This window comes from Salmo salar, unplaced genomic scaffold, assembly GCF_965601325.2.
Source record: "Salmo salar unplaced genomic scaffold, fSalSal1 ptg000519l, whole genome shotgun sequence".
Taxonomy (NCBI): Eukaryota; Metazoa; Chordata; class Actinopteri; order Salmoniformes; family Salmonidae; genus Salmo; species Salmo salar.
The window spans coordinates 2,933-75,021 of NW_027675407.1; the positions used below are offsets into that span (position 1 = coordinate 2,933).

General features: G+C 40.8%; 2 protein-coding genes across 2 annotated transcripts; both read left to right on the forward strand.

Moving 5' to 3' along the window:
• Positions 1–31,973: 31,973 nt before the first annotated feature.
• Positions 31,974–34,390, forward strand: LOC145876206 (uncharacterized; the record flags this gene model as incomplete). Its single annotated transcript, XM_082971993.1, has 1 exon — positions 31,974–34,390. A coding segment is annotated over one exon (1,137 nt), but the record flags the coding sequence as incomplete, so codon positions are not given.
• A 30,378-nt stretch (positions 34,391–64,768) lies between these two features.
• On the forward strand, positions 64,769–65,825 carry LOC145876224 (uncharacterized). Its single transcript, XM_082972014.1, has 2 exons — positions 64,769–64,772; positions 64,870–65,825. Exons 1-2 carry the CDS (start codon positions 64,769–64,771, stop codon positions 65,751–65,753), a joined length of 888 nt encoding a protein of 295 aa, XP_082828140.1. The 3' UTR covers positions 65,754–65,825.
• Positions 65,826–72,089: the final 6,264 nt, after the last annotated feature.

Sequence of the window (72,089 nt, forward strand, 5' to 3'; positions counted from 1 at the left end):
GGTTTCAGAACCTTTTGGACTGCTTCTAGGACCTCTAAGTCCTGCCAGGTAGGGACAAGGTGCCTGGTCTTTTTGTCATTAGACAGGACTTTGGCCAGTGCTCCTTCCTGCTCCAGGACTCTCTCTATCATCTGCTGCCTTGATCCCCAGCGTGTGGCAGACTCGGTTATGAGTTGGTGACTTGGCAGACCCAGCTGAATCTGGACTTCAGCAAGATGTCTCCTTTTCTTCCAGCTGTACCAAAAACAGCTTACAATTCTCTTGCACAGAGAAATGGCCCGGGTGACGCGCTTGTCATTCATGCCATGTCCTGTCAGAATCATAAAAAAAACTATTAAACAAATGTGCTTATGCGAGAAATTTGACTCTGTTTTCACTTTAACACACTCATACAACTAAGTGCTTTCCAAAATCAAGCTTTAGAAATATTCTACATTAATATTTTCTTGTTTCATAGTTTATTTTTTTAATCAACGCCAGTCCTAATCATAAATATCAAATATTATATTCATTTATTTTGTGAATTTGAATCCTGTAAGTGATTTGTATGTATTATTATTTGTGTATAATTTATAAATGATGACTATACTGTATGTACATTTACTGATGTTTCGTTCTTGTTGTTGTTCTTAGTATTTATGCTTAGTATTTAATGCTACTTCATATTTCTACTCCACTAAAAACTCCACAATGTTTAGGCCTACCTACGTGTCAACATTAGTTTCTAGTTACTTTGCAGTTGGCTCTTCAATCCAGAGAAAAAACTATAGTCTATCATAATAACTAAATATGTTACCTTGATGATATCAACAGGCTAACCAGCATTTTAAAGTCATAATTACCTCACATTTACCAGCTGTAACATTAAAGTGGTAAACACATCAATGCATCACTAATTCTTATCCAATAACCTAATAAATATGCTTCTGAAATCTACCATCCTGTATTGTAAGTGATTTTACTTTTAGCACTTTATGTTTTGTGTTTTATTAATCAATCTTTGGCCAAGACAGCAGCATAAACCCACTAACCCACAGACGGAAATGCACGAGGTGGCTAAAAACAGACCTCCCTCCCATCTTCCACCAGCTTGCTACCTATGGCCCGGCTAGCTGTCTGAATCTCACTGGACCCTTTGATCACTCGGCTAAGCATGCCTCTCCTTAATGTCAATATGCCTTCTCCATTGCTGTTCTGGTTAGTGTTTATTGGCTTATTTCACTGTAGAGCCTCTAGCCCTGCTCATTATACCTTATCCAACCTCTCAGTTCCTCCACCCACACATGCTATGACATCTTCTGGTTTCAATGATGTTTCTAGAGACAATATCTCTCTCATCATCACTAAATGCCTAGGTTTACCTCCTCTGTATTCACATCCCACCATACCTTTGTCTGTACATTATACCTTGAAGCTATTTTATCACCCCCAGAAACCTGCTCCTTTTTCTCTCTATTCTGGACGTCACAGACGACCAATTCTTATAGCTTTTAGCCGTACCCTCATACTTATTCTTCTCTGCTCCTCTGGGGATGTAGAGGTGAATCCAGGCCCTGCAGTGCCTGGCTCCACTCCTACTCCCCAGGCGCTCTCTTTTGATGACTTCTGTAACCGTAAAAGCCTTGGTTTCATGCATGTTAACATTAGAAGCCTCCTCCCTAAGTTTGTTTTATTCACTGCTTTAGCACACTCCGCCAACCCGGATGTCCTAGCTGTGTCTGAATCTTGGCTTAGGAAGTCCACCAAAAACTCTGAAATCTTCATCCCTAACTACAACGTTTTCAGACAAGATAGAACGACCAAAGGGGGCGGTGTTGCAATCTACTTCAGAGATAGCCTGCAGAGTTCTGTCCTGCTATCCAGGTCTGTACCCAAACAATTTGAACTTCTACTTTTAAAAATCCACCTCTCCAAAAACAAGTCTCTCACCGTTGCCGCCTGCTATAGACCCCCCTCGGCCCCTAGTTGTGCTCTGGACACCATATGTGAACTGATTGCCCCCCATCTATCTTCAGAGCTCGTGCTACTAGGTGACCTAAACTGGGACATGCTTAACACCCCAGCCATCCTACAATCCAAGCTTGATGCCCTCAATCTCACACAAATTATTAATGAACCCACCAGGTACAACCCCAAAGCCGCAAACACTGGCACCCTCATAGATATCATCCTAACCAACGTGCCCTCTAAATACACCTCTGCTGTTTTCAACCAAGATCTCAGCGATCACTGCCTCATTGCCTGCACCCGTAATGGTTCAGAGGTCAAACGACCTCCACTCATCACTGTCAAACGCTCCCTGAAACATTTCAACGAGCAAGCCTTTCTAATCGACCTGGCCCTGGTATCCTGGAAGGATATTGACCTCATCCTGTCAGTAGAGGATGCCTGGTTATTTTTTTTAAATGCCTTCCTCTCCATCTTAAATAAGCATGCCCCTTTCAAGAAATTTAGAACCAGGAACAGATATAGCCCTTGGTTCTCCCCAGACCTGACTGCCCTTAACCAACACAAAAATATCCTGTGGCGTTCTGCATTAGCATCGAACTGCCCCCGCGATATGCAACTTTTTAGGGAAGTTAGAAACCAATACACACAGGCAGTTAGAAACGCCAAGGCTAGCTTTTTCAAACAGAAATTCGCTTCGTGCAACTCCAACTCTAAAAAGTTCTGGGACATTGTAAAGTCCATGGAGAATAAGAACACCTCCTCCCAGCTGCCCACTGCACTGAGGATAGGAAACTCTGTCACCACCGATAAGCCCACTATAATTGAGAATTTCAACAAGCATTTTTCTACGGCTGGCCATGCTTTCCACCTAACTACCCCTACTGCATTCAACAGCACTGCACCCCCCACAGCTACTCGCCCAAGCCTCCCCCATTTCTCCTTCTCCCAAATCCATTCAGCTGATGTTCTGAAAGAGCTGCAAAATCTGGACCCCTACAAATCAGCTGGGCTTGACAATCTGGACCCTTTCTTTCTAAAATTATCTGCCGAAATTATTGCAACCCCTATTACTAGCCTGTTCAACCTCTCTTTCGTGTCGTCTGAGATTCCCATAGATTGGAAAGCAGCTGCTGTCATCCCCCTCTTCAAAGGAGGTGACACTCTTGACCCAAATTGCTACAGACCTATATCCATCCTACCCTGCCTTTCTAAGGTCTTCGAAAGCCAAGTTAACAAACAGATTACCGACCATTTCGAATCCCACCGCACCCTCTCCGCTATGCAATCTGGTTTCAGAGCTGGTCATGGGTGCACCTCAGCCACACTCAAGGTCCTAAACGACATCGTAACCGCCATCGATAAGAAACAATACTGTGCTGCCGTATTCATTGACCTGGCCAAAGCTTTTGACTCTGTTAATCACCACATCCTCATCGGCAGACTCAGTAGCCTTGGTTTCTCAAACGATTGCGTCGCCTGGTTCACCAACTACTTCTCTGACAGAGTTCAGTGTGTCAAATCGGAGGGCCTACTGTCTGGACCTCTGGCAGTCTCTATGGGGGTACCACAGGGTTCAATTCTTGGGCCAACTCTTTTCTCTGTATACATAAATGATGTCGCTCTTGCTGCTGGTGAATCTCTGATCCACCTCTACGCAGACGACACCATTCTGTACACTTCTGGCCCTTCTTTGGACACTGTGTTAACAACCCTCCAGACGAGCTTCAATGCCATTCAACTCTCCTTCCGTGGTCTCCAACTGCTCCTAAACACAAGTAAAACTAAATGCATGCTCTTCAACCGATCGCTGCCTGCACCTGCCCGCCTGTCCAGCATCACTTCTCTGGACGGTTCTAACTTAGAATTTGTGGACAACTACAAATACCTAGGTGTCTGGTTAGACTGTAAACTCTCCTTCCAGACTCACATCAATCATCTCCAATCCAAAGTGAAATCTCGAATTGGCTTCCTATTTCGCAACAAAGCATCCTTCACTCATGCTGCCAAACATACCCTCGTAAAACTGACCATCCTACCAATCCTCGACTTCGGTGATGTCATTTACTACCCACCACTGCGACCTGTACGCTCTCGTTGGCTGGCCTTCGCTTCATAATCGTCGCCAAACACATTGGCTCCAGGTCATCTACAAGACCCTGCTAGGTAAAGTCCCCCCTTATCTCCGCTCACTGGTCACCATAGCAGCACCCACCTGTAGCACGCGCTCCAGCAGGTATATCTCTCTGGTCACCCCTAAAGCCAACTCCTCCTTTGGTCGTCTCTCCTTCCAGTTATCTGCTGCCAATGACTGGAATGAACTACAAAAATCTCTGAAACTGGAAACACTTATCTCCCTCACTAGCTTTAAGCACCAGCTGTCAGAGCAGCTCACAGATCACTGCAACTGTACATAGCCCATCTATAATTTAGCCTAAACTACTACCTCTTCCCCTACTGTATTTATTTATTTTATTTATTTTGCTCCTTTGCACCATATTATTTATTTTTTATCTCTGAACTTTCTTCAAACTACAAATCTACCATTCCAGTGTTTTTCTTGCTATACTTTATTTACTTTGCCACCATGGCATTTTTTTGCCTTTACCTCCCTTATCTCACATCATTTGCTCACATTGTATATAATCTTATATATTTTTTTTCTACTGCATCATTGATTGTATGTTGTTTTACTCCATGTGTAACTCTGTGTTTTTGTATGTTGTCGAACTGCTTTGCTTTATCTTGGCCAGGTCGCAATTGTAAATGAGAACTTGTTCTCAACTTGCCTACCTGGTTAAATAAAGGTGAAAAAAAAAAAAAAAAAAAATTGCTGTGATCAGTGTGGGAAGCGTTTTGGTCGATCTGGAGATCTGACAGTGCACCAGAGAACACACACAGGAGAGAAACCTTATAGCTGTGATCAATGTGGGAAGAGTTTTAGTAAGTCTGGCTCTCTGACTTTACACCAGAGAACCCACACAGGAGAGAAATCTTATAGCTGTGGTCAATGTGGGAAGAGGTTTACTCAGTCAACCAGCCTGATATCACACCAGAGAACACACACAGGAGAGAAACCTTATAGCTGTGATCAATGTGGGAAGGGTTTTAGTATGTCTGGCTCTCTGACTTTACACCAGAGAACACACACAGGAGAGAAACCTTATAGCTGTGGTCAAGGTGGGAAGAGTTTTGCTGCATCTAGCACGCTGACTCTACACCAGAGAATACACACAGGAGAGAAACCTTGTAGCTGTGATCAGTGTGGGAAGAGTTATGGTCGATCTGGAGAGCTGACAGTGCACCAGAGAATACACACAGGAGAGAAACCTTATAGCTGTGATCAATGTGGGAAGAGTTTTAGTAAGTCTGGCTCTCTGACTTTACACCAGAGAACACACACAGGAGAGAAACCTTTTAGCTGTGATCAGTGTGGGAAGAGTTATGGTCGATCTGGAGAGCTGACAGTGCACCAGAGAATACACACAGGAGAGAAACCTTATAGCTGTGATCAATGTGGGAAGAGTTTTAGTAAGTCTGGCTCTCTGACTTTACACCAGAGAATACACACAGGAGAGAAACCTTTTAGCTGTAATCATTGTGGGAAGAGTTTTGGTCGATCTGGAGAGCTGACAGTACACAAGAGAACACAGACAGGAGAGAAATCTCTTATCTTATAGCTGTGACCAGAGATAATCTGATAAAAGACCTCTGATCAAATATCAGAAAATACATGAAGGAGTTGTTAAATGATATCAATATATTTTAATGATGTCACAATGTAGAACCCTAAACGTTTGTCCCCTGTTCTATTGATTTCAACATGATATGGATATTAGCCTCAGGGGGAAAATCCAGGCTCTGAAATGGAAGAGTTACTATTTATGTGATTTAACAAAAAGTGACTAACAAAAAAAGAGCTGTGTTACATTTACAGCATTGGTGACCCACTTGAATCAAAATGTAGCCAGCTGTTTTCTACCAGTTGTCCTCTAACCAGGGATGTACACATTATTCCCAGATTCCGTGTGGTTTTTGAGCTGTTAGTTTTAACAGGACGTGCAACCTCATCTCCCTCCTCTCGCACAATTGATTTCAACATGATATCGATGAGTGATGACAAATAAGTGTTATGTTCCTTTGTTTAGTGACCCCTACATTTAAATGCATCACTCCAAAATGTAGCTGACTGTCTTCTGCAGGTTGTCCTCTAACCAGTGAGGTAAAATATATCTCCATTTCCATGTGTTTTGTTGTGTTAGTTTCAGGAGCAGGTTCAACCTGATTTCCCCCCAAATGGATATAAGATTTGTGTTTTGTGTTTAGGCAGTGCGTTGCCATGGATCAGAATTTATTTTGACTGCACGTTTTTCCGTATTGGAGATGAGTTTTGTTTGGGCTCGTTCCAAGGGGACGAGAGTTCTAGAAGCTAGTGGGTTTTAGGAAGACGAGAGTTCTAGAAGCTAGTGAGTTTTAGGAAGACGAGAGTTCTAGAATCTAGTGGGTTTTAGGAAGATGAGAGTTCTAGAATCTAGTGAGTTTTAGGAAGAGGAGAGTTCTAGAATCTAGTGAGTTTTAGGAAGATGAGTGTTCTAGAAGCTAGTGAGTTGTAGGAAGACGAGAGTTCTAGAAGCTAGTGGGATTTAGGAAGAGGAGAGTTCTAGAAGCTAGTGAGTTTTAGGAAGACGAGAGTTCTAGAAGCTAGTGAGTTTTAGGATTCTATAGAAAGAAAAAGGAGAAACAAATAATACTATTGTATATTATTATTTAGAAATACGTGTTTTTTTCTTGTTTTTAATTGTTGACATCCAGTAGACACCATGTTTATATTGGTGAAGGTGAAGCATTGTAGTTGATTATCATGTGAAATGGAAGTTGTTTTCTGTTGGTGGTGAGCAAACTTTTCCAACAAAAATATAGGATATATTTGTTGTCTTAAGGTGTTACAGGCTTTGGTTTTTCCATTTTGTTTTGAGGTTTGGAATGTAGCACGTTAGCACGTCTAGCTCGTTAGCCCGTCTCGCTCGTTAGCCCGTCTAGCTCATTAGCCCGTCTAGCTCGTTAGCCCGTCTAGCTCGTTAGCACGTCTAGCTCCGTCAGCACGTCTAGCTCGTTAGCACGTCTAGCTCGTTAGCCCGTCTAGCTCGTTAGCACGTCTAGCTCCGTCAGCACGTCTAGCTCATTAGCCCGTCTAGCTCGTTAGCCCGTTTAGCTCGTTAGCACGTCTAGCTCGTTAGCACGTCTAGCTCGTTAGCCCGTCTAGCCCGTTAGCACGTCTAGCTCGTTAGCACGTCTAGCTCCGTTAGCACGTCTAGCTCGTCAGCCCGTCTAGCTCGTTAGCCCGTCTAGCTCGTTACCACGTCTAGCTCGTTAGCCCGTCTAGCTCGTTAGCACGTAGGACGCACTGATTGGTGTCACCTCGTTAGTCAGTATGTGTTACACCTGTGCTGGCTTGTCCATCTCGTTAGTGGGAAGGTGTTTCACCTGAGCTGGTCCAGGTTCTATTTAAGAGTGTCTGGCCCAGTGCTCCAGTTGTCTTGATACATGTGGAGAGTCAACACCTTTAGTTGCTCCACCTTTTTGGTTTACTTCCTGTCTTTAAGTTTGGTGTGGGATTTTCTTTTGTTTTCCTCTTCTTGGGCAGATTTAGTGGATCTCATGGTGGGTGTCTTTTAGGTCCCAGTTGTTGTTACTAGTCAACTTCCAGTGGACACCCCCATAGTGTCTTTCAGAGCCCCTCCTAAAAAACAAGTTATATTTTGGGTTGGATATTGCATCATATTGTTGATATTTTAATCAATGGCATTTCCTTACAATGCTCATTAGTCTTTCAGTTATTGTTTTTTATCATCATATTTGTGTACTAAATATTTCTGATTATTTTCATTGTTTTTTCCTGTGAAGCCATTGTGTTGCATCCATGTCTGAAATGTGCTGTATAAATAAAGCTTGATTTGAACATATTGTAAAACAAATTAACCCAATGACTGACCAATCAACAAACTATTGGTCCACCTTAGTATGAAAAACTGTATCAATCCCACTTTTCCAGCCTGCTGAAGGCGTGGTGGAGTGGTAAACACCACCCCCGGCTCTACCAGGGGCTTGAGGTGGTCTCCCACAGCTCTGATTATGTCATGTTCTGTGGCCTTGCTGTTCCATTTATTGACTGCCCCTGCAACACAGAAACACATTTAGTCATATTATATACAACACTTAAAGTAATGGATATGGAGCATCTATGGCCTCAGTTACACCTGGCACCTAAATGTGACTTCTGTCATCTGATCACTCCAAGCTGCATTAGGTTCAGATCTACCAGGATGGGCCTTTGACATCGTCTGGATGCAGTCAGGCCACTGATTATGCATAAGCAATGTAAAGAGATGGGGTGAATGAGGGGAAAAGTACATTTTACACAAATGACCTTCATAATAAATCAAATGTTGTTGGTCACATACAGGTGTTCAGCAGATGTTATTGCAGGTGTAGTGAAATGCTTGTCCTTCTAGTTCCCACAGTGCAGTAATATCTAACAAGTGATGTTTCTATATGATAACAATAGAGTAATATATTTAACGCCCCTCCCTCTGTCTGCCGTATTCTCTCTGCTCTTGTTTCCTTATTAGGATGCCGGTGGGCGGAGCTGGGAGGGTCGTCAGCTAAATGGGAAGCACCTGGGCCCGGGTGTGTCCCAGGATAAATAGACCTCTTCCACAGTCATGAAGGGAGACTCTCTCCACGCAGACACCTTGTTGATTTTGGTTGTGTTATCTAATAAATATATATTTTTGATACTCCTTGTCTCCACATTGTCTCCCTTTTGTTGCGAACTCAGAGCTGGTTCGTAATGGAATTAGGAATATATGGATAAACAATGTCAGAGCAGCATAGACTGAGATACAGTTAATACATATGAGATGAGAAATGATATGTAAACATTATTAAAGTGACTAGTGTTCCATTTATTAAAGTGGCCAATGATGTCAAGTCTATATGTAGGCTGCAGCCTCTCTGTGCTATTTAACAGTCTGATGGCCTTGAGATAGAAGCTGTTTTTTCAGTCTTTCGGTCTCAGCTTTGATGCACCTGTACTGATATCGCCTTCTGAATGATAGCGGGTGAACAGGCAGTGGCTCAGGTGGCTCGGGTAATAACAAAAAACATGTATGTATGCCTAAGGGGAAATTCACTTTCATACAGCTTAAAGGGGTGAGAAATTACACCGATATCAGTGGACAATTTGCACTAATGTAAATAAACATAGATGATGGAACATATTCCCTTTTGCTGACGTGATGAATCGCTAAGGGGACATAAATATTTACCATCTAAACCATGTGTGACCTCTCACCTCTCTGGATGTAGAAGTGTTCTTCCTAACCAGTCCCTCAACAGCTCTCTGACTGAGCTCCACCCTCACTGGGTCTTCAGAGGAGAGGAAGGCTGAGGAGGGATGGAAGGATGAATGGATCAGTCAGTCAATAAAGTGTAGAGCTGCTGTCTATGCTGTCTGCCAAAATCACTATTTTAGTAGTTCATTAAAGTAAATAAGGCTTTATGACTGCTGAATACCAACTATCAATCACTTAGATCATGTATTTTCAGGTAGAGATACATCCTTGGGACGTCCATAGCCCATTGAAGTTGACATTTAAAATGGTTAAGGTAGGGGTTAAGGTTAGGGTTTAGGGTAGGGATGTCCCAAGGATCCCAGAAAGCATTGACCATCGTGCATTCTTCTGTCTCTTTTACATAGCAGGTGTAAAATAAACACAGACAAGACAAGTAGGCACGCAGTGCATTATGGTCATTGTAGTTTAAAAATAGCATCTAATTATGTAGGGTGACCATACGTCCTCTTTTTCCCGGACATGTCCTCTTTTTGGACCTAAAAAAATGCGTCCGGCCGGGATTTCTAAATCGCCCAAAATGTCCGGGATTCGGCTTTTGCTTCCTACAGTCGCCATTCATTGTGTGCGTTTTGGGGGTTTTGCATTGCTTTGACCGCTTTCAAGCGCTCGTACTAAGACCGAAACAATTGTTAACGCTGTGACAGCACCACATTCTGTCGACATAGCTCAGAAAGCACTAGAAGACATACCTTACTGTGGTGTTTCTACTGATGGGAGCAATCACGGTGCTGTGAAAATATTCCCTCTGCTTATTCAGTATTTTGATTGGAAGAATGGTGGCGTGCAAAGTAAATTAGTCGAAGTTAAAAACACTCCAAATGAGACAGCTGATACGATCGCGCAATACATCAAAGAAACACTGGAAAATAATGGGATTTTTTCCAAATATATTGCATTTACAGTAGGGTGACCATACGTCCGCTTTTTCCCGGACATGTCCTCTTTTTGGAAAACTAAAATTTGGTCACCCTAAATTATGCCAATCTGCATGTGGGGTTGTTAGAGAAGAATGTGATTGTCAGCCCTAACAATCCATTCTAGCAGCTCATCAGGCTCTGAAAAAGTCTTCATTGATGACGTGTTCCGTCTATTCCAGGGGACAGCAGAGGAACTTCATCGATTCCACTCCTTCATCAATACAAGCAGTAAACATCTGAAATTCACCCTCACCTTTGATGCGCATGAAACAAGTTACCCGATGGTTGGACAATACTTTTCTCGTTAATCATCTTAAATACTTAAACTGGAAATCAACCAATCCTCCATTGTTAACGCAGTGGAAAGGTCAAATGCTTTATTATCTACACATGTAAAGTGAGTGAGACGGAGAGAAATAAAATGGTTAGGTTATGGTAAAGTTTATAAAAGATCAAATAAAATATTTTTCCCAAAAATTGTTTTAAGTCCCAATGCAAAGTTACACCTCACTGTTCTATTTTTGGAGTTATTACATAAAACCAATAAGAATTCAGAAGAATGCCAAAGGCAGGTGTGATGTAATATGGAAGACCGGTCTATTCCCTGTGATGTAAACAACAACAGAAATAACTTCAAATGTAGAACTTCAAATTAAACCAATCGTTTGCACTCATGACTTGAGTGATTAAAGTAAACCAACGTTTTGGAAATACATAACGCCATCTAATCAAAGAATGTTAGCTATATGCAGTTATCTTAGCCAGCCAGCTAACATTAGCTAGTTGGCCAACCAGCTATTAGCCTAACCAGCGCAGCCAATCAGCACGGCTATGGTCAGCGAGCTGGAGCTATTAGCCTAACCAGCGCAGCCAATCAGCACGGCTATGGTCAGCGAGCTGGAGCTATTAGCCTAACCAGCGCAGCCAATCAGCACGGCTATGGTCAGCGAGCTGGAGCTATTAGCCTAACCAGCGCAGCCAATCAGCACGGCTATGGTCAGCGAGCTGGAGCTATTAGCCTAACCAGCGCAGCCAATCAGCACGGCTATGGTCAGCGAGCTGGAGCCCAACTAATGGAGACCAGTTAGAACCCAACTAACAAAACCCAACTAAAACATGACTGCAGATCAGAAGAGACATACAGAATGATGGCAGGGAAAATCACAGCATTTAGAACAGACACATTTTATACGTAGCAGCATAGCCTTTATGTCATTATTATAGATGGTATCCCACACCGTAGCAGCATAGCCTTTATGTCATTATTATAGATGGTATCCCACACCGTAGCAGCATAGCCTTTATGTCATTATTATAGATGGTATCCCACACCGTAGCAGCATAGCCTTTATGTCATTATTATAGATGACATCCCACACCGTAGCAGCATAGCCTTTATGTCATTATTATAGATGGTATCCCACACCGTAGCAGCATAGCCTTTATGTCATTATTATAGATGACATCCCACACCGTAGCAGCATAGCCTTTATGTCATTATTATAGATGGTATCCCACACCGTAGCAGCATAGCCTTTATGTCATTATTATAGATGGTATCCCACACCGTAGCAGCATAGCCTTTATGTCATTATTATAGATGGTATCCCACACCGTAGCAGCATAGCCTTTATGTCATTATTATAGATGACATCCCACACCGTAGCAGCATAGCCTTTATGTCATTATTATAGATGGTATCCCACACCGTAGCAGCATAGCCTTTATGTCATTATTATAGATGGTATCCCACACCGTAGCAGCATAGCCTTTATGTCATTATTATAGATGGTATCCCACAGCGTAGCAGCATAGCCTTTATGTCATTATTATAGATGACGTCCCACACCGTAGCAGCATAGCCTTTATGTCATTATTATAGATGGTATCCCACACCGTAGCAGCATAGCCTTTATGTCATTATTATAGATGACATCCCACACCGTAGCAGCATAGCCTTTATGTCATTATTATAGATGACATCCCACACCGTAGCAGCATAGCCTTTATGTCATTATTATAGATGACATCCCACACCGTAGCACGTAGCAGCACAGCCTTTATGTCATTATTATAGATGGTATCCCACACCGTAGCAGCATAGCCTTTATGTCATTATTATAGATGGTATCCCACACCGTAGCAGCATAGCCTTTATGTCATTATTATAGATGGTATCCCACACCGTAGCAGCATAGCCTTTATGTCATTATTATAGATGGTATCCCACACCGTAGCAGCATAGCCTTTATGTCATTATTATAGATGGTATCCCACACCGTAGCAGCATAGCCTTTATGTCATTATTATAGATGACATCCCACACCGTAGCAGCATAGCCTTTATGTCATTATTATAGATGGTATCCCACACCGTAGCAGCACAGCCTTTATGTCATTATTATAGATGGTATCCCACACCGTAGCAGCATAGCCTTTATGTCATTATTATAGATGGTATCCCACACCGTAGCAGCATAGCCTTTATGTCATTATTATAGATGGTATCCCACACCGTAGCAGCATAGCCTTTATGTCATTATTATAGATGGTATCCCACACCGTAGCAGCATAGCCTTTATGTCATTATTATAGATGGTATCCCACACCGTAGCAGCATAGCCTTTATGTCATTATTATAGATGGTATCCCACACCGTAGCAGCATAGCCTTTATGTCATTATTATAGATGACATCCCACACCGTAGCAGCATAGCCTTTATGTCATTATTATAGATGACGTCCCACACCGTAGCAGCATAGCCTTTATGTCATTATTATAGATGGTATCCCACACCGTAGCAGCATAGCCTTTATGTCATTATTATAGATGGTATCCCACACCGTAGCAGCATAGCCTTTATGTCATTATTATAGATGGTATCCCACACCGTAGCAGCATAGCCTTTATGTCATTATTATAGATGGTATCCCACACCGTAGCAGCATAGCCTTTATGTCATTATTATAGATGGTATCCCACACCGTAGCAGCATAGCCTTTATGTCATTATTATAGATGACATCCCACACCGTAGCAGCATAGCCTTTATGTCATTATTATAGATGACATCCCACACCGTAGCAGCATAGCCTTTATGTCATTATTATAGATGGTATCCCACACCGTAGCAGCATAGCCTTTATGTCATTATTATAGATGACATCCCACACCGTAGCAGCACAGCCTTTATGTCATTATTATAGATGGTATCCCACACCGTAGCAGCATAACCTTTATGTCATTATTATAGATGGTATCCCACACCGTAGCAGCATAGCCTTTATGTCATTATTATAGATGACGTCCCACACCGTAGCAGCATAGCCTTTATGTCATTATTATAGATGACATCCCACACCGTAGCAGCATAGCCTTTATGTCATTATTATAGATGACATCCCACACCGTAGCAGCATAGCCTTTATGTCATTATTATAGATGGTATCCCACACCGTAGCAGCATAGCCTTTATGTCATTATTATAGATGGTATCCCACACCGTAGCAGCATAGCCTTTATGTCATTATTATAGCTGGTATCCCACACCGTAGCAGCATAGCCTTTATGTCATTATTATAGATGGTATCCCACACCGTAGCAGCATAGCCTTTATGTCATTATTATAGATGACATCCCACACCGTAGCAGCATAGCCTTTATGTCATTATTATAGATGACATCCCACACCGTAGCAGCATAGCCTTTATGTCATTATTATAGATGGTATCCCACACCGTAGCAGCATAGCCTTTATGTCATTATTATAGATGACATCCCACACCGTAGCAGCATAGCCTTTATGTCATTATTATAGATGGTATCCCACACCGTAGCAGCATAGCCTTTATGTCATTATTATAGATGGTATCCCACACCGTAGCAGCATAGCCTTTATGTCATTATTATAGATGGTATCCCACACCGTAGCAGCATAGCCTTTATGTCATTATTATAGATGACATCCCACACCGTAGCAGCATAGCCTTTATATCATTATTATAGATGACACACCGTAGCAGCATAGCCTTTATGTCATTATTATAGATGGTATCCCACACCGTAGCAGCATAGCCTTTATGTCATTATTATAGATGGTATCCCACACCGTAGCAGCATAGCCTTTATGTCATTATTATAGATGGTATCCCACACCGTAGCAGCACAGCCTTTATGTCATTATTATAGATGGTATCCCACACCGTAGCAGCATAGCCTTTATGTCATTATTATAGATGACATCCCACACCGTAGCAGCATAGCCTTTATGTCATTATTATAGATGACATCCCACACCGTAGCAGCATAGCCTTTATGTCATTATTATAGATGGTATCCCACACCGTAGCAGCATAGCCTTTATGTCATTATTATAGATGGTATCCCACACCGTAGCAGCATAGCCTTTATGTCATTATTATAGATGGTATCCCACACCGTAGCACCATAGCCTTTATGTCATTATTATAGATGACATCCCACACCGTAGCAGCATAGCCTTTATATCATTATTATAGATGACACACCGTAGCAGCATAGCCTTTATGTCATTATTATAGATGGTATCCCACACCGTAGCAGCATAGCCTTTATGTCATTATTATAGATGGTATCCCACACCGTAGCAGCATAGCCTTTATGTCATTATTATAGATGGTATCCCACACCGTAGCAGCATAGCCTTTATGTCATTATTATAGATGACATCCCACACCGTAGCAGCATAGCCTTTATATCATTATTATAGATGACACACCGTAGCAGCATAGCCTTTATGTCATTATTATAGATGACACACCGTAGCAGCATAGCCTTTATGTCATTATTATAGATGGTATCCCACACCGTAGCAGCATAGCCTTTATGTCATTATTATAGATGGTATCCCACACCGTAGCAGCATAGCCTTTATGTCATTATTATAGATGGTATCCCACACCGTAGCACCATAGCCTTTATGTCATTATTATAGATGACATCCCACACCGTAGCAGCATAGCCTTTATATCATTATTATAGATGGTATCCCACACCGTAGCAGCATAGCCTTTATATCATTATTATAGATGACACACCGTAGCAGCATAGCCTTTATGTCATTATTATAGATGGTATCCCACACCGTAGCAGCATAGCCTTTATGTCATTATTATAGATGACATCCCACACCGTAGCAGCATAGCCTTTATGTCATTATTATAGATGACATCCCACACCGTAGCAGCACAGCCTTTATGTCATTATTATAGATGACATCCCACACCGTAGCAGCATAGCCTTTATGTCATTATTATAGATGGTATCCCACACCGTAGCAGCATAGCCTTTATGTCATTATTATAGATGACATCCCACACCGTAGCAGCACAGCCTTTATGTCATTATTATAGATGACATCCCACACCGTAGCAGCATAGCCTTTATGTCATTATTATAGATGGTATCCCACACCGTAGCAGCATAGCCTTTATGTCATTATTATAGATGGTATCCCACACCGTAGCAGCATAGCCTTTATGTCATTATTATAGATGGTATCCCACACCGTAGCAGCATAGCCTTTATGTCATTATTATAGATGGTATCCCACACCGTAGCAGCACAGCCTTTATGTCATTATTATAGATGACATCCCACACCGTAGCAGCATAGCCTTTATGTCATTATTATAGATGGTATCCCACACCGTAGCAGCATAGCCTTTATGTCATTATTATAGATGGTATCCCACACCGTAGCAGCATAGCCTTTATGTCATTATTATAGATGGTATCCCACACCGTAGCAGCATAGCCTTTATGTCATTATTATAGATGGTATCCCACACCGTAGCAGCATAGCCTTTATGTCATTATTATAGATGACATCCCACACCGTAGCAGCATAGCCTTTATGTCATTATTATAGATGGTATCCCACACCGTAGCAGCATAGCCTTTATGTCATTATTATAGATGGTATCCCACACCGTAGCAGCATAGCCTTTATGTCATTATTATAGATGACATCCCACACCGTAGCAGCATAGCCTTTATGTCATTATTATAGATGGTATCCCACACCGTAGCAGCATAGCCTTTATGTCATTATTATAGATGACATCCCACACCGTAGCAGCATAGCCTTTATGTCATTATTATAGATGGTATCCCACACCGTAGCAGCATAGCCTTTATGTCATTATTATAGATGGTATCCCACACCGTAGCAGCATAGCCTTTATGTCATTATTATAGATGACGTCCCACACCGTAGCAGCATAGCCTTTATGTCATTATTATAGATGGTATCCCACACCGTAGCAGCATAACCTTTATGTCATTATTATAGATGGTATCCCACACCGTATCAGCATAGCCTTTATGTCATTATTATAGATGGTATCCCACACCGTAGCAGCATAGCCTTTATGTCATTATTATAGATGACATCCCACACCGTAGCAGCATAGCCTTTATGTCATTATTATAGATGGTATCCCACACCGTAGCAGCATAGCCTTTATGTCATTATTATAGATGACATCCCACACCGTAGCAGCATAGCCTTTATGTCATTATTATAGATGGTATCCCACACCGTAGCAGCATAGCCTTTATGTCATTATTATAGATGGTATCCCACACTGTAGCAGCATAGCCTTTATGTCATTATTATAGATGACATCCCACACCGTAGCAGCATAGCCTTTATGTCATTATTATAGATGGTATCCCACACCGTAGCAGCATAGCCTTTATGTCATTATTATAGATGGTATCCCACACCGTAGCAGCATAGCCTTTATGTCATTATTATAGATGGTATCCCACACCGTAGCAGCATAGCCTTTATGTCATTATTATAGATGACATCCCACACCGTAGCAGCACAGCCTTTATGTCATTATTATAGATGGTATCCCACACCGTAGCAGCATAGCCTTTATGTCATTATTATAGATGGTATCCCACACCGTAGCAGCATAGCCTTTATGTCATTATTATAGATGGTATCCCACACCGTAGCAGCATAGCCTTTATGTCATTATTATAGATGGTATCCCACACCGTAGCAGCATAGCCTTTATGTCATTATTATAGATGGTGTCCCACACCGTAGCAGCATAGCCTTTATGTCATTATTATAGATGGTATCCCACACCGTAGCAGCATAGCCTTTATGTCATTATTATAGATGACATCCCACACCGTAGCAGCATAGCCTTTATGTCATTATTATAGATGGTATCCCACACCGTAGCAGCATAGCCTTTATGTCATTATTATAGATGGTATCCCACACCGTAGCAGCATAGCCTTTATGTCATTATTATAGATGACATCCCACACCGTAGCAGCATAGCCTTTATGTCATTATTATAGATGGTATCCCACACCGTAGCAGCACAGCCTTTATGTCATTATTATAGATGGTATCCCACACCGTAGCAGCATAGCCTTTATGTCATTATTATAGATGGTATCCCACACCGTAGCAGCATAGCCTTTATGTCATTATTATAGATGGTATCCCACACCGTAGCAGCATAGCCTTTATGTCATTATTATAGATGGTATCCCACACCGTAGCAGCATAGCCTTTATGTCATTATTATAGATGGTATCCCACACCGTAGCAGCATAGCCTTTATGTCATTATTATAGATGACATCCCACACCGTAGCAGCATAGCCTTTATGTCATTATTATAGATGACATCCCACACCGTAGCAGCATAGCCTTTATGTCATTATTATAGATGGTATCCCACACCGTAGCAGCATAGCCTTTATGTCATTATTATAGATGGTATCCCACACCGTAGCAGCACAGCCTTTATGTCATTATTATAGATGACATCCCACACCGTAGCAGCATAGCCTTTATGTCATTATTATAGATGGTATCCCACACCGTAGCAGCATAGCCTTTATGTCATTATTATAGATGGTATCCCACACCGTAGCAGCATAGCCTTTATGTCATTATTATAGATGACATCCCACACCGTAGCAGCATAGCCTTTATGTCATTATTATAGATGGTATCCCACACCGTAGCAGCATAGCCTTTATGTCATTATTATAGATGGTATCCCACACCGTAGCAGCATAGCCTTTATGTCATTATTATAGATGACGTCCCACACCGTAGCAGCATAGCCTTTATGTCATTATTATAGATGACATCCCACACCGTAGCAGCATAGCCTTTATGTCATTATTATAGATGGTATCCCACACCGTAGCAGCATAGCCTTTATGTCATTATTATAGATGGTATCCCACACCGTAGCAGCATAGCCTTTATGTCATTATTATAGATGACATCCCACACCGTAGCAGCATAGCCTTTATGTCATTATTATAGATGGTATCCCACACCGTAGCAGCATAGCCTTTATGTCATTATTATAGATGACATCCCACACCGTAGCAGCATAGCCTTTATGTCATTATTATAGATGACATCCCACACCGTAGCAGCATAGCCTTTATGTCATTATTATAGATGACACACCACACCGTAGCAGCATAGCCTTTATGTCATTATTATAGATGACATCCCACACCGTAGCAGCATAGCCTTTATGTCATTATTATAGATGGTATCCCACACCGTAGCAGCATAGCCTTTATGTCATTATTATAGATGACATCCCACACCGTAGCAGCATAGCCTTTATGTCATTATTATAGATGGTATCCCACACCGTAGCAGCATAGCCTTTATGTCATTATTATAGATGACATCCCACACCGTAGCAGCATAGCCTTTATGTCATTATTATAGATGACATCCCACACCGTAGCAGCATAGCCTTTATGTCATTATTATAGATGACATCCCACACCGTAGCAGCATAGCCTTTATGTCATTATTATAGATGACATCCCACACCGTAGCAGCATAGCCTTTATGTCATTATTATAGATGACATCCCACACCGTAGCAGCATAGCCTTTATGTCATTATTATAGATGACATCCCACACCGTAGCAGCATAGCCTTTATGTCATTATTATAGATGGTATCCCACACCGTAGCAGCATAGCCTTTATGTCATTATTATAGATGACACACCGTAGCAGCATAGCCTTTATGTCATTATTATAGATGACATCCCACACCGTAGCAGCATAGCCTTTATGTCATTATTATAGATGGTATCCCACACCGTAGCAGCATAGCCTTTATATCATTATTATAGATGGTATCCCACACCGTAGCAGCACAGCCTTTATGTCATTATTATAGATGGTATCCCACACCGTAGCAGCATAGCCTTTATGTCATTATTATAGATGGTATCCCACACCGTAGCAGCATAGCCTTTATGTCATTATTATAGATGGTATCCCACACCGTAGCAGCATAGCCTTTATGTCATTATTATAGATGACATCCCACACCGTAGCAGCATAGCCTTTATGTCATTATTATAGATGGTATCCCACACCGTAGCAGCATAGCCTTTATGTCATTATTATAGATGACACACCGTAGCAGCATAGCCTTTATGTCATTATTATAGATGGTATCCCACACCGTAGCAGCATAGCCTTTATGTCATTATTATAGATGGTATCCCACACCGTAGCAGCATAGCCTTTATGTCATTATTATAGATGGTATCCCACACCGTAGCAGCATAGCCTTTATGTCATTATTATAGATGACATCCCACACCGTAGCAGCACAGCCTTTATGTCATTATTATAGATGGTATCCCACACCGTAGCAGCATAGCCTTTATGTCATTATTATAGATGGTATCCCACACCGTAGCAGCATAGCCTTTATGTCATTATTATAGATGGTATCCCACACCGTAGCAGCATAGCCTTTATGTCATTATTATAGATGGTATCCCACACCGTAGCAGCATAGCCTTTATGTCATTATTATAGATGGTGTCCCACACCGTAGCAGCATAGCCTTTATGTCATTATTATAGATGGTATCCCACACCGTAGCAGCATAGCCTTTATGTCATTATTATAGATGACATCCCACACCGTAGCAGCATAGCCTTTATGTCATTATTATAGATGGTATCCCACACCGTAGCAGCATAGCCTTTATGTCATTATTATAGATGGTATCCCACACCGTAGCAGCATAGCCTTTATGTCATTATTATAGATGACATCCCACACCGTAGCAGCATAGCCTTTATGTCATTATTATAGATGGTATCCCACACCGTAGCAGCACAGCCTTTATGTCATTATTATAGATGGTATCCCACACCGTAGCAGCATAGCCTTTATGTCATTATTATAGATGGTATCCCACACCGTAGCAGCATAGCCTTTATGTCATTATTATAGATGGTATCCCACACCGTAGCAGCATAGCCTTTATGTCATTATTATAGATGGTATCCCACACCGTAGCAGCATAGCCTTTATGTCATTATTATAGATGGTATCCCACACCGTAGCAGCATAGCCTTTATGTCATTATTATAGATGACATCCCACACCGTAGCAGCATAGCCTTTATGTCATTATTATAGATGACATCCCACACCGTAGCAGCATAGCCTTTATGTCATTATTATAGATGGTATCCCACACCGTAGCAGCATAGCCTTTATGTCATTATTATAGATGGTATCCCACACCGTAGCAGCACAGCCTTTATGTCATTATTATAGATGACATCCCACACCGTAGCAGCATAGCCTTTATGTCATTATTATAGATGGTATCCCACACCGTAGCAGCATAGCCTTTATGTCATTATTATAGATGGTATCCCACACCGTAGCAGCATAGCCTTTATGTCATTATTATAGATGACATCCCACACCGTAGCAGCATAGCCTTTATGTCATTATTATAGATGGTATCCCACACCGTAGCAGCATAACCTTTATGTCATTATTATAGATGACGTCCCACACCGTAGCAGCATAGCCTTTATGTCATTATTATAGATGACATCCCACACCGTAGCAGCATAGCCTTTATGTCATTATTATAGATGGTATCCCACACCGTAGCAGCATAGCCTTTATGTCATTATTATAGATGGTATCCCACACCGTAGCAGCATAGCCTTTATGTCATTATTATAGATGACATCCCACACCGTAGCAGCATAGCCTTTATGTCATTATTATAGATGGTATCCCACACCGTAGCAGCATAGCCTTTATGTCATTATTATAGATGACATCCCACACCGTAGCAGCATAGCCTTTATGTCATTATTATAGATGACATCCCACACCGTAGCAGCATAGCCTTTATGTCATTATTATAGATGACACACCACACCGTAGCAGCATAGCCTTTATGTCATTATTATAGATGACATCCCACACCGTAGCAGCATAGCCTTTATGTCATTATTATAGATGGTATCCCACACCGTAGCAGCATAGCCTTTATGTCATTATTATAGATGACATCCCACACCGTAGCAGCATAGCCTTTATGTCATTATTATAGATGGTATCCCACACCGTAGCAGCATAGCCTTTATGTCATTATTATAGATGGTATCCCACACCGTAGCAGCATAGCCTTTATATCATTATTATAGATGGTATCCCACACCGTAGCAGCATAGCCTTTATGTCATTATTATAGATGGTATCCCACACCGTAGCAGCATAGCCTTTATGTCATTATTATAGATGGTATCCCACACCGTAGCAGCATAGCCTTTATGTCATTATTATAGATGGTATCCCACACCGTAGCAGCATAGCCTTTATGTCATTATTATAGATGGTATCCCACACCGTAGCAGCATAGCCTTTATGTCATTATTATAGATGGTATCCCACACCGTAGCAGCATAGCCTTTATGTCATTATTATAGATGACATCCCACACCGTAGCAGCATAGCCTTTATGTCATTATTATAGATGACATCCCACACCGTAGCAGCATAGCCTTTATGTCATTATTATAGATGACATCCCACACCGTAGCAGCATAGCCTTTATGTCATTATTATAGATGACATCCCACACCGTAGCAGCATAGCCTTTATGTCATTATTATAGATGACATCCCACACCGTAGCAGCATAGCCTTTATGTCATTATTATAGATGACATCCCACACCGTAGCAGCATAGCCTTTATGTCATTATTATAGATGGTATCCCACACCGTAGCAGCATAGCCTTTATGTCATTATTATAGATGACACACCGTAGCAGCATAGCCTTTATGTCATTATTATAGATGACATCCCACACCGTAGCAGCATAGCCTTTATGTCATTATTATAGATGGTATCCCACACCGTAGCAGCATAGCCTTTATGTCATTATTATAGATGGTATCCCACACCGTAGCAGCACAGCCTTTATGTCATTATTATAGATGGTATCCCACACCGTAGCAGCATAGCCTTTATGTCATTATTATAGATGGTATCCCACACCGTAGCAGCATAGCCTTTATGTCATTATTATAGATGGTATCCCACACCGTAGCAGCATAGCCTTTATGTCATTATTATAGATGACATCCCACACCGTAGCAGCATAGCCTTTATGTCATTATTATAGATGGTATCCCACACCGTAGCAGCATAGCCTTTATGTCATTATTATAGATGGTATCCCACACCGTAGCAGCATAGCCTTTATGTCATTATTATAGATGACGTCCCACACCGTAGCAGCATAGCCTTTATGTCATTATTATAGATGACATCCCACACCGTAGCAGCACAGCCTTTATGTCATTATTATAGATGACATCCCACACCGTAGCAGCATAGCCTTTATGTCATTATTATAGATGACATCCCACACCGTAGCAGCATAGCCTTTATGTCATTATTATAGATGGTATCCCACACCGTAGCAGCATAGCCTTTATGTCATTATTATAGATGACATCCCACACCGTAGCAGCACAGCCTTTATGTCATTATTATAGATGGTATCCCACACCGTAGCAGCATAGCCTTTATGTCATTATTATAGATGACATCCCACACCGTAGCAGCATAGCCTTTATGTCATTATTATAGATGGTATCCCACACCGTAGCAGCATAGCCTTTATGTCATTATTATAGATGGTATCCCACACCGTAGCAGCATAGCCTTTATGTCATTATTATAGATGGTATCCCACACCGTAGCAGCACAGCCTTTATGTCATTATTATAGATGACATCCCACACCGTAGCAGCATAGCCTTTATGTCATTATTATAGATGGTATCCCACACCGTAGCAGCATAGCCTTTATGTCATTATTATAGATGGTATCCCACACCGTAGCAGCATAGCCTTTATGTCATTATTATAGATGGTATCCCACACCGTAGCAGCATAGCCTTTATGTCATTATTATAGATGGTATCCCACACCGTAGCAGCATAGCCTTTATGTCATTATTATAGATGACATCCCACACCGTAGCAGCATAGCCTTTATGTCATTATTATAGATGGTATCCCACACCGTAGCAGCACAGCCTTTATGTCATTATTATAGATGACATCCCACACCGTAGCAGCATAGCCTTTATGTCATTATTATAGATGACATCCCACACCGTAGCAGCATAGCCTTTATGTCATTATTATAGATGGTATCCCACACCGTAGCAGCATAGCCTTTATGTCATTATTATAGATGACATCCCACACCGTAGCAGCATAGCCTTTATGTCATTATTATAGATGACATCCCACACCGTAGCAGCATAGCCTTTATGTCATTATTATAGATGGTATCCCACACCGTAGCAGCATAGCCTTTATGTCATTATTATAGATGACACACCGTAGCAGCATAGCCTTTATGTCATCTACTAAACCACTGGCCGTGTTCGAGAGCATGAAATCCATGCTGCATTGTGGGTAAATGGTCACTGGCTGACTGATTTATAAATAATAATGAGTAGTTATTTATGATGTAAGGTGATTTGTAGATCAGTCAGTCGGCAGTCACCTGCAGTGTCGAACAAGCCCAATACCAAACCAATCAGGTGGTTGTTTGATCAAATGAAGCTTCAGACGCCATTGATGACGTGCTGCTGATAAAGTGATACAGGCATCGGTACACTGCTTTGAAGTTTACTGCTTATCGATTTGGACGCAGGCCTCGTAGCTCCGGTATCAAACATAACATCCCTAATGAAAAGTTGTCAAAACAAAAAGGAGCAAGCAGGTTGATTTCCTCTGTCGATTTGAACCCACAGCAAGAAGGCACCAGAGCCTACTGTGCTAACGGCTTCCCACTAGATAACACAACCACACAGTTCATGAAAGGTATGAGGTGAAGCTTGAGCTAGATATCGACCTTCCTGTTCCCGTCCCTCAAGTCAGTGAGTCAACACAGGAAGGAGCAATGGATGGATAGTTCATTTATTTCCAAAGCTGCAATGATGGGACACACACAGTGTGGATGAATGATCAGTAGTGACGGGATATAAATAGCACTCCGATAGTAATTCTCCACAAATCTGCCGAATAATATACTAACTTTGTTGTTGTTGAAATGTCTATCAAAGTTTTTGTGATCGCATGGTGGATTTAACAATTCCTACTAATTCCTAATGTACTCTAATAAAATAAATACAACATCAGAATAAACTGTCATCCAATTTAGTATCAAAATATATCAAATTAACCTGAAATATTACTCAACGTCCCCCTCTGGTGGTGAAGAAGTATAATCCACCTAAACTAACAGAACCGGGCTGATAAACTGGCTGGTGTTCATGAGTTTATAAAACACATACTTTATACATGTCATAAATTACCTGCATTGATGAGACACACAGTGTGGATGAATGATCAGGATATAAATAGCACTCCTAAAGAAGATGCAGTGTGGATGAATGATCAGGATATAAATAGCACTCCTAAAGAAGATGCAGTGTGGATGAATGATCAGGATATAAATAGCACTCCTAAAGAAGATGCAGTGTGGATGAATGATCAGGATATAAATAGCACTCCTAAAGAAGATGCAGTGTGGATGAATGATCAGGATATAAATAGCACTCCTAAAGAAGATGCAGTGTGGATGAATGATCAGGATATATATAGCACTCCTAAAGAAGATGCAGTGTGGATGAATGATCAGGATATAAATAGCACTCCTAAAGAAGATGCAGTGTGGATGAATGATCAGTTGTGACAGGATATAAATAGCTCTCCTAAAGAAGATGCAGTGAGGATGAATGATCAGGATATAAATAGCACTCCTAAAGAAGATGCAGTGTGGATGAATGATCAGGATATAAATAGCTCTCCTAAAGAAGATGCGGTGTGGATGAATGATCAGGATATAAATAGCACTCCTAAAGAAGATGCAGTGTGGATGAATGATCAGTAGTGACAGGATATAAATAGCACTCCTAAAGAAGATGCATTTTCCAGTTTGCTACCAACTTGATAGAGGGAACTTCAGCATAAAACCCACATGGAAAACTGAGATTCGGCAAATAACATATAAAGAGGGGCCAAACCAACAACAGAAGTTACTAAAACATAAATTGCTAATTTATGATTTAAAAGGTGGATTTTATGATCTAATGTCAACTTTATGCATTTCTATCCCAGGACCACCCAATTTTCAAATTCTCCATAAATCTGCTGTGGATTACCCAGAATCCCATACCTTTATCACTGAAAGTAATGTAAACACACGAGCAGCAGTCTAAGGTCCTGCATCTCAGTGGTAGAGGCATCACTACAGACCCGGGATCAAAACTACAGACACGGGTCCGTTATTGTAAATAAGAATTTGTCCTTAGCTGGTTTGCCTTGTTAAATAAAGGTTAAATAAATGTTTTAAATGTAACTTCATTACACCGTTACACTGGCATACAAACCCGGTAGCATAGAGTTGATAATACATATGACGTTGGAAAATAGTGCATTGTGGGTAGTTTAGAAGATTTCCCTAAATAAGTTAATACTGTAACGACCCTGGGTTTATAAGCACGGATATTGACTCTGCCGTTCGAGCTTTTGCGGCACAGTCGATAGCGCGCTGGACTTCGGGCTTGAAGGTCGAGGGTTCGAGACCTGCTCCCTGCTGTTTCATTACAATACATTTGTAATAACGCAAAAAACATAACTGTTTGTCCTTATAGGGAACCAGATCGTGACTACAACTAGCTTACTAAGTCTTTAACCACACTGTGTTGTTACACTGGTGAGTAAAAAAATCTTCCTACAATCAAACTTGTCTGAAAATAAAGTATACATTTTACTCAACTGCGTTACCCACTCCAGTCAGCAGATGGCGGTCTGGGAATTTAAGGTAATGCTGTTGGTGTGACGTATAATGTAGTGGACGGAACGCTTCTTTCAACAGCAGCAACAGTTATTCAGCCTCCTCGGTAGCTTGTAGACCAAATAGCCGAACCAATTAAGCTCATTAGACGCTTTAGTGTATATTAGCCACTGTGTTTTAAAACCACTTCTGTCGTCTAGTTAGTTATCAGATTTAATTTCATATTTACGGTGGTGTTGTTATTGGTCAGCTAGCGGGCTGGTTAATTTAGCATTAGCCTAGCTAGCTAACATCTCCGACCATGCGGTCACTGAGCTACTCTCCTGCTAAAGAAGAGAATATCACAGTAAAACAAGAAGTAGAGGGTGAGGCCATTACTGTGAAAGAAGAAAAAGACGCGTTCAGAGTGAAAGAGGAGGAGGATGTTACAGTAAAAGAAGAGGAGGATGCAGTTTATGGAGTGAAAGAGGAAGAGGGGGAGATGACTGTTACATCGATAGAGGAGGAAACTGGACATCTGGGCCCGGTTTCCCAAACGCATCTTAAGGCGTCCAATGGTTCTAACGGTGAACTTAGCCATAAGATGGTTTTGAGAAACCGTTCCCTGATTAACACTAGTAAGTACTGTCTTAAATACAGAGGCACAAACTCTGCAGTTGTTGAACTGATGTGTGGTGTTAAAGCGGAAATCTGCAATTGCTACACCTATATTGTGACTTTTAAATTATTTAATTATAGCCATTGGTTCTTGAAGAATATAACACATGCTTCGTGAGCTTAGTTCAACTGTTGTACCCCATCAGATCCCCAAATAAGCTTTTTTTACTCCAATGTTTAGAAACAATGTAAACCAACACTGTATAGCCTCAACATAGTTAAAACTATAATGTTGATATTATGGATGGTCAGTCCTTGCATCCATAGTCCTGTCTATGAATTTGAAAGTAGTTACATTTCTCCAACCCCATCATCTTATTACCAAAACAGTGTTTGAACTGCAGATTGATGGGTTGTGTGGGCTTTTTAAACAGCAACAAAATGGCTGCCCAGAGGCTTGGTTTGGTAAACAGCTGAGGGATGGGGGATGGAGAAATGTAATCACTCTCAAATTCATAGAGGAAGCTATTGTAGAAACCGTAACCCAACACCTAGCGACCTCATCAAGAAGTTCAGACATTTTGGTGTAACAGTTATAAGGTGTTGGCTTGACAGTTGCTGGACCCAGGTTTGAGTCTAGCTCAGGACTACCCCCTGAATTCACTACACTCTGAATACAAAGGCTGGACATCCATGAGGTCAAAATAATCGTTTTAACCAGATTGAGGCTATATAGTATATTCTAGAATTGCCAGTGAAGATTTCTTGTGGGGGTGAAATTGTTACAGCTGTTGATAAGTCATTGTATAATATTCAGCCAACTTTTTTTTCATGTCATTACATACCTAGATACATTCATGAATTGGTTTGAAACCTTTGTTTTAAAACCTTCTCAAAGTTGGTGCCTTGATGGATTTGTAGAAAACGGTTTGTCATAAAACACTATTTTTTTATTAATTAAATGTAACCTGCTCCAATATCCAATGATAGGCGTGGCGCGAATTACAAATTCCTCAAAAATACAAAAACTTCAATTTTTCAAACATATGACTATTTCACAGCATTTTAAAGACAAGACTCTCCTTTATCTAACCACACTGTCCGATTTTAAAAAGGCTTTACAGCGAAAGCAAAACATTAGATTATGTCAGCAGAGTACCAAGCCAGAAATAATCAGACACCCATTTTTCAAGCTAGCATATAATGTCACAAAAACCCAGAAGACAGCTAAATGCAGCACTAACCTTTGATGATCTTCATCAGATGACACACCTAGGACATTATGTTATACAATACATGCATGTTTTGTTCAATCAAGTTCATATTTATATCAAAAAACAGCTTTTTACATCAGCATGTGACGTTCAGAACTAGCATACCCCCCGCAAACTTCCGGAGGAATTTGCTAACATTTTACTAAATTACTCACGATAAACGTTCACAAAAAGCATAACAATTATTTTAAGAATTATAGATACAGAACTCCTCTATGCACTCGATATGTCCGATTTTAAAATAGCTTTTTGGTGAAAGCACATTTTGCAATATTCTAAGTACATAGCCCAGCCATCACGGGCTAGCTATTTAGACACCCGGCAAGTTTAGCACTCACCAATATCAGGTTTACTATTATAAAAGTTTGATTACCTTTTGTTGTCTTCGTCAGAATGCACTCCCAGGACTGCTACTTCAATAACAAATGTTGGTTTGGTCCAAAATAATCCATCGTTATATCCGAATAGCGGCGTTTTGTTCGTGCGTCCCAGACACTATCTGAAATGGTAAATCAGGGTCGCGCACATGGCGCAATTCGTGACAAAAAAAATCTAAATATTCCATTACCGTACTTCCAAGCATGTCAACCGCTGTTTAAAATCCATTTTTATGCCATTTTTCTCGTAAAAAAGCGATAATATTCCGACCGGGAATCTCCGTTTAGCTAAACAGAGGAAAGTAAACAAAGCTTTCGGTCGACGCGGGCACGAGCCTGAGTCTCACAGTACTGTAACCAGCCACTACCCAAACGCGCTACTTTTTTTCAGCCAGAGCCTGCAAAGCCACGATTCAGCTTTTTACCGCCTTCTGAGACCCTATGGCAGCCGTAGGAAGTGTCACGGGACAGCTAAGATCCTCACTCTTCAATAAACAGAGACAAGAAGAACGACACCTTGTCAGACAGGCCACTTCCTGAATGAAACCTTCTCAGATTTTTGCCTGCCAAATGAGTTCTGTTATACTCACAGACACCATTCAAACAGGGTGTTTTCTATCCATATGTAATAAGTATATGCATATTCTAGTTACTGGGTAGGAGTGGTAACCAGATTAAATCGGGTACGTTTTTTATCCAGCCGTGAAAATACTGCCCCCTAGCCATAACAGGTTAAAATCAATTTTTATGCCATTTTTCTCGTAAAAAAGCGATAATATTCCGACCGGGAAAGCGTGTTTAGGTTCAGAGACGAAATAAAATAAAAACATGGGGTCGTCTCGTGCACGCGCCTCAGCCCATTGTCCTCTAATAGAGCACTTGCCAAAAGCGCTAAAGTTTTTCAGCCAGCGCCTGGAATTACATCATTCAGCTTTTTCCCGGGTTCTGAGAGCCTATGGGAGCCGTAGGAAGTGTCACGTTACAGCAAAGATCCTACATTTTCTTTAAACAGAGCCAAGAAGCTCAAGGAATGGTCAGACAGGCCACTTCCTGTACAGAATCTTCTCAGGTTTTGGCCTGCCAAATGAGTTCTGTTATACTCACAGACACCATTCAAACAGTTTTAGAAACTTTGGAGTGTTTTCTATCCAAAGCTAATAATTATATGCATATTCTAGTTTCTGGGCAGTAGTAATAACCAGATTAAATCGGGTACGTTTTTTATCCGGCCGTGTAAATACTGCCCCCTACCCCCAACAGGTTAACAAACCTCCAAACGAGCTTCAATGCCATAGAACACTCGTTCCGTGGCCTCCAACTGCTCTTAAACGCTAGAAAAAACTAATCGCTAATAACCGATCGCTGCCCGCACCCGCCCGTCGAGCATCACGTCTCTGGATGGTTCTGACTTAGAATATGTGGACAACTATAAATACCTAGGTGTCCGGCTAGACTGTAAACTCTCCTTCCAGACTAATATTAAGCATCTCCAATCCAAAATTAAATCTAGAATTGGCTTCCTATTTTGCAACAAAGCCTCCTTCACTCACGCTGCCAAACATACCCTCGTAAAACTGACTATCCTACCGATCCTTGACTTTGGCGATGTCATTTTCAAAATAGCCTCCAACACTCTACTCAGAAAACTGGATGCAGTCTATCACAGTGCCATCCGTTTTGTCACCAAAGCCCCATATACCACCCACCACTGGGACCTGTATGCTCTCGTCGGCTGGCCCTCGCTACATATTCGTCGCCAAACCCACTGGCTCCAGGTCATCTATAAGTCTTTGCTAGGCCACCTTATCTCAGCTCACTGGTCACCATAGCAACACCCACCCATAGCACGCGCTCCAGCAGGTATATCTCACTGGTCATCCCCAAAGCCAACACCTACTTTGGCCGCATTTCCTTCCAGTTCTCTGCTGCCAGTGACTGGAACGAATTGCAAAAATCGCTGGAGTTGGAGACTTATATCTCCCTCACTAACTTTAAGCATCAGCTATCTGAGCAGTTTACCGATCGCTGCAGCTGTACACAGCCCATCTGTAAATAGTCCATCCAACTGCCTACCTCATCCCCATGTTTTTATTGACTTTTTTTGCTCTTTTGCACACCAGTATTTCTACTTGAACATCTATCACTCCAGTGTTAAATTGTAATTACTTCACTACTATGGTCTATTTATTGCCTTGCCTCCGTACTCCATTTGCACACACTGTATATAGATTTTTCTATTGTGTTATTGACTGTTCGTTTGTTTATCCCACGTGTAACTCTGTTGTTTGTGTCGCACTGCTTTGCTTTATCTTGGCCAGGTTGCAGTTGTAAATGAGAACTTGTTCTCAACTAGCCTTCCTGGTTAAACAAAGGAGAAATAAAAAATTAAATCTTAACTTTTATTGACAACACCCAAATGGATACTTTTATTAACGTGGTTCTTCTATAATTACACATAATTCATAATACTGTAGCAAACATTATATTAAACAGGACATTCAAACAAGCCTTACAATTATAATCCAAAGTAGTGTGAAATGCACTCATAAGCAACCTGGAAATGGAGGTTACTCCCCTGAGTTTAACCCCATTCACTTTCAGAATACATTGTGAAAAACTAAAATCTTTGCTCGCCATTTTTGCTCCAGGCAGATATAGTACATCCATAACAAGTGGTTTCCTCATTAGCTGGAGGAGTTTCTATAACCAAATTGCATGTGCATCGCACTCGTGCCGCAATTTTAGCAAACACAGAAAGGGGCCTATATTGGAGACCAAAAGTCGTCTGGCACACTGTTTAGAGTTTCAACAACATGAATAACGTATTTCTAGCCTACAATCATCTATGTTACTACTCATGTGAAAACAAGACAATATATGACTATTCTTGCTCATTTTAAGACAATTGTCAAATAATTTTTACATTCATTACAGACGTCAATTGTTGTCCAACATCATGGCTCCGCTGTTGGCATCACCTTTTACAGTGGATTACCGCTGTTGTGGGCCTTTAATCATCTGTCTGACTTTGTTGTTCACACAGGAGAGATACGGGACTATCGTGGATCCTCTGGGGAGCCTCAACAACCTCATGATGCTGAAGAGGCAGAGAAGAGTCTCTCCAGATCAGAACACCTCAAGAAACACCTGCAAAGACCCACAGGGAAGAGAACTCACTGCTGCTCTGACTGTGGGAAGAGATTCACCTCATCAGGCATTAAAATTCATCAGAGAATCCACACAGGAGAGAAATCTTATAGCTGTAGTCAATGTGGGAAGAGGTTTACTCAGTCAACCAGCCTGATATCACACCAGAGAATACACACAGGAGAGAAATCTTATAGCTGTGATCAATGTGGGAAGAGTTTTAGTCAGTCTCGCTATCTGACAGTGCACCAGAGAACACACACAGGAGAGAAACCTTATATCTGTGGTCAATGTGGGAAGAGTTTTACTACATCTGGCTCTCTGACTTCACACCAGAGAATACACACAGGAGAGAAACCATATAGCTGTCATCAATGTGGAAAAGGTTTTTGTCAATCTAGAGATCTGACAGTGCACCAGAGAACACACACAGGAGAGAAACCTTATAGCTGTGATCAATGTGGGAAGAGTTTTACTACATCTGGCTCTCTGACTTCACACCAGAGAATACACACAGGAGAGAAACCATATAGCTGTCATCAATGTGGAAAAGGTTTTTGTCAATCTAGAGATCTGACAGTGCACCAGAGAACACACACAGGAGAGAAACCTTATAGCTGTGATCAATGTGGGAAGAGTTTTACTACATCTGGCTCTCTGACTTTACACCAGAGAATACACACAGGAGAGAAACCTTATAGCTGTGGTCACTGTGGGAAGAGTTTTAGTCAATCTAGCGCTCTGACTTTACACCAGAGAACACACACAGGAGAGAAACCTTATAGCTGTGATCAATGTGGGAAGAGTTTTACTACATCTGTCTCTCTGACTTTACACCAGAGAATACACACAGGAGAGAAACCTTACAGCTGTGGTCAATGTGGAAAAGGTTTTTGTCAATCTGGAGATCTGACAGTGCACCAGAGAACACACACAGGAGAGAAACCTTATAGCTGTAATCAATGTGGGAAAGGTTTTACTCAGTTATGCAACCTGATATCACACCAAAGAACACACACAGGAGAGAAACCTTATAGCTGTAATCAATGTGGGAAAAGTTTTACTCGGTCAAGCAGCCTGATATACCACCAGAGAACACAAACAGGAGAGAAACCTTATATCTGTGCTCAATATGGGAAGAGGTTTGGTCGATCTGGGCAGAGGACTGTACACCAGAGAACACACACAGAAGAGAAACCTCATAGCTGTGCCCAGAGATAATCTGATAAAAGGTCTCTGATCAAATATCAGAGAATACATACATGAAGGAGTTGTTTCATGATATAAATGAAATTAAATCTCACAATGTAGAATGTTTTAACATTGTAGTCGGAGATTTTTAATGATGTCACAATGTAGAACCCTAAATGTTTGTCCCCTGTTCTATTGATTTCAACATGATATGGATATTAGCCTCAGGGGGAAAATCCAGGCTCTGAAATGGAAGAGTTACTATTTATGTGATTTAATAAAAAGTGACTAACACAAATAGAGTTGTGTTACACTTACCATGTTGGTGACCCACTTCAATCACAATGCAACACTTCAAAATGTAGCTTGCTGTTTTCTACAAATTGTCCTCTAACCAGGGATGTACACATTATTCCCAGATTCCGTGTGGTTTTTGAGTTGTTACTTTTAACAGGAAGTGCAACCTCATCTCCCTCCTGTCGTACAATTGATTTCAACATGATATTAATGAGTGATGACAAATTAGTGTTGATCATTCCTTTGTTTAGGGACCCCTACATTTAAATGCATCACTCCAAAATGTGGCTGACTGTCTTCTGCAGGTTGTCCTCTAACCAGTGAGGTAAAATATATCTCCCATTTCCATGTGTTTTTTTAGTTGTGTTAGTTTTAACAGCACGTACAACCTGATTTCCCCCCTAATCGATATCAGTGATTTATTGCTACTTGTCAAAACAACAGTGTTTCTGGTGCTTGTGCAGTTTATAAGGAGCTTGGTTTAAAAAAATACAAGTAATATGATTATTGTGGCAGATGTTTGTGTTCATAGCACATTTTATGTTTAGTTTTTCAATATATCCCAAACTGTTTCTGCATATTGGTTATTGATGTAGACAAGTTAAAACTGGGTTTTGACATTGGGGATATCCCACCAAATATTTCATATTTACATTTCATGTAACATTTAGTAATGATAATTATTTATGCAACCAACTGACAATTTTTTTGTGCAATTATATTGACATTGTTGCCCTGCTTTTCGAATATCAGGGTTCATTCTCACAAGGGTGGGCAGCCATAAAGATTTGTGTTTTGTGTTTAGCTAGTGCGTTACCATGGATCTTATTTTGACTGCACGTTTTTCCGTATTGGAGATGAGTTTGGTTTGGGCTCATTCCAAGGGGACCAGAGTTCTAGAAGCTAGTCAGTTTTAGGAAGAGGAGAGTTCTAGAAGCTAGTGAGTTTTAGGAAGAGGAGAGTTCTAGAAGCTAGTGAGTTTTAGGAAGATGAGAGTTCTAGAAGCTAGTGAGTTTTAGGAAGAGGAGAGTTCTAGAAGCTAGTGAGTTTTAGGAAGAGGAGAGTTCTAGAAGCTAGTGAGTTTTAGGAAGAGGAGAGTTCTAGAAGCTTGTGAGTTTTAGGAAGAGGAGAGTTCTAGAAGCTAGTGAGTTTTAGGAAGAGGAGAGTTCTAGAAGCTAGTGAGTTTTAGGAAGAGGAGAGTTCTAGAAGCTAGTGGGGGAAAAATGTTTTTTTCTTGTTTTTAATTGTTGACATCCAGTCGACACCATGTTTATATTGGTGAAGGTGAAGCATTGTAGTTGATTATAATGTGAAATAGAAGTTGTTTTCTGTTGATGGTGAGCAAACTTTTAAGGTGTTAGTCTTTGGTTTTTCCATTTTGTGTTTTGAGGTTGGACTTTAGCACGTCTAGCTCGTTAGCCCGTCTAGCTCGTTAGCCCGTCTAGCTCGTTAGCACGTAGGACGCACTGATTGGTGTCACCTCGTTAGTCAGTATGTGTTACACCTGTGCTGGCTTGTCCATCTCGTTAGTGGGAAGGTGTTTCACCTGAGCTGGTCCAGGTTCTATTTAAGAGTGTCTGGCCCAGTGCTCCAGTTGTCTTGATACATGTGGAGAGTCAACACCTTTAGTTGCTCCACCTTTTTGGTTTGCTTCCTGTCTTTAAGTTTGGTGTGGGTTTTTATTTTGTTTTACTCTTCTTGGGCAGATTTAGTGGGTCTCATGGTGGGTGTCTTTTATGTCCCAGTTGTTGTTACTAGTCAACTTTCAGTGGACACTGAGAGCAAAATTGCAAGATTATGTTATAATACTTTTATTGCATCAAATGTTTGTTTTATGCAACACAATAGAGGGTTCTTAGAACTATTGTGTCTGTGTTCTACTGAGGATGGGCCTCTGGGAGAAAACACTGACAGGAGATTTACAATGTCTTTTGGGTGATAAAACCTAGAGACTGCATTCCAGAACATGAGTTAATGTTTCTGTTATATATGGTACCAGGGAGAGATGACCCCAGGGCCAGACCCTGGTCTCTACATAAAGAGTACTGTTTTTACAGCAGATACTGTCTGCTGAGAATTATAAGCATCTTTCATACAAATCTTAACCTTGTGACCCGTTCTATACATCTATTGTTCGTCATGTAGGTTGAAAGGGGTGTATCTTGGCTGTAAAAGACCTTTGTACTTTTGTCTCGGGGCTCTCAACGAATCATCTGGGGGTGATTCATCTCTCAACGAATCATCTGGGGTTGATTCATCTCTCAATGAATCATCTGGGGGTGATTGTTCGACCAGCCATCATTATCATAGGGCACCCAATTGATTGACTTTATGTGTGTTGTATTGACCTGCTCCCTTATAAGTGAATAAAGATTTACTTTAAGAATAACTCTGACTTGTGTGATAAGTTTGTCTCATTTGATATTAACCACTACATTTGGCGATGGGGATGTGAATCTTGACTTGGTGACCGCTCCTGACGACCTGGGTAAATGGTGCTCCAGGGATCCCTTTAACTTGGGATCTCAGGGAGACCACACTTCGGGAACAGAACAAATGGACCCACCTTTGATCTGAGAGGCAGCGAGCCGAGTGGATACCACATCTCGAACGTAGTTTAAAAAAAGAGGTGAGTGAAACACGCAAAGTGTAGTTTTTAGAAAAGCCTCGTAGGATCTGAGTGTGTATTCCTGTGTGGAGGTGTAAACAGGGCCCAGTCAGGAGGCTCTGAGTGTGTATTCCTGTGTGGAGGTGTAAACAGGGCCCAGTCAGGAGGCTCTGAGTGTGTATTCCTGTGTGGAGGTGTTAACAGGGCCCAGTCAGTAGGCTCTGAGTGTGTATTCCTGTGTGGAGGTGTAAACAGGGCCCAGTCAGGAGGCTCTGAGTGTGTATTCCTGTGTGGAGGTGTAAACAGGGCCCAGTCAGTAGGCTCTGAGTGTGTATTCCTGTGTGGAGGTGTTAACAGGGCCCAGTCAGTAGGCTCTGAGTGTGTATTCCTGTGTGGAGGTGTAAACAGGGCCCAGTCAGGAGGCTCTGAGTGTGTATTCCTGTGTGGAGGTGTAAACAGGGCCCAGTCAGGAGGCTCTGAGGCTGAGTCAGCTATCTGTGTGAACTGGATGAAAACTAGAATCTGTGTTTACTAGTTAAGACCATTTATGATATAGTATAAGATAGTAAGGTGCACCTAAAATTGTTTTATATCTGGACCCCATTTTAGAATTATTGAAAGATGTAAATGTATGAGTTACATTATCCTAGGAACTAACCATGAGATAGAAATGTGAAAATATTCCTGCAGGTTAAAATATTGTTGAAAAACAACTAATTGATTAGGTATGTTTGAGAATAGCATTGTGTGACTGTGATATGAGAGTTGTGTGAATGTGGTTGAAATATGGTCATTGTCTGGGAAACTAAAGTTTATTTTTGGTTCTGCTGGGAGTATTTTTGGAGAGATGCTTCGTAGCTATGGAGAGTCCCTGAAAAAGCAAATGGAATGGTTGTCGTGACTACCTGAGAATTTCTTACGTTTTATATGGATTCTGTGAATATATTAAAATATGATGAATTGTATGTGTGTATAATATATATATGCCCTGGTAACTTCACCCCAACTTCTCTTATCCCCAGAACACATTAACTAAAGAACATAAGTGTTTTTCTGAAATTTTGGGGAAATTTAAGGGAAAATAAAAAATCCAGCCGTAGCAGAGCCCCAAGTCCCATGGGGACGTCCTCGAGGGCCTGGATGTTCTCCCCATCAAAGGCCAGCGGGATTTCACTCTCATGGTGAAATGGATTTCCACCGATGTGCAGTAAAGGAGTGAAGAGCGGTGAAAATCTGTGTCAACAAAAGTAAGAAAAGATTAATACACATACAATTAACAAAGAACATAACAAATGTTCAGCTGTAGTTTTATATAAGCATGCACACCTATGTTTATGAAGAAACAGATGATTGGTGCATAGGCATACCTTGTCACGGACATAAAGGCCACTCGGGTCCTCATTGAAGAGGTAGGGCAAGAGCAGAATCGCTGCTGTGGTCTCCAGTCCTAGTAAAGTAAAGCAATGATATTACTACACTTGCTAATTTTATTACAAAATACATTAGAGAAAGGGAAGGAATAAGAGCAAATCCCTCTTCTGTATTGTCCTTCAGGGACTGTCAAAATAGCAGGATGATGTCCTCACCCCTGCCTCGCCTCTCTACCTCTGATAGTCCTTGAATTATCTTTTCGTCTATATCCATTCCATGGACTTGATTCATTTCTGAGAAGATCTGAAAAGATCATTTGCACACATTTGTATGCTAATAGATGTCAGTTTGTATTGACTGCTATGCAGGTTAAATGTACACTTCAAATGCAGCTGTCCTACAACATATCTGTACCTTCTTCTTGATCCCAATTGCATTGTGTCCATGTTCTGTCCTATAAGAGTTTCAAAGGAAGAGAAAATGTGTCAAAGAATAGTCTTACAAGCATTAATATATATATATCTATATATATATACTTTGTAATTTGTAAGTCGCTCTGGATAAGAGCGTCTGCTAAATTACGTAAATGTAAATGTGCTACATCAATATTTAAAGATAAATGGCATCAACATACAATGTAATGTAAAATAGAAGAACATATTGGAGAAAGCACTAGCCAATACAGTACTGCCATACAGTAACAGTACTGCCATAAAGGCCTAATATCACATTTCAAGATATCTTTGTACACAAATTGTTCAATATTTTATCAGGCTGACTTGAAAGATTATACGCAACATTTTGCTGCGTGGCAATACTGTGTTTGGATTCTGAAGGGCATTCATACAAAAGAGGTAGTCTAGACACTCTATTAATACCTTTATGCATTGGAATCCCATCTACAGCTACCATCTAAGATATTAATTTCCCTCCACAAGGGGGCGGACATGTAACGTTTCCAAAATGGGATAGTATTGTACATGTAACGTTTCCAAAATGGGATAGTATTGTCCATGTAACGTTTCCAAGATGGGATAGTATTGTACATGTAACGTTTCCAAAATGGGATAGTATTGTACATGTAACGTTTCCAAAATGGGATAGTATTGTCCATGTAACGTTTCCAAAATGGTATAGTATTGTACATGTAACGTTTCCAAAATGGGATAGTATTGTACATGTAACGTTTCCAAAATGGTATAGTATTGTACATGTAACGTTTCCAAAATGGGATAGTATTGTACATGTAACGTTTCCAAAATGGGATAGTATTGTACATGTAACGTTTCCAAAATGGGATAGTGTTGTACATGTAACGTTTCCAAAATGGGATAGTATTGTACATGTAACGTTTCCAAAATGGGATAGTATTGTCCATGTAACGTTTCCAAAATGGTATAGTATTGTACATGTAACGTTTCCAAAATGGGATAGTATTGTACATGTAATGTTTCCAAAATGGGATAGTATTGTACATGTAACGTTTCCAAAATGGGATAGTATTGTACATGTAATGTTTCCAAAATGGGATAGTATTGTACATGTAACGTTTCCAAAATGGGATAGTATTGTACATGTAATGTTTCCAAAATGGGATAGTATTGTACATGTAACGTTTCCAAAATGGGATAGTATTATCCATGTAACGTTTCCAAAATGGGATAGTATTGTACATGTAACGTTCTGCCCCCTTGTGAGTTAATAGTATTGCATGCTATAGCAGGCTATATAAAGAGGAAGACCTCTATTGACGATTCAGTTCGTTGTAACATCTCGTCTGGACAGGTCACCGTCCTTAGTTAGTTAGTTAACGAAGCTAACGTTAGTAGAAGCTGCTGCAGCTCCAATACAGTATGAGTTGAGACGGTGAACTGATGTTGAATTACACCTCTGTTGCTAGGCAGAACTTTAGTCACATGAGTTCTTCCTCACTTGACCTGACCTGACCTCAGCCTAAATTCCTCACTCCTCCCCACCTCACGGCTGTCCTGTTGACTTGTTCCAGACTGTGGCCCTTCTCCTCCCCACCTCACGGCTGTCCTGTTGACTTGTTCCAGACTGTGGCCCTTCTCCTCCCCACCTCACGGCTGTCCTGATGACTTGTTCCAGACTGTGGTCCTTCTCCTCCCCACCTCACGGCTGTCCTGTTGACTTGTTCCAGACTGTGGTCCTTCTCCTCCCCACCTCACGGCTGTCCTGTTGACTTGTTCCAGACTGTGGTCCTTCTCCTCCCCACCTCACGGCTGTCCTGTTGACTTGTTCCAGACTGTGGTCCTTCTCCTCCCCACCTCACGGCTGTCCTGTTGACTTGTTCCAGACTGTGGCCCTTCTCCTCCCCACCTCACGGCTGTCCTGTTGACTTGTTCCAGACTGTGGCCCTTCTCCTCCCCACCTCACGGCTGTCCTGTTGACTTGTTCCAGACTGTGGTCCTTCTCCTCCCCACCTCACGGCTGTCCTGTTGACTTGTTCCAGACTGTGGTCCTTCTCCTCCCCACCTCACGGCTGTCCTGTTGACTTGTTCCAGACTGTGGTCCTTCTCCTCCCCACCTCACGGCTGTCCTGTTGACTTGTTCCAGACTGTGGTCCTTCTCCTCCCCACCTCACGGCTGTCCTGTTGACTTGTTCCAGACTGTGGCCCTTCTCCTCCCCACCTCACGGCTGTCCTGTTGACTTGTTCCAGACTGTGGCCCTTCTCCTCCCCACCTCACGGCTGTCCTGTTGACTTGTTCCAGACTGTGGTCCTTCTCCTCCCCACCTCACGGCTGTCCTGTTGACTTGTTCCAGACTGTGGTCCTTCTCCTCCCCACCTCACGGCTGTCCTGTTGACTTGTTCCAGACTGTGGTCCTTCTCCTCCCCACCTCACGGCTGTCCTGTTGACTTGTTCCAGACTGTGGTCCTTCTCCTCCCCACCTCACGGCTGTCCTGTTGACTTGTTCCAGACTGTGGTCCTTCTCCTCCCCACCTCACGGCTGTCCTGTTGACTTGTTCCAGACTGTGGCCCTTCTCCTCCCCACCTCACGGCTGTCCTGTTGACTTGTTCCAGACTGTGGCCCTTCTCCTCCCCACCTCACGGCTGTCCTGTTGACTTGTTCCAGACTGTGGTCCTTCTCCTCCCCACCTCACGGCTGTCCTGTTGACTTGTTCCAGACTGTGGTCCTTCTCCTCCCCACCTCACGGCTGTCCTGTTGACTTGTTCCAGACTGTGGTCCTTCTCCTCCCCACCTCACGGCTGTCCTGTTGACTTGTTCCAGACTGTGGTCCTTCTCCTCCCCACCTCACGGCTGTCCTGTTGACTTGTTCCAGACTGTGGTCCTTCTCCTCCCCACCTCACGGCTGTCCTGTTGACTTGTTCCAGACTGTGGTCCTTCTCCTCCCCACCTCACGGCTGTCCTGTTGACTTGTTCCAGACTGTGGCCCTTCTTCTTCCATAGGATCCCTGACGTCTAACAATAACACATTCTGACAGAATATAAATGTTCTACATTCCCTTCTCTCAAACAGTGACATGAATAAGGATATTTCATATTTTCAAGTTCAGAAGTCAGAACCCATCACCTGCTATGTAAAAGAGACAGAAGAATGCACAATGGTCAATGCTATCTGGGATCCTTGGGACATCTCTACCCTAAACCCTAACCTTAACCCCTACCTTAACCATTATAAAAGTCAACTTCAACAGGCTAGGGACGTCCCAAGGATGCATCTCTACCTGAAAATACATGATCTAAGTGATTGATAGTTGGTATTCAGCAGTCATAAAGCCTTATTTACTTTAATGAACTACTAAAAATAGTGATTTTGTCAGACAGCAGCTCTACACTTTATTGACTGACTGATCCTTCCATCCCTCCTCAGCCTTCCTCTCCTCTGAAGACCCAGTGAGGGTGAAGCTCAGTCAGAGAGCTGTTGAGGGACTGGTTAGGAAGAACACTTCTACAGCCAGAGAGGTGACACATGGTTTAGATGGTAAATATTTATGTCCCCTTAGTGGTTCATCACGTCAGCAAAAGGGAATATGTTCCATCTATGTTTATTTACATTAGTGCAAATTGTCCACTGATATTGGTGTAATTTCTCACCCCTTTTGGCTGTATGAAGTTAATTTCCCCTCAGACACACACATTTGTTCTTTGATATAATGAAGGTCATTTGTGTCAAATGTACTTTTCCTCACTCATTAACCCCATCTCTTTACATTGCTTATGCATATTCAGTGGCCTGACTGTGTCAAAGGCTCATCCTGGTAGATCTGAACCTAATGCAGCTTGGAGTGATCAGATGACAGATGTCACATTTTAGTGCCAGGTGTAACTGAGGCCATAGATGCTCCATATCCATTACTTTGAATGTTTTATATATTACTAAGTGTTCATTTCTGTGTTGCAGGGGCAGTCAATGTTTACCACTCCACCACACCTTCAGCAGGCTTCAAAAGTGGGATTGATACTGTTTTCATACTAAGAGTCTGTTGATTGGTCAGTCATTGGGTTAATGTGTTGAAATCAAATCAAGCTTTATTTATACAGCACCTTTCAGACATGGATGCAACACAATGGTTTCACAGAAAAAAAACTAATTAAAAAAATGAAAATAAACAGAAATATTTAGTACACAACAAACAGAAGATTAACAACTGAAAGACTAATGAACATTCTAAGGAATTGCCATTGATTTAAATATTAATTGAAATGCAATATCCAACCCAAAATATAAACTTGTTTTTTAGGAGGGGCTCTGAAAGACACTATGGGGTGTCCACTGGAAGTTGACTAGTAACAACAACTGGGACCTAAAAGACACCCACCATGAGACCCACTAAATCTGCCCAAGAAGAGGAAAACAAAAGAAAAACCCACACCAAACTTAAAGACAGGAAACAAACCAAAAAGGTGGAGCAACTAAAGGTGTTGACTCTCCACATGTATCAAGACAACTGGAGCACTGGGCCAGACACTCTTAAATAGAACCTGGACCAGCTCAGGTGAAACACCTTCCCACTAACGAGATGGACAAGCCAGCACAGGTGTAACACATACTGACTAACGAGCGATACTTGTCAACAATTAAAAACAAGAAAAACACATTTCTAAATAATAATATACAATCAAAATATTTTTTTATCCTTTTTCTTACTATAGAATCCTAAAACTCACTATCTTCTAGAACTCTCGTGTTCCTAAAACTCACTAGCTTCTAGAACTCTCGTCTCCTTGGAACGAGCCCAAACAAAACTCATCTCTAATACGGAAAAACATGCAGTTATAATAAATTGTGACCCATGGCAATGCACTGGCTAAACACAAAACACAAACATTTTGACTGCCCACCCGTGAGACAATCAGCAAATTGTCCTTAAAACGAACATGTCTGATTTCAAGAGGAAACTCCTGCAATATCCGTAGTAACTTCCCACCTCACAGCTTCTCTCTCTTTTCAGGGTTCACTAGATAGGCATGTTGTTGGATCGGGCCCAGTCCCCAATGTCATGCTCTAGTACATTTGGTTTGGCACATCTGAGAATGAACCCTGATATTCTAAAAGCAGGATAACAATGTCAATATAATTGTACCCAGAAATTGTCAGTTGGTTGCATAAATAATTATGATTACTAAATCTTACATGAATATTAAACATGAAATATAAAACCCAAATGTACACCCCTTTGTTAATATGTATTAGCAATAATTAACTTAATGGTGAGGCATAAAATTTATCTTTTTTCAGGCTTAATGTTTGAGTCATGCTTCTTCAGTAGTGGAATAAAGACAATTAGTAGTTGAATGTTGTAAATAAATAGTGGAGTGATGTAGGATTGTTCATATAATTGATTATAGACCAATTTATTGTACGGCGACTATGTGTATAGGCTGTAAGTATGTTGAAATTAAATTGTTTTCTTTTCAACTTTCACTTTCAACTAAAACCAAACTTATATTGTATGTCGGGCAAAGTCTTATTTTCTACGACATTTTGCTAGGTGAGATATCCCCAATGTCACAGCTTAAACGTGTCCAAATCAGTAGTCCAAATGCAGAAACAGTTTGTGATAAATTGAAAACCTAAACATAAAATGTAATACATACACAAACATCTGTCACAATAATCATATTACTTGTATTATTTAAAACAAGCACCTTATAAAACTGTACAAGCACCAGAAACGCTGTTGTTTTGACAAGTAGCAATAAATCACTAATATCGATTAGGGGGGAAATCAGGTTGTACATGATGTTGAAACTAACACAACTAAAAAAACACATGGAAATGGGAGATATATTTTACCTCACTGATTAGAGGACAACCTGCAGAAGACAGTCAGCTACATTTTGGAGTGATGCATTTAAATGTAGGGGTCACTAAATAAAGGAACACAACACTTATTTGTCATCACTCATTAATATCATGTTGAAATCAATTGTACGACAGGAGGGAGATGAGGTTGTACGTCCTGTTAAAACTAACAGCTCAAAAATCACACGGAATCTGGGAATAATGTGTACATCCATGGTTAGAGGACAATTTGTATAAAACAGCTCGCTACATTTTGAAGTGTTGCATTTTGATTCCAGTGGGTCACCAACGTGGTAAGTGTAACACAGCTCTTTTTGTGTTAGTACTTTTTGTTAAATCACATCAATAGTAACTCTTCCAATTCAGAGCCTGGATTTTCCCCCTGAGGCTAATATCCATATCATGCTGAAATCAATAGAACAGGGGACAAACGTTTAGGGTTCTACATTGTGACATCACTAAAATACTCCTTCTACAATGTTAAAACATTCTACATTGTGACATCATTAAAATACTCCTACTACAATGTTAAAATATTCTACATTTTATTTCACTGATATCATGAAACAACTCCTTCATGAATTTTCTGATGTTTAATCAGAGATCTTTTATCAGAGTATCTCTTCCCACATTGATTACAGCTATGAGGTTTCTCTCCTGTGTGTGTTCTCTGATGTGATACCAGGCTGTTTGACTGAGTAAAACTCTTCCCACATTCACCACAGCTATAAGATTTCTCTCCTGTGTGTGTTCTCTGATGTGATACCAGGTTGGTTGACTGAGTAAAAGTCTTCCCACATTGATTACAGCTATAAGATTTCTCTCCTGTGTGTGTTCTCTGATGTGATACCAGGCTGTTTGACTGAGTAAAACTCTTCCCACATTCACCACAGCTATAAGATTTCTCTCCTGTGTGTGTTCTCTGATGTGATACCAGGTTGGTTGACTGAGTAAAAGTCTTCCCACATTGATTACAGCTATAAGATTTCTCTCCTGTGTGTATTCTCTGGTGAGCTGTCAGCTCTCCAGATCGAGCAAAACTCTTCCCACATTGATCACAGCTATAAGATTTCTCTCCTGTGTGTGTTCTCTGGTGTTGAGTCAGATGGCAAGATTGACCAAAACTCTTCCCACATTGACCACAGATATAAGGTTTCTCTCCTGTGTGTGTTCTCTGATGTAGAGTCAGACTGGTAGATGCAGCAAACCTCTTCCCACATTGACCACAGCTATAAGGTTTCTCTCCTGTGTGTATTCTCTGGTGTTTCGTCAGACCACTAGAGTCAGTAAAACTCTTCCCACATTCACCACAGCAATAAGGTTTCTCTCCTGTGTGTGTTCTCTGATGAATTTTAATGCCTGATGAGGTGAATCTCTTCCCACAGTCAGAGCAGCAGTGAGTTCTCTTCCCTGTGGATGTCTGCAGGTGTTTATTGAGGTGTTCTGATCTGGAGAGACTCTTCTCTGCCTCTTCAGCATCAAGAGGTTGTTGAGGCTCCCCAGAGGATCCACGATAGTCCCATATCTCTCCTGTGTGAACAACAAAGTCAGACAGATGGTTAAAGGCCCACAACAGCGGTAATCCACTGTAAAAGGTGATGCCAACAGCGGAGCCATGATGTTGGACAACAATTGACGTCTGTAATGAATGTTAAAATTATTTGATATTTGCCTTAAAATGAGCAAGAATAGTCATATTTTGTCTTGTTTTCACATTCGTAGTGACATTGATGATTGTAGGCTAGAAATGCGTTATTCATGTTGTTGAAACTCTAAGCAGTGTGCCGGACGACTTTTGGTCTCCAATATAGGCCCCTTTCTGTGTTTGCTAAAATTGCGGTACGAGGGCAATTTGATTGCAGAAACTCCTCCCTGCTAATGAGGAAACCGATAGTTATGGATGTACTATATCTGCCTGGAGCAAAAATGGTGAGCAAAGATTTTAGTTTTTCACAATGTATTCTGAATGTGAATGGGGGAAATTCAGGGGAGTAACATCCATTTCCAGGTTGCTTATGAATGCATTTCACACTATAAGATTATAAGCAGGTATATCTCTCTGGTCACCCCCAAAACCAATTCCTCCTTCGGCCGCCTCTTCTTCCAGTTCTCTGCTGCCAATGACTGGAACGAACTATAAAAATCTCTGAAACTGGAAACACTTATCTCCCTCACTAGCTTTAAGCACCAGCTATCAGAGCAGCTCCCAGATCACTGCACCTGTACATAGCCCATCTATAATTTAGCCCAAACTACTACCTCTTCCCCTACTGTATTTATTTATTTTGCTCCTTTGCACCATATTATTTATATTTGAACTTTGAACTTTCTTCAAATAACATATCTACCATTCCAGTGTTTTACTTGATATATTGTATTTACTTTGCCACCATGGCCTTTTTTGCCTTTACCTCCCTTATCTCACATCATTTGCTCACATTGTATATAGTCTTATTTTTTTCTACTGTATCATTGATTGTATGTTGTTTTACTCCTAGTGTAACTCTGTGTTTTTGTATGTTGTCGAACTGCTTTGGTTTATCTTGGCCAGGTCGCAATTGTAAATGATAATTTGTTATCAACTTGCCTACCTGGTTAAATAAAGGTGAAATAAAAATAAATAAATAAATAAAAAATTGTAAGGATATTTGAATGTCCTGTTTAATATAATGTTTGCTAAAGCATTAAGAATTATGTGTAATTATTGAAGAACTGCGTTAATGACAGTATCCATTTGGGTGTTGTCAATAAAGTTAAGATTTTATTTATTTATTTACAGAAACTAGAATATGCATATAATTATTAGCTTTGGATAGAAAACACTCCAAAGTTTCTAAAACTGTATGAATGGTGTCTGTGAGTATAACAGAACTCATTTGGCAGGCCAAAACCTGAGAAGATTCTGTACAGGAAGTACCCTGTCTGACCATTTCTTGGCCTTCTTGATCATCTCTATCCAAAACAGGGGATCTCTGCTGTTACGTGACACTTCCTACGGCTCCCATGGGCTCTCAGAAGGCGGCAAAAAGCTGAATGGTGGCTTTGCAGGCCATGGCTGAAAAACATTAGCGCGTTTGGATAGTGGTCGGTCAGAATACTATGAGACTGAGGCGCGTGCACGAGTCGACTCCATGTTTACTTTCTCTCTCTTTGAACGAAAACAACCACTCCCGGTCAGAATATTATCGCTTTTTTACGAGAAAAATGGCATAAAAATTGATTTTAAACAGCGGTTGACATGCTTCGAAGTACGGTAACGGAATATTTAATTTTTTTTGTCACGAAACGCGTCGGGCGCGTAACCCTTCGTCACCCTTGGATAGTGTCTTGAACGCACAAACAAAACGCCGCTATTTGGATATAACTATGGATTATTTTGAACCAAACCAACATTTGTTATTGAAGTAGAAGTCCTGGGAGTGCATTCTGACGAAGAACAGCAAAGGTAATAACATTTTTCTTATAGTAAATCTGACTTTGGTGAGGGCTAAACTTGGTGGGTGTCTAAATAGCTAGCCCTGTGATGCCGGGCTATCAACTTAGAATATTGCAAAATGTGCTTTCACCGAAAAGCTATTTTAAAATCGGACATAGCGAGTTCATAGAGGAGTTCTGTATATATAATTCTTAAAATAATTGTTATGTTTTTTGTGAACGTTTATCGTGAGTAATTTAGTAAATTCACCGGAAGTGTTCGGTGGGAATGCTAGTTCTGAACGTCACATGCTAATGTAAAAAGCTGGTTTTTGATATAAATATGAACTTGATTGAACAAAACATGCATGTATTGTTTAACATAATGTCCTAGGAGTGTCATCTGATGAAGATCATCAAAGGTTAGTGCTGCATTTAGCTGTGGTTTTATTTTTTGTGACCTTATATGCTAGCTTGAAAAATGGGTGTCTGATTATTTCTGGCCGGGTACTCTGCTGACATAATCTAATGTTTTGCTTTCGCTGTAAAGCCTTTTTGAAATCGGACAGTGTGGTTAGATAAAGGAGAGTCTTGTCTTTAAAATGGTGTAAAATAGTCATATGTTTGAAAAATTGAAGTTTTTGTATTTTTGAGGAATTTGTAATTCGCGCCACGCCTATCATTGGATATTGGAGCAGGTGTTCCGCTAGCGGAACGTCTAGATGTAAGAGGTTAACACAGTGTCCAAAGAAGGGCCAGATGTATACAGAATGGTGTCGTCTGAGTAGAGGTGGATCAAGGAATCACCCGCAGCAAGAGCAACATCGTTGGTATATACAGAGAAAAGAGTCGGTGTGAGAATTGAACCCTGTGGTACCCCCATAGAGACTGCCAGAGGTCCGGACAACAGGCCCTCTGATTTGACACACTGAACTCTATCTAAGAAGTAGTTGGTGAACCAGGCGAGTCAGTCATTTGAGAAACCAAGGCTGTTGAGTCTGCCGATAAGAATACAGTGATTGACAGAGTCGAAAGCCTTGGCCAGGTCGGAGAAGAGGGCAGTACAGTACTGTCTTTTATCGATGGCGGTTATGATATCGTTTAGTACCTTGAGTGTGGCTGAGGTGCACCCGTGTCCAGCTCGGAAACCGGATTGCACAGCGAAGAAGGTACGGTGAGATTCAAAATGGTCAGTGATCTGTTTGTTAACTTGGATGTTGAAGACTTTAGAAAGGCAGGGCAGGATGGATATAGGTCTGTAACAGTTTGGGTCTAGAGTGTCACCCCCTTTGAAGAGGGGGATGACCGTGGAAGCGTTACAATCTTTAGGAATCTCGGACGATACGAAAGAGAGGTTGAACAGACTAGTAATAGGGGTTGCCACAATGGCAGTGGAACATTTTAGAAAGAGAGGGTCCAGATTGTCTAGTCCAGCTGATTTGTAGGGGTCCAGGTTGTCTAGTCCAGCTGAGTTGTAGGGGTCCAGATTGTCTATCTCAGCTGATTTTTACGGGACCAGGTTTTGCAGCTCTTTCAGAACATCTGCTATCTGGATTTGGGTGAAGGAGAAGCTGGGGAGGCTTGGGGAAGTAGCTTCGGGGGGTGGGGAGCTGTTGGCCGGGGTTGGGGTAGCCAGGAGGAAAGCATGGCCAGCCGTAGAGAAATGCTTATTGAAATTCTCGATTATCGTGGATTTATCGGTGGTGACAGTGTTTCCTAGCCTCAGTGCAGTGGGCAGCTGGGATGAGGTGCTCTTATTCTCCATGGACTTTACAGTGTCCCAAAATTTTTGGAGTTAAAGCTACAGGATGCAAATTTCTGTTTGAAAAAGCTAGCTTTTGCTTTCCTAACTGACTGTGTATTGGTTCCCGACTTCTCTGAAAAGTTGCATATCGCAGAGACTATTCAATGCTAGTGCAGTACGCAACAGGATGTTTTTGTGCTGGTCGAGGGCAGTCAGGTCTGGAGTGAACCAAGGGCTATATCTGTTGTTAGTTTTACAATTTTTGAAAGGGCCGTGCTTATTTAAGGTGGTGAGGAAATTACTTTTAAACAACAACCAGGTATCCCAGTTTAGGTCACCTAACAGAATGAACTCTGAAGATAGATGGGGGGCAATCAATTCACATATGGTGTCCAGGGCACAGCTGGGAGCTGAGTGGGGTCTGTAACAGGCGGCAACAGTGAGAGACTTATTTCTGGAGAGAATAATTTTTTTAATTAGAAGCTCGAACTGTTTGGGCTTAGACCTGGAAAGTATGATAGAACTTTGCAGGCCATCTCTGCAGTAGATTGCAACTCCTCCCCCTTTGGCAGTTCTATCTTGACGGAAAATGTTGTAGTTGGGGATGGAAATTTCAGAATTTTTGGTGGCCTTACAAAGCCAGGATTCAGACACGGCAAGGACATCAAGGTTGGCGGAGTGTGCTAAAGCAGTGAGTAAAACAAACTTAGGGAGGAGGCTTCTGATGTTAACATGCATGAAACCAAGGCTTTTACGGTTACAGAAGTCAACAAATGAGAGCGCCTGGGGACACACAGGGCCTGGGTTAACCTCTACATCACCCGAGGAACAGAGAAGTAGGATGAGGGTACGGCTAAAGGCTATCAGAACTGGTCATCTAGTGCGTTGGGAACAGAGAATAAAAGGAGCAGATTACTGGGCGTGGTAGGATAGATTCAGGGCATAATGTACAGACAGGGGTATGGTAGGGTGCGGGTACACTGGAGGTAAACCTAGGCATTGAGTGACGATAAGAGAGGTTGCATTTCTGGAGGCACCAGTTATGCTAGGTGAGGTGTCAGGGAAATTGCAAGATTATGTTATAATGCTTGTATTGCATTATAATGGTTGTTTTATTTGACAGAATAGAGTATTTTGTTAACTATTGTGTGTGTTTTACTGAGGATGGGCCTCTATGAGATAACACGGACAGAAGATTTACGATGTCTTTGGGTGATAAAACCTAAAGAGCATTCCAGAGAACATGAGTTAATGGTTCTGTTCTATACCGTACCAGGAAGAGACGGTTCCAGTTTGGAGTAGGAGGACCAGACACTGGTCTTTACAATGAAAACTGCTGACACAGCAGATGCTGTCTGCTATGTATTATAGATATCTTTCATACAAATGTTAACCTTGTGACCATTCTATGTATCTGTTGTTCGTCATGTAGGTTGAAAGGGGTGTATCTTGGCTATAAAAGATCTTTGTACTTTTGTTTTGCCACTCTGAACGGATCATTAGAAAATGGTGAATCGTTGATAAGTCATTGCTATTGTAAAGATCTTATTATTAAAGATTTAGTTTAAGTATAACTCTAACTTGTGTGAAGTTTGTCTCTCCTCATTTGATAGTAAAGAAATTAACCACCACAGAGGTCACCGCATGTGTGGGAGGTGGGACAAAAGAGCTCTCTGAGGCATGTTGAGTGGGACGAGGGGCTCCGCAGTAAAATAAAACAATGATAACTACCCTAAACAACAGTATACAAGGCATATTGACATTAGAGAGACATAAAGAGAGGCAAAAAGCAATCACCCGTGTTGATTGGGAGAGCTAGCTAAGACAACAACGGGTAAGACAACAACAGTTAATCAGCTAAGACAACAACAACAGGTAAAATGGCGATGAATGGGCAGAGAGGGTCAGTTAACTACACACAGGGCCTGAATTCTAGGCTGGGGCCGACAGATAAACAAAACAAACAAAATGGAGTACCGTGATTAATGAACAGTCCAGCAGGCATCAGCTATGTAGCCAAGTGATCATAGGGTCCAGTGAACGGGAATATACGAAACAGGGAAGCCGGTAAGTAGTCGTTACTATGCTAGCCGGGAGATGCGCCTGGCTCGAGGCTAACTGGTGCTAACTTCGGGACAAGGGCGTCACCGACATCCTGCAAAGGCCGGTTGAGGGCACATCGGACGGAATTACGTCGGCAGACCAGTCGTGATGGATCGGCGGGGCTCCATGTCGACAAAGGGTCCAGGCCAATTGGCAAAAGAGGTATTGTAGCTGGAGTAATTTTGTTTTCTACCCGGGAGATGCACCTGGCTCAAGGCTAACTGGTGCTAGCTTCGGGACAAGGGTGTTAGCCACTATAGCCAATCTGGTGCAAAGGTCCAGAGCTTACGGCAGGAATCCGGTGTTGTATTGGCTTCTAGTCGTCTTAGTGAAGAGTCTGGGAGGAATCAGCTGTGTAGCCGAGTGATCATAGGGTCCACTGAGCAGGCCGGGAGATGGGCCTGGCTCAAGGCTAGCTTCGAGGCTGGGCCACTCGGTAGCAGCTAGCTAGCTGCGATTATCCAGTGTAATGGTCGGCTTGTCACCAAAAACACTCACAAACTTTTACAGATGCACAATCGAGAGCATCCTGTCGGGCTGTATCACCGCCTGGTATGGCAGCTGCTCCGCCCATAACCGAAAGGCTCTCCAGAGGGTAGTGAGGTCTGCACAACGCATCACCATCACCAGAAACGTTAGGAGCATAACATCAAAATTTACGAAGGCAAGCAGCAGCGGGAGGAGTAGGCTAAGGAAGAGGTTTTTTTCTGATGGTTAGGCTCTTATTTCAGAGGGGTGTCATCAATAGCCCATAATGACATAATGACAAAGTGAAAACAGGTAAAAAACCAAAAGACCTTATTTACTTAAGTATTCAAACCCTTTGCTATGAGACTCAAAATTGCGTTCAGGTGGATCTTGTTTCCATGAATCATCCTTGAGATGTATCTACAACTTGTTCGGAGTCCACCTGTGGGAAATTCAATTGATTGGATATGATTTGGAAAGGCACACACCTGTATATATAAGGTCCCAGAGTTGACAGTGCATGTCAGAGCAAAAACCAAGCCATGAGGTCGAAGGAATTGTCTGTAGAGCTCCGAGACAGGATTGTGTCGAGGCACAGATCTGGGGATGGGTCCCAAGAACACAGTGGCCTCCATCATTCTTAAATGGAATACTCTTCCTAGAGCTGGTCACCCGGCCAAACTGAGCAATTGGGGGAGAAGGGCCTTGGTCAGGGAGGTGACCAAAAACCTGATGGTCACTCTGACAGAGCTCCAGAGTTCCTCTGTGGAGATGGGAGAACCTTCCAGAAGGACAACCATCTCTGCAGCACTCCACCAATCAGACCTTTATGGTACAGTGGCCAGACAGAAGCCACTCCTCAGTATAAAGCATATGACAGCCTGCTTGGAGTTTGACAAAAGGCACCTTAACCTCTCTAGGGTATGTGGGACGAAATCGTCCCACCTACTCAACAGCCAGTGGAATCCCGTGGCGCAATATTCAAATACATTAGAAATGCTATTACTTCAATTTCTCAAACATATGACTATTTTACACCATTTTAAAGACAAGACTCTCGTTAATCTAACCACATTGTCCGATTTCAAAAAGGCTTTACAACGAAAGCAAAACATTAGATTATGCCAGCAGAGTACCCAGCCAGAAATAATCAGACACCCATTTTTCATACTAGCATATAATGTCACATAAACCCAAACCACAGCTAAATGCAGCACTAACCTTTGATGATCTTCATCAGATGACACTCCTAGGACATTATGTTATACAATACATGCATGTTTTGTTCAATCAAGTTCATATTTATATCAAAAACCAGCTTTTTACATTAGCATGTGACGTTCAGAACTAGCATACCCACCGCAAACTTCCGGTGAATTTACTAAATTACTCACGATAAACGTTCACAAAAAACATAACAATTATTTTAAGAATTATAGATACAGAACTCCTTTATGCAATCGCTATGTCCGATTTTAAAATAGCTTTTCGGTGAAAGCACATTTTGCAATATTCTGAGTAGATAGCTCGCCATCACGGGCTAGCTATTTTGACACCCACCAAGTTTAGCCCTCACCAAACTCAGATTTACTGTAAGAAAAATTGGATTACCTTTGCTGTTCTTCGTCAGAATGCACTCCCAGGACTTCTACTTCAATAACAAATGTTGGTTTGGTTCAAAATAATCCATAGTTATGTTCAAATATCCTCTGTTTTGTTCGTGCGTTCAAGACACTATCCGAAGGGTGACGAAGGGTGACGCGCCCGACGCGTTTCGTGACAAAAAAATTCGAAATATTCCATTACCGTACTTCGAAGCATGTCAACCGCTGTTTAAAATAAATTTTTATGCGATTTTTTCTCGTAAAAAAAGCGATAATATTCCGACTGGGAAACCCTGTTTTCGTTCAAAGACGAAAAAATAAAAACATGGTGTCGGCTCGTGCACGCGCCCCCAGTCTCATTGTTCTCAGAGCGACCACTATCCAAATGCGCTAGTGTTTTTCAGCCATGGCCTGCAAAGTCATCATTCAATGTTCTGCCACCTTCCGAGAGCCTATGGGAGCCGTAGGAAGTGTCACGTTACAGCAAAGATCCTAAATGTTCAATAAACAGAGCCAAGAAGTCCAAGGAATGGTCAGAGAGGGTACTTCCTGTTTGGAATCTTCTCAGGTTTTTGCCTGCCATATGAGTTCTGTTATACTCACAGACACCATTCAAACAGTTTTAGAAACTTTAGGGTGTTTTCTATCCAAATCAAACAATTATATGCATATTCTAGTTTCTGGGCAGTAGTAATAACCAGATTAAATCAGGTACGTTTTTTATCCGGCCGTGCAAATACTGCCCCCTACACTAGAGAGGTTAAGACTCTAAGACCATGAGAAACAAGAGTCTCTGGCTTGATGAAACCAAGATTGAACTCATTGGCCTGACTGCCAAGAGTCACGTCTAGAGGAAACCTGGCACTATCCTTATGGTGAAGCATGGTGGTGGCAGCATCATGCTGTGGGGATGTTTTTCAGCAGCAGGGACTGGGAGACTAGTCCGGAAAGTATTATGTGAAATTATTTTGATGTGATATTTAAATATTGTGTGAAATTATTCTGAATTGATATGAAAGTACATCAATTTATGCTTCTAGAAATGTATCTTAATTGAGAATCGATTCAGATTTAGATGGAATAGTTGACTATTTTAGCTGCCAGAGCCAGTCTACCTCTGAAAATAACATACAGTCCTTGGACCTTGAGGAGTAACGGGGGCAGCAATCAGCAGTAGAAACAATAACAAAGCGTACTCCCTGCCCGTTTCGGTAAAAAGTTGAGGGATGGGGCTGGAGAAATGTAACCATCCATGATATCAACATTATAGTTTTAACCATGTTTTGAGGATATACAGTGTTTGTTTATATTTACTGACAAACATTGGAGTAAATAAAAGCTTATATTTTGGGTTCTGATGGGGTTCGACAGTTGAACTAAGCTCATGAGGCATTTATAAGTGATTTCTTCAAGAAACAATGGGTACATATCATTAATGTATAAGTCCCAAAATGGATGTAACAACTGCTGATTGCCCCTTTAAGAGAACATCTTGGGCTAATCTAATAGGAGATATTGAGGACTACAGTATTTCAGGCATTGTCATTGGATGCATTTGATCAATTGTTAACGTTTTGTTGATGGTCCACTCTTGATGTTCTACACGTTACAGTGTAGCTTCAGCCATTCCTACAGAACAACATTAAAGTGTAGAACCCCTTTACTGCATATTGGTTCAACGACTGCAGAGACGGTACTTACTGGTGTTAAACACATCTCCAACCTCCTCTTCTTCCTCCAATGTGACAGTCATTTCCCCCTCCTCCTCTTTCACTCCAAAAACTGCAACCTCCTCTTTCTCTTCCTCCTCTTCTTTTACTGTAACATCCTCCTCCTCTTTCACTCTGAACGCCTCTTCCTCTTCTTTAACTGAAACGTCTTTCTCTTCTTCTTTCACGCTAACAGCTTCACCCTCTACTTGTTTTTGTATTGTAACATCTTTCTCTTCCTCCTCCTCTTTCACAAGAGCTTCTTTCTCCGTCCAGCAGACCTCCTCTTTAACAGGAGGAGAGTAGCTTAGTGAACTCATGGTCGGGGATGTTAGCTAGTTAGCATTAGCGACTAGCCTAGTTCTAAGCTAACTTAGCAAACCAGCTAGCTGACAAACAACGTAAATATATAATTAAATGGTCCAACAAGTACATACGACAGAAGTGTGTTTAATACACAGCGACTAATATACACCAAAACAGTGTAAAGAGCGTGAATGTTGTAGCTATGTTTGCTAGAAAGCTACCGAGGTGTCTGACTAGTTGTTGTTGTTGAAGGAGCGTCCCGTCCACTAGATTATACGTCACACTGGCAGCATCGCCTGAACCTAAAAGACGCACATCGCCATCTGCTGACTGGAGGGGGCAACGCAGTTGAGGAACCAAACGTTTATTTTTCATTTATTTCATAAAATATTAATATTACATTAAGTCGTTCAAAGAGAAGCATGTGTTGATTGATTCGTTTTTAATGAGTGAGAATTTAAAACAAACTTTACACCCACTACATATTTGCGTTGAACCATACTTCTGACATGGATCATTTTGACCCCAGAGGCATATCTTTTATCATGGCCAAAATGTATTTTATTCAATTCTTCCAATTTTTCATGACTTTGTCAATCAACTGGTTGTTAATAAATCTAAATCATGGTTTAGTGTTTCTGTATCAATATGGACTTTTAACAAATTCAAATCCTTTGGAGTCATTTTGACCCCAGACAAAAGCACCTTTGATAAATAGGACGTTTATTTCAAATCAAAATCACATTTTATTGGTCACATACACGTGTTTAGCAGATATTATTGCAGGTGTAGCAAAATGCCTGTGTTTCTAGCTCCGACAGTGCAGTAATATCTAACAAGTAATATCTAACAATTTCACAACATATACCCAATACACACACATCTAAGTATTTGAATCTAGGTTTCTCTGTAGACATGATCCATCCCACCAGAGGGTGGAGGGGCTCCTGTAACAGTGGTTTTGACCAGATAGACACCTGCAGACACACAGTATAGTGCCTCCCATGTACTCTCCTAAGATTGGGTTTTTCTTTACCATGTCTCACGTGACTGTGTACAAAACTGCCATTGGTAGAAAACTCTGCCAGCGGTATACAGCGCATTCGTAAAGTATTCAGACCCCTTCACTTTTTCCACATTTTGTTATGTTACAGCCTTATTCTAAAATGGATTAAATAGAAAAATGTTGAATAATTTTTCATCCTCATCAATCTTCACACAATACCCCACAATGACAAACCCAAAACAGGTTTTTAGACATTTTTACAAATGTATTTACTTAAGTATTCAGAACCTTTGCTATGAGACTCGAAATTGAACTCAGATGCATCCTGATTCCACTAATCACCCTTGAGATGTTTCTACAACTTGATTGGAGTCCACCTCTGGTAAATTCAATTGATTAGACATGATTTGGAAAGGCACACACCTCTCTATATCAGGTCCCACAGTTCAGTGCATGTCAGAGCAAAAACCAAGCCATGAGGTCAAAGGTATTGTCCGTAGAGCTCTGAGACAGGATTGTGTCGAGGCACAGGTACCAAAAAGGTACCAAAAAATGTCTGCAGCATTGAAGGTCCCCAAGAACACAGGAACACAGTGGCCTCCATCATTCTTAAATGGAAGACGTTTGGAACCACCAAGACTCATCTTAGAGCTGGCCGCCCGGCCAAACTGAGCAATCAGGGGAGAAGGGCCTTAGTCAGAGAGGTGACCAAGAACCCGATGGTCACTCTGACAGAGCTTCCAGAAGGACAACCATCTCTGCAGCACTCCATCAATAAGACCTTTATGGTAGAGAGGCCAGACGGAAGCCACTCCTCAGTAAAAGGTATATGGCAGCCCGTTTGGAGTTTGCCAAAAGGCACCTGAAGGACTCTCAGACCATGAGAAACAAGATTCTCTGGTCTGATTAAACCAAGACTGAACTCTTTGGCCTGAAATCAAAGTGTCATGTCTGGAGGAAAATTGGCACCATCCTTACAGTGAAGCATGGTGGTGGCAACATCATTACTGTGGAGATGTTTTTCAGCAGCAGTGCAAATTGTCCCCTGATATTGGTGTAATTTATCACCCATTTTGTCTGTATGAAAGTTAATTTCCCCTCAGGCACACATGAGTAATTTGTTATTCTTTCTCATATCTTACGCATATTCAGTGGCCTGACTGCGTCCAGACTACATCAAAGGCCCGTCCTGATAGATCTTAACGTAATGCAGCTTGGAGTGATCGGATGACGGAAGTCACATTTAGGTGCCAGGTGTAACTGAGGCCATAGACTATCCATTACTTTGAGTGTTTTATAGAATATGACTAAATGTGATTCTGTGTTGCAGGGGCATTTATCATTTTCAGCAAATCTACTGGGTTGGTTGAAAAGTGATACTAAATCTACATACCATGCACTATTTTGACATAGTGGAAAATATACTGAATGTATATTGTTTTTCATAGTAAGTTATGTGTTGCTTTTGCACATTTGTTCATTGGTTTGCTTAGTGTTGATTGGTCAGTCATTGGGTTCATTTGTTTTACAACATGTTCAAATCAAGCTTTATTTATACAGCACATTTCAGACATGGATGCAACACAATGGCTTCACAGGAAAAATGAAAAGAAGAGGATTAAAAAAAAGAATAACATCTGAAAGACTAATGAAGATTCTAAGGAAAATCCATTGATTAAAATATTTATTGGATGGATCCAACCCATAATATAAGGTTGTTTTACTCCATTGTTTGTTGTTACGTTCACCAGCAAGAAACCAGAAACGTCCCTTAAATTGAAGAGGGAACTAACAAAGAGTCACTGACAACAGTGTGAATTTATGAAAGCACCCGAATGTCCATTGAGAAAGCACAACGACTATACCATTTAGCTAAGCTAAGAATGACGGGAATAATCAAGTCAATAAACGTTGGGTAGTTAGTTAGATAGAATATAGTTCATATACTGGCAAGTTTGATGTATAAGTAGCCAACTAACGTTAGGTAGCTAGTTAACATACCGGTACATACTGCTGTAATAACATGCTTGCAAATAGTCAGCCAAAATGACGTGTAAAGTAACTTATTTGAAAAGTAATTATTTTATTGCATTGCTCAACATTTTCTTAACATTTGTCATAATTAGTTAAAGCAATGAATTTGTATCGGCTCTCGTTGGACTTCGGCTGCATATTTTCCGCCATTTTCTACAAATCTAAAAAAAAACGGGAAGCCACGCCCATTTCCTGAAGAATTGCATTATGGACCCTAACGTACTGCGTGTTTACGTCATATTATGGCGAATTTAGTACGACATCCGGGAGGTTTTGGCATACTAACTATATCATTTTTTTGACATATTGTTTTGTATACGTTTTAAAGATTCTAAGTACTGTTCCAAATCAGATAAAAAAATTAAGAAAAGGGGCTTTTTCTTCATAAATTTTGATTTGTGGATGAAAGATTTTCCTAATAAAATAAAGAGATTTATGACATACTCACGTTCAATTGTGGAATCAGTGTAGTAAAATAATATGTCAAACTTAGTTAAATAAAGATTTGTGCAAACTTAAAAAATAAAATAATAAAAAAAAAATTGAAAAAAAAAAATTGAAAAAAAAATACTAACTATATCATACTATGACCAATAAGCACACTATATACTCAATTAACATCACAAATAGTACGGTTAGTATGAGTATTCTAACACAGCTAATGACTTATCAACAGCTCTAACAATTTGACCCCCACAGGAAAATCTACACGGGCAGTTATAGAAAGACCCATTTACTATATAACCATTGATTCTTGAAGAATATAACTTATAAATGCCTCAAATGTTTCAACTGTATTACCCCATCAGAAACCAAAACATAAGCTTGAAAAACACCACCGTTTGTTAACAAGCACTGTATAGCCTTGAAATCTGGTTAAAACTATCATTTTGACCTTATGGATGGCCAGTGCTTGTATTTATAGTGTAGTCAATTCAGGGGGTAGTCCTGGACTGAACTCAAACCTGGGTCCAGCGACTGTCAAGTCAACAGCTTATAACTGTTACGCCAAGATGTCTGAACTTCTTGACGAGGTCGCTAGGTATTGGGTTACGGTTGCTACAATAGCTTCTCTATGAATTTCAGAGTGGTTACAATTCTCCTTCCCCCATCCCTCAGCTGCTTACCAAACCAAGCCTCTGGGCAGCCATTTTGTTTCTGTTTAAAAACTAGGTTGTCCCTTTAAACAAGCCACACAATCAACCAATTAATCTGCAGTTCAAACAATAACAAAGCTGTAATTCCACCACTGATTTGGTAATAAGATGATGATGGGGCTGGAGAAATGTAACTACTCTCAAATTCATAGACGGACCTATGGATGCAAGGACTGACCATCCATGATATCAACATAGTTTTAACCATGTTTTGAGTGTGAGTGTTTACAGTGTTTGTTTATCATTTAAATTGTTTCTAAACATTGGAGTAAAAAAAGCTTATTTGGGGTTCTGATGGGGTACAACAGTTGAACTAAGCTCATGAGGCATGTGTTATATTCTTCAAGAATCAATGGCCATAAATAAATAATTTAAAAGTCAAAATATTGATGTAGCTATTGAATATTTCCCCTCTAACACCACACATCAGTTCAACAACAACATAATCTTTATCAGGAGGAGAGTAGCTTAGTGAACTCATGGTCGGAGATGTTAGCTAGCTAGGCTAATGCTAACTTAACCAGCCCGCTAGCTGACTAATAACAACAACACCGCAAATATGAAATTAAATCTGATAACTAACTAGACGACAGAAGTGGGTTTAAAACACAGTGGCTAATATACACGAAAGCGTCTAAAGAGCTTTATTGGTTCGGCTATTTTGTCTAGCAAGCTACCGAGGTGGCTGAATAACTGTTGAAAGAAGCGTTCCGTCCACTAGATTATACGTCACACCAACAGCATTACCTTAAATTCCCACACCGCCATCTGCTGACTGGAGTGGGTAACGCAGTTGAGTAAAATGTTTATTTTATTGTCAGACAAAAAGTTAAAGTGTAGGAAGCATTCGTTTTTACTCGCTAGTGTAACAACACAGTGTGGTTAAAGACGTAGTAAGCTAGTTGTAGTCACGATATGGTTCCCTATAAGTTCAAACAGTTATGTTTTTGCGTTGTTACATATTTCTTGACTTATTTCCGGATATCTTCTAAACTACCCACAATGCACTATGTGCTACAGAGTTTGTATGCTAGCTCGGTATTTAGCTCCAGCTTGTAAACGTCAGCCACACCTCATGCTTTCATATACTGTGTGGTTGTGATATCTAGTGGGAACGCATTAGCACGGTAGACTCTGCTGCCTTGTTGTCAGTAGGGATGTTACTTTTGATACCGGAGCTACGACGCCTGCGTCCAAATCGCTAAGCAGTAAACTTCAAAGCAGTGTACCGATGCCTGTATCACTTTATCAGCAGCACGTCATCAATGGCGTCTGAAGCTTCATTTCATCAAACAACCACCTGATTGGTTTGGTATTGGGCTTGAAGATCCCACCCAATGTGTTCTCTAATCTCATAAAACATTTCAGTGTCTTTATTCTCCCAAGGGGAAGGTGCTGGAGTATTGAAAACATGGGTGGCAATAATTCAGACCCCTACCTTTTGAGAATTACATGTTAAACTAAATATCTTTCTCTGAGCTATTGTATTAGTATAAAATCATTTCCCTGTATTTTTGACACAATATAGCTCAGTATTTGAATTTTTTTTATAGAGTCGTTTTTGCTCATCTTTATCAAGAGTGTCAACAATTTTGTCCCCCACTGTACCTCCATACTGCTGCTACATGGTGTAACAATACATCATGTAGATGTATATAATGAACAGACTAGGTCTATACTGCTCCTACATGGTGTAACAATACATCATGTGGGGCTTTAAGGCGATGCTAGTGTGACGTATAATGTAGTGGACGGAACGCTTCTTTCAACAGCAGCAACAGGGAATTTGTAGATCAGTCAATCGGCAGTCGCTTGCAATGTCGAACAAGCCATTCCTCCATACAGAATCTCTCCAGGTCCTTGATTTATTTAGTCTGTCTTATGGACTGCCCTGATCAATTCAAACCACAGGTTTTCAATGGAGTTCAAGTCCGAAGACTGAGATGGCCACTGAAAATGTTGATTTTGTGCCCAATTAACCATTTCTTCGTGGATGTTGATGTGTCTTGCTGGAAGATCCACTTATGGCCAAGTTTCAGCCTCCTAGCAGAGAGGTAACCAGGTTTTGGGCTAAAATATCCTGGTAGTGGGTAAAGTTTATTTATTTATTTTATACAGTAATTTTAGCTCATCTTTATCAAGGGTATCAATAACTAGGTGCTTATTTTGATATCTAGTTATTTGACCGAATCAGAAATACAGATGTGGAGTAGATGTAGAGTTTGTTTTAAATTCTCATAAAAATCTGAACTAATCAAACAACACTTGTTGCTCTTTGTACGTGTTGATATAATATTCATATTTAATGAAGAGAAAAAAAACGTTTCCCTAAACTGCTTTATAATATTATAATTCAATGAAGAATAAAAATAGTTTTCCCTCCTCAACTGCGTTTCCTCCCTCCAGACAGCAGATGGCGATATGTGTCTTTCAGGCGATGTTTCTAGTGTGACGTATAATCTAGTGGACGGAACGCTTCTTCAACAACTGCAGCCACCTCGGTAGCTCGCTAGCTGACAAAGTCGGAACATTCAAGTTCTTTAGACACTTTCGTGGTTTATTTGCTACTATGATTTAAACATACTTATGTGTAAACAACTAGCTACCCCATTTAATTTAATATTTACGTTGTAAGTCAACTAGCTGGCTGGTTAAATTAGCACTAGTCTAGTCGCTAATGCTAACTAGCTATTATCTCCGACCATGAGTTCACTAAACTACTCTAATCCTGTTAAAGAAGAGGTCTGCTGGACGGAGAAAGAAGCTCTGGTGAAAGAGGAGGAGGAAGAGAAAGATATTACAATACAAAAACAAGTAGAGGGTGAGGCTGTTACAGTGAAAGAAGAAGAGAAAGACGTTACAGTGAAAGAAGAGAAAGACGCGTTCAGAGTGAAAGAGGAGGAGGATGCAGTTTTTGGAGTGGAGGATGAAGTGAAAGAAGATGAAGTCGTTTTTGGAATTAAGGCTGAAGAGGGGTCAATTACTGTCAATGATGAAGAGAAGACTGGAGAACTGATTAACACCAGTAAATACAGTGAGTACTATCTAATAAAACAGGGACATTGATCTGATTAACACCAGTAAATACAGTGAGTACTATCTAATAAAACAGGGACATTGATCTGATTAACACCAGTAAATACAGTGAGTACTATCTAATAAAACAGGGACATTGATCTGATTAACACCAGTAAATACAGTGAGTACTATCTTATAAAACAGGGACATTGATCTGATTAACACCAGTAAATACAGTGAGTACTATCTAATAAAACAGGAACATTGATCTGATTAACACCAGTAAATACAGTGAGCACTATCTTATAAAACAGGGACATTGATCTGATTAACACCAGTAAATACAGTGAGTACTATCTAATAAAACAGGGATATTGATCTGATTAACACCAGTAAATACAGTGAGTACTATCTAATAAAACAGGGACATTGATCTGGTTAACACCAGTAAATACAGTGAGTACTATCTAATAAAACAGGGACATTGATCTGATTAACACCAGTAAATACAGTGAGTACTATCTTATAAAACAGGGACACAAACTCTGCAGTTGTTGAACTAATGTGTGATTTTTAAAAGGGCATTCTACACTTGAATATGTTTTTGTACTGTATGAATTGTTCATGACGTCCTCCAGGGATTTTTAAAAAACCTTTCCTGTTGAAAAGTGATATAAATACAGTAAAGTATAAACACACTAAAGGGAAACAAATAAATGTTTTGAGCAAAATAGTGTTTTTTTAACAACTGCAAACTAGAAGGAGTGAGTGATGTCATAGTAAGGTCTCCAAGGAGTTGGCTTGATGGGAAGTCGTGATGTCATCCAATAGGAGACTGATCTTCATGTGAATATTCATTATTATTTTAAAATCCTTCCTGTTCTGTCAAGTTGTTTGTTGATCATTGCTAGAAAGCCGTTTTCAAGTCTTGCCATAGACTTTCAAGATGATTTAAGTCCAAACTGTAACTAGGCCACTCAGGAACATTCAATGTCATCTTGGTAAGCTCCTCCAGTGTAGATTTGGCCTTGTGGTTTAGGTTATTGTCCTGTTAGGACAGTTTTTTGTATTCAGATCTCTGAAATGCTCTCTACCTACGTAACATTTAGTGTCTCCTTATGTTACGCTGGGAAAACAGTTTTCATGGGAACAGAAATCCTAAATCATTTCAGAGTTTGCTAAATCCAATGGTTCTAACCGAGAGTCACCTTAACTTTATTGACAACACCCAAATGGATACTGTCATTAATGTGGTTCTTCAATAATTACACATAATACTTAATACTGTAGCTGTTTAGTTACAGTCACATGTTCAACTATCATCAGCTGATCCAGGAAATCATTTTCTGAATGACAGTCACATGACAAACATCACGACATGCAACAACAACCAAAGTGCTTCTTCATTCATTACTCTGGTAAAGACAGTTATGCCGTGCTCCACGTTGGATCCAACATCCCTAACAAATTGATGTTTATAATGTATTATTGTCTGCTTGATTTACAGTAGGGTCTCGTTAGTCTGTTTGGACACAGAGATACTTAGCTCATAATGTGTAGAGAACTGTTCCTTGATGGATAGGCTATTGTACAACACACAGAGCTATTTTCCTATATTCAGGACATTTAGAATGACAACACATTACAGAGTAGCCTAGTGGGATTATTCACAAAATGATCTGGTGATCAGGTTATGAAATGTCATGACAAATACATTTTAGTTTCCATGTTTCACCTGAAATATTAAATGATTTATAGTCCTAGGTCTATGTTGTTGTTAGGTGAAGTTATGGGTCCTACAGTAGGTCTATGTTATAGTTATGGGTCCTACAGTAGGTCTATGTTGTTGTTAGGTGAAGTTATGGGTCCTACAGTAGGTCTATGTTGTTGTTAGGTGAAGTTATGGGTCCTACAGTAGGTCTATGTTATTGTTAGGTGAAGTTATGGGTCCTACAGTAGGTCTATGTTATTGTTAGGTGAAGTTATGGGTCCTACAGTAGGTCTATGTTGTTGTTAGGTGAAGTTATGGGTCCTACAGTAGGTCTATGTTATTGTAAGGTGAAGTTTTGGGTCCTACAGTAGGTCTATGTTGTTGTTAGGTGAAGTTATGGGTCCTACAGTAGGTCTATGTTATTGTTAGGTGAAGTTATGGGTCCTACAGTAGGTCTATGTTATTGTTAGGTGAAGTTATGGGTCCTACAGTAGGTCTATGTTGTTGTTAGGTGAAGTTATGGGTCCTACAGTAGGTCTATGTTGTTGTTAGGAGAAGTTATGGGTCCTACAGTAGGTTTATGTTGTTGTTAGGAGAAGTTATGTTAAACACTTAGTGGACAAACACTCATTGTCAGGCAGATGGCAAAGCGCAATATTAGCAAACACAGAAAGGGGCCTATATTGGAGACCAAAGTCATCTGGCACACTGCTTAGAGTTTCAACAACTTTAATAACTTATTTCTAGTTTCTACTAATTTGAAAACAAGACAAAATATGATTGTTGCTAAGTTGACTGTCTTAATGGTCAAATAATTTTACAGACATCAGTTGTTGTATAACTTCATGGGTATGATCTGGGCATCACCTTTTACCTCAAATAAACAGTGGATTTCTGCTGTTGTGGGACTTTAACCATCTGTCTGACTTTGTTGTTCACACCGGAGAGAGGCGGGACAGTCGTGGATCCTCTGAGGAACCTCAACAACCTCATGATGCTGACGAGGCAGAGAAGAGTCTCTCCAGATCAGAACACCTCAATAAACACCTGCAGACATCCACAGGGAAGAGAACTCACTGCTGCTCTGACTGTGGGAAGAGATTCACCTCATCAGGCATTAAAATTAATCAGAGAACAAACACAGGAGAGAAATCTTATTGCTGTGGTGAATGTGGGAAGAGTTTTGTTCAATCTACAGGTCTGAGAGTGCACCAGAGAATACACACAGGAGAGAAATCTTATAGCTGTGGTCAATGTGGGAAGAGTTTTACTGACTCTAGTGGTCTAACGAAACACATGAGAATACACACAGGAGAGAAATCTTATAGCTGTGGTCAATGTGGGAAGAGTTTTGTTCAATCTGGCCATCTGACATCGCACCAGAGAACACACACAGGAGAGAAATCTTATAGCTGTACTCAATGTGGGAAGAGTTTTGTTCAATCTACAGATCTGAGAGTGCACCAGAGAATACACACAGGAGAGAAACCTTATAGCTGTACTCAATGTGGGAAGAGTTTTGTTCAATCTACAGATCTGACAGTGCACCAGAGAAGACACACAGGAGAGAAACAATATAGCTGTACTCAATGTGGGAAGAGTTTTGCTGCATCAAGCATTCTGACTCTACACCAGAGAACACACACAGGAGAGAAACCTTATAGCTGTGGTCAATGTGGGAAGAGTTTTACTCAGTCAGGTGGCCTGAAATCACACAAGAGAACACACACAGGAGAGAAATCTTATAGCTGTGATCAGTGTGACAAGAGATACTTTGATAAAAGCTCTCTGATCAAACATCAGAAAATACATGAAGGAGTTGTTTCATGATATCAATGATATAATCTCACAATGTAGAATGTTTTAACATTGTAGTAGGAGTATTTTAATGATGTCACAATGTAGAACCCTAAACGTTTGTCCCCTGTTCTATTGATTTCAACATGATATGGATATTAGCCTCAGGGGGGAAAATCCAGGCTCTGAAATGGAAGAGTTACTATTTATGTGATTTAACAAAAAGTACTAACAAAAAAAGAGCTGTGTTACACTTACCATGTTGGTGACCCACTTGAATCAAAATGCAACACTTCAAAATGTAGTTACCTGTTTTCTACAAGTTGTCCTCTAACCAGGGATGTACACATTATTCCCAGATTCTGTGTGGTTTTTGAGCTGTTAGTTTTAACAGGACGCGCAACCTCCTCTCGGCACAATTGATTTCAACATGATATCGATGAGTGATGACAAATAAGTGTTGCGTTCCTTTGTTTAGCGACCCCTACATTTAAATGTATCACTCCAAAATGTAGCTGACTGTCTTCTGCAGGTTGTCCTCTAACCAGTGAGGTAAAATATATCTCCCATTTCCATGTGTTTTTTTAGTTGTGTTAGTTTCAACAGTACGTACAACCTGATTTCCCCCCTAATCGATATCAATGATTTATTGCTACTTGTCAAAACAACAGCGTTTTTGGTGCTTGTGCAGTTTATAAGGTGCTTGTTTTAAATAATACAAGTAATATGATTATTGTGGCAGATGTCTGTGTATATAGCACATGTTATGTTTAGGTTTTCAATTTATCACAAACTGTTTCTGCATATTGGTTATTGATTTGGACACTTTAAAACTGTGTTTTGACATTGGGGATATCCCACCTAGCAACATGTAATTGAAAAGCTGTTGAAAGTAGACTATGCAACCAAATATTTCATATTTACATTTCATGTAACATTTAGTAATGATTATTATTAATGTAACCAACTGACCATTTTTTGGTACAATTATATTGACATTGTTGCCCTGCTTTTATAATATCAGGGTTCATTCTCAGATGTGCCAACCCAAATGTACTAGAGCATGACATTGGGGACTGGGCCCCGATCCAACAACATGCCTATCTAGTGAACCCTGAAAAGAGAGAGAAGCTCTGCAGTGAGGTGGAAAGTTACTATGGATATTGCAGGAGTTTCCTCTTGAAATCAGACATGTCTGTGGTGAGGACAACTTGGTTGCTGATTGTCTCAAGGGTGGGCAGTTAAAAAGTTTAGTGTTTTGTGTTTAGCCAGTTCGTTGCCATGGATCACAATGTATTTTGACTGCACGTTTTTCCGTATTGGAGATGAGTTTTGTTTGGGCTCGTTCCAAGGAGACGAGAGTTCTAGAAGCTAGTGGGATTTAGGAAGACGAGTGTTCTAGAAGCTAGTGGGTTTTAGGAAGACGAGAGTTCTAGAAGCTAGTGGGGGAAAATATTTTTTTCTTGATGACAGCCAGTAGACACCATGTTTATATTGGTGAAGGTGAAGCATTGTAGTTGATTATAATGTGAAATGGAAGTTGTTTTCTGTTGGTGGTGAGCAAACTTGTCCTAAAGAAATGTAGGATATATTTGTTGTCTTAAGGGTGAAGGTGTTACAGGCTTTGGTTTTTCCATTTATGTTTTGAGGTTGAACTTTAGCTCGTTAGCACGTCTAGCTCGTTAGCCCGTCTAGCTCGTTAGCCCGTCTAGCCCGTTAGCACGTCTAGCTGGTTAGCCCGTCTAGCTCGTTAGCACGTCTAGCTCGTTAGCACGTCTAGCTCGTCAGCACGTCAAGCTCGTTAGCACGTCTAGCTCCGTCAGCACGTCTAGCTCGTCAGCACGTCTAGCTCGTTAGCACGTCTAGCCCGTTAGCTCGTCTAGCTCGTTAGCACGTCTAGCTCCGTTAGCACGTCTAGCTCGTTAGCCCGTCTAGCCCGTTAGCCCGTCTAGCTCGTTAGCACGTCTAGCTCCGTTAGCACGTCTAGCTCGTTAGCACGTAGGACGCACTGACTGGTGTCACCTCGTTAGTCAGTATGTGTTACACCTGTGCTGGCTTGTCCATCTCGTTAGTGGGAAGGTGTTTCACCTGAGCTGGTCCAGGTTCTATTTAAGAGTGTCTGGCCCAGTGCTCCAGTTGTCTTGATACATGTGGAGAGTCAACACCTTTAGTTGCTCCACCTTTTTGGTTTGCTTCCTGTCTTTAAGTTTGGTGTGGGTTTTTCTTTTGTTTGCCTCTTCTTGGGCAGATTTAGTGGGTCTCATGGTGGGTGTCTTTTAGGTCCCAGTTGTTGTTACTAGTCAACTTCCAGTGGACACCCCCATAGTGTCTTTCAGAGCCCCTCCTAAAAAACAAGTTATATTTTGGGTTGGATATTGCATCATATTGTTAATATTTTTATCAAATGGCATTTCCTTAAAATGCACATCAATCTTCCATTTAATCAGTTTTTTATCCTGTTATGTTTGTTGTGTAGTAAATTTTAGATTTTTTCATTTTCTTTCTGTGAAGCCATGTCTGAAATTTGCTATATAAATAACGCTTGATTTGAACATTTTGTGAAACAATGAACCCAATGACCGACCAATCAACAGACTCTTGCAAAAGCAACACATATTTTGGGCAGCAGGTAGCCTAGTGGTTAGAGTGTAGGGCCAGTAACTGAAAATGTGCTGGATTGAATCCCAGAGCTGTCAAGGTAAAAATCTGTCATTCTAACCCTGAACAAGGAAGTTAACTCACTGTTCCCCTGTAGACCATCATTGTAAATAAGAATTTGTTCTTGCCTAGTTAAATATGTTATTTTTTTTAAAACAAAATGTATATATCTTGGTCCATCTTAGTATGAAAAACAGTATAAATGATGTATGTTGAAATCAACAAAGGAAACAAACAAATGGATCAACCAGATCAATCCCACGTTTCCAGCCTGCTGAAGGCGTGGTGGAGTGGTAAACACCACCCCCGGCTCTACCAGGGGCTTGAAGTGGTCTCCCACAGCTCTGATTATGTCATGTTCTGTGGCCTTGCTGTTCCATTTCTGACTGCCCCTGCAACACAGAAACACATTTAGTCATATTATATAAAACACTCAAAGTAATGGATATGGAGCATCTATGGCCTCAGTTACACCTGGCACCTAAATGTGACTTCTGTCATCCGATCACTCCAAGCTGCATTAGGTTCAGATCTACCGGGATAGGCCTTTGACACAGTCAGGCCACTGAATATACATAAGCAATGTAAAGAGATGGGGTGAAAAGTACATTTGACATAAATGACCTTCATAATATCAAAGAACAAATGTGTGTGCCTGAGGGGAAATTAACTTTCATACAGCCAAAAGGGGTGAGAAATTACACCAATATCAGTGGACAATTTGCACTAATGTAAATAAATATAGAGGATGGAACATATTCCCTTTAGCTGACGTGATGAACCACTAAGGGGACATAAATATTTACCATCTAAACCATGTGTGACCTCTCACCTCTCTGGCTGTAGAAGTGTTCTTCCTAACCAGTCCCTCAACAGCTCTCTGACTGAGCTCCACCCTCACTGGGTCTTCAGAGGAGAGGAAGGCTGAGGAGGGATGGAAGGATGAATGGATCAGTCAGTCAATAAAGTGTAGAGCTGCTGTCTGACAAAATCACTATTTTAGTAGTTCATTAAAGTAAATAAGGCTTTATGAGTGCTGAATACCAACTATCAATCACTTAGATCATGTATTTCCAGGTAGAGATACATCCTTGGGACATCCCTAGCCTGTTGAAGTTGACATTTAAAATGGTTAAGGTAGGGGTTAAGGTTAGGGGTTTAGGGTAGGGATGTCCCAAGGATCCCAGATAGCATTGACCATTGTGCATTCTTCTGTCTCTTTTACATAGCAGGTGATGGGTTCTGAACTTGAAAATATGAAATATCCTTATTCATGTCACTGTTTGAGAGAAGGGGATGTAGAACGTTTACATTCTGTCAGAATGTGTTATTGTTAGACATCAGGGATCCTATGGAAGGAGAAGGGCCACAGTCTGGAACAAGTCAACAGGACAGCCGTGAGGTGGGGAGGAGTGAGGAATTTAGGCTGAGGTCAGGTCAGGTCAAGTGAGGAAGAACTCATGTGACTAAAGTTCTGCCTAGCAACAGAGGTGTAATTCAACATCAGTTCACCGTCTCACCTCATACTGTATTGGAGCTGCAGCAGCTTCTACTAACGTTAGCTTCGTTAACTAACTAACTAAGGACGGTGACCTGTCCAGACGAGATGTTACAACGAACTGAATCGTCAATGGAGGTCTTCCTCTTTATATAGCCTGCTACAGCATGCAATACTATTAACTCACAAGGGGGCATAACGTTACATGTACAATACTATCCCATTCAGGAAACGTTATTGTACAATACTATCCCATTTTGGAAACATTACATGTACAATACTATCCCATTTTGGAAACGTTACATGTACAATACTATCCCATTTTGGAAACGTTACATGGATAATACTATCCCATTTTGGAAACGTTACATGTACAATACTATCCCATTTTGGAAACGTTACATGGACAATACTATCCCATTTTGGAAACGTTACATGTACAATACTATCCCATTTTGGAAACGTTACATGTACAATACTATACCATTTTGGAAACGTTACATGTACAATACTATCCCATTTTGGAAACGTTACATGTACAATACTATACCATTTTGGAAACGTTACATGGACAATACTATCCCATTTTGGAAACGTTACATGTACAATACTATCCCATTTTGGAAACGTTACATGTACAATACTATCCCATTTTGGAAACGTTACATGTACAATACTATACCATTTTGGAAACGTTACATGGACAATACTATCCCATTTTGGAAACGTTACATGTACAATACTATCCCATTTTGGAAACGTTACATGTACAATACTATACCATTTTGGAAACGTTACATGTACAATACTATCCCATTTTGGAAACGTTACATGTACAATACTATACCATTTTGGAAACGTTACATGGACAATACTATCCCATTTTGGAAATGTTACATGTCCGCCCCCTTGTGGAGGGAAATTAATATCTTAGATGGTAGCTGTAGATGCGATTCAAATGCATAATGGTATTAATACAGTGTCTACACTACCTCTGTTGTATAAATGCCCTTCAGAATCCAAACACTGTATTGCCACGCAGCAAAATGTTGCGTATAATCTTTCAAGTCAGCCTGATAAAATATTGAACAATTTGTGTACAAAGATATCTTGAAATGTGATATTAGGCCTGTATGGCAGTACTGTTACTGTATGGCAGTACTGTATTGGCTAGTGCTTTCTCCAATATGTTCTTCTATTTTACATTCAATTGTATGTTGATGCCATATATCTTTCAATATTTATTTAATATATATATTTGTTTTTTTGAAAGACTATTCTTTCACACATTTTCTCTTCCTTTGAAATTCTTATAGGACAGAACATGGACACAATGCAATTGGGATCAAGAAGAAGGTACAGATATGTTGTAGGACAGCTGCATTTGAAGTGTACATTTAACCTACATAGCAGTCAATACAAACTGACATCTATTAGCATACAAATGTGTGCAAATTATCTTTTCAGATCTTCTCAGAAATGAATCAAGTCCATGGAATGGATATAGACAAAAATATAATTCAAGGACTATCAGAGGTAGAGAGGCGAGGCAGGGGTGAGGACATCATCCTGCTATTTTGACAGTCCCTGAAGGACAATACAGAAGAGGGATTTGCTCTTATTCCTTCCCTTTCTCTAATGTATTTTGTAATAAAATTAGCAAGTGTAGTAAGATCATTGCTTTACTTTACTAGGACTGGAGACCACAGCAGCGATTCTGCTCTTGCCCTACCTCTTCAATGAGGACCCGAGTGGCCTTTATGTCCGTGACAAGGTATGTCTATGCACCAATCATCTGTTTCTTCATAAACATAGGTGTGCATGCTTATATAAAACTACAGCTGAACATTTGTTATGTTCTTTGTTAATTGTTTGTGTATTAATCTTTTCTTACTTTTGTTGACACAGATTTCACCGCTCTTCACTCCTTTACTGCACATCGGTGGAAATCCATTTCACCATGAGAGTGAAATCCCGCTGGCCTTTGATGGGGAGAACATCCAGGCCCTCGAGGACGTCCCCCATGGGACTTGGAGCTCTGCTACGGCTGGATGTTTTATTTTATGTTAAATTTCCCCAAAATGTCAGAAGAACACTTATGTTGTTAAGTTACTGTGTTCTGGGGATAAGAGAATTTGGGGTGAAGTTAACAGGGCCGGTCATAAAGATGGAAAACTTCCTAACATAACTAAGTGGATACAATATACACACTA